We start from the raw sequence: 55,867 nt of genomic DNA, 5'->3' as shown, positions 1-55,867 counted from the left end.
GGTCTCCGGCATCTCTGGGACAGGCTAGGCACAGAGCAAGGGCTCTGTGAGTGCAGGTCCCCTCCAATACTCCAACTCCCTTCCTCCCAACCCACTACTGTGGATGCCATGCTCCCCCAGACCCCCACACCACCCAGGGGCACTCCTCCCCAGGATCCTACCACCTGGTCTCCAGTCCCAGTCCCCCACCCTTGACCCTCCACGTTCCCACCAGCAGGAGCCTCCCTCACAGGCAGTGCGGTAGAGATGAAGGATCTTGGGGGCCAGGCATGCGCTACTCCACCACTAAGCACTTAGGGAGATTTGGAGCAAGCTTGGCTGAGCCTCAGTTTCTTCATCTGCTGAATGGCTCATGACGCCTATGCTCTGGAGCACTGACTTGGAATCGGGGATCTGGAGGCCGGACCTGGGGGCCAGACCTGGCTCTCCACTTGGTCAAGCCTCTTAGCTAGGGGCCTCATTTTCTCTTGCCCAGATAACCCCACAACCCTCAAGGCTCCTGCTCACCCCACTCTGACCTGTCCCCACAGTGCTTCCATTTCTCCTTGAGCTGCATGTCTGAGATCACCATGCTCTCCTCATTAAACAGCTTGGTGTCCTCCCTCCCTGGCCACAAGGTCCTTTGTAGGGCAAATATGAGCCTCCTCTATCTGACCCTTGCCTCAGAGACCCTCCACCTTCACTCTCCCTAGAGGACTTGTATTCATCCCCAGAACCCAGTTTAAGCCATCAAACTGCCTTGGGGACACCAATCCCGTCCCCCTGTCCCTTAGGAGAGCCTGCAACCCCCGTGTTGGTAACAAGTGTCCCCCCCCCCAAGGTTTTGTGTCTGTACCTCCTCCCAAGAGCACAGCACTTGGGACACACCAGGGTGCTCAGTAGAAGTTTCTGGAGCATTGAGGTCATCCTCTTTTATCTGGTAATGTTTTACTACAATCCTCACACTATCCCAGGGAGAAGTCCCTTGTTAAATGCAACTTACAGATGAAAAAACTGAGTCATGAAGTGATGTGACTTCTCAAGTACCCCAGATAGTAAGTGATGGGGCCAGGAGGCCTTGGGGGCTGGGGGTGGCCTGGGCATTGTGGAGAGGGGCCCTCTCCAGGTGGCTTCCAACTCTGACATTCTGGGAATGAAGATCTAGTAAGAAGCTAGTCATAGCCCCAGAGCCCAGGGCATCCCACCTCTCCTGCCTGTCCGCCCCCCCAGCCCCTGCCCAGGCCTGAGAGGGGCTCCGGGTGGCCCTTCGGTCTCACCTACTCTAGGCCGGCTGAGCATGAGGAGGAAAACCAACGCAGGGGCCCAGAGCCCAGCCAGAGGGTGGAGAAGACACGGGAGGAGGCGTCCCAAGCCGGGCATCGGCCCACTCCTTCAAGACCCCGAGCCGGCCCTCCCCGTCTCCAGGGATCGCGTCCAGAACGGGGGCCGCGGCCAAGCGCCCTCTCCGGGAGTCGTGGACACGGCCCCGGGGCCGGAGACGGGCGGCGGCGGGCCTGGGGCGCATCAGAGCACGCGGCCCAAATGGGCCGCGGGGCCGTCGGGCGCGTGGCCGTGGCTGCGCTGGTGGGTCTTGAGCGAGCCCTCGCGCGCGAAGCTCTTGCCGCAGCGGGCGCAGAAGTAGGGCCGCCGCTCCCCGAACACGCCGGGCCGGCGCGGGTGCGGCGCGGGCATGCGCGCGTGCGTGCGCTGGTGGTTGAGCAGGAAGCGCGGCTCGCGGAAGCAGCGGCCGCACTGCGCGCACTGGTGCGGCTTCTCGCCGCTGTGGATGCGCTGGTGCGTGAGCAGGTTCTGCTTGAGGCTGAAGCAGCGGCCGCACTCGGGGCAGGGGAAGGGCCGCTCGCCGGTGTGCGTGCGCTGGTGCACCTCGAGGTTGTGCTTGACGCTGAAGGCCTTGCCGCACTCGGGGCACACGAAGGCGGCCGCGCGGCCGCCCCCCGCGTGCGCCTTCTGGTGCCGCACCAGGCTGGGCTGCTGCGAGAAGGTCTGGCCGCACAGCGGACAGCGGTGGGGCTGCTCCTCCGCGGGGTGGTGGATGACCAGGCCTCGCTCGTCCCCCAGGCCCTCCTCCCCGTCCCCCGCAGGGGACCCGCCCCCCGAGGACGCCAGCTCTGTCATGGGCGCTTCCAGCCGCAGTCACCAGCCCCTGGGGAGGCAGAAGCGGAGAGAGAGGAGTCAGAAGAGGGGCGGTGGTGGAGCATCCAAGGATGAGCCGGGCCCAGGCTCAGGGAGGAGATTGCACCCGCTGCCCACAGCTTCGGCATCGGCCCCCTCTACAGTCTTGTTCAGGCCAGCGTCTCCCGGCTGGAACGCCCCTCGTTCTCCTCTACCCACTAATCACAGCCTGCCCCTCCTTAAGGCCTTTATCAAGTGCCACCTCCTCCCCAAAGCCTTCCCTGACCCCTCCGGCCCCTGCTGAGCCCTATGACCCAACCCTATGACCCCGAGTCATCACAGGCATGCAGGTCAGGCCCCCTCTGTCTCCTGGCCCTGTGCCTGCCCTAAGGACAGAGCCGTCTCCCTCTCATATCTCCCCCACCAAGCACTGTGCCCACCACAAGAACCATTGGATAAATGCCGATAGGTAACACTAGGGGCTTCTAGAATTACAAGTTAGGCTGCCCCTGGACAGGTCTTATCTCTCCAACTAGAATCTCAAGGAGCGGGGTGCATCCCCAATCTGGAGGGAAGGGTGGGGTCACGCTGTGGGTCGAAGATATTTTTGAAAAGCTTAAAAGAAGAAACAAACAAACAAAAACCCTGTGAACTTGAAAGTGATCTCAATTAAACATTTAAGGCAGCAGCTCTCTGTTTATCTGAATGAGGCTTGCCCCTGAAAGGTTTGCAAATCCCCGAAAGGGAGTGTAAGCTCCCAGGAGCTGGTCTCAGCTTGATTCCTCTTGGCATCCCCAGGATACAGACGCCTGGCCCAGTGCTCCACAAACACCCCCAAGTTCTGCTCTATCCCATTCATGCTGGTTCTGTGAGGCTTCTCTTCCCCAGGGCACCGCGTTCCTCTTGAATAGTTTGCCGTTGTCCTCACAGCAACCCTGGGGAAGGAGCAGGGCCTTTCCGAGCCCTGCTTTCTAGATGGGGTAACTGAGGTCAGCTTACTCCCCCAAGGTCACACAAGGTGAGCCAGGACTAGGCCCTAAGTTCCCTGACTCAATGGCAAAAGCTCTTTTCAATGAACCAGCTGCTCATAAACTAAACTCCCCTCAAAATACACACACACACACACACACACATACACACACACACACACACACACACACACACACACACGACCACCACCACTCACCTGGCCGCCACAGAGTTAGAGACACCCAAAGCACCACTGCTCCTGGAGGAGGTCACTGTCTGCCGCCACCACCTCCCTGTCCTCCCAAAAACCTAGGGCTCCTGCAGAACATGGGGGCCTGCTCCAGAGTAGGCTGGAGGCACTCCCCTGCGGCCTCCATCCCCATCAGGGACCTAGACCCCCACGCAGGCCTTCTCCACGCTTCCAGATCTCACTGCCTGCTACAACCTCAGTCGACCTATCTGCAGAGTGGGATCTCCAAGATCCCCCTTTTGTCTACCCCTTCCCTCAGGCCAGCGTGGAACACACACTCACCCTGGAGAAGGGGACAAGTGCTACTTGCAGCAGACCCCACCCACAAGGCTTTCCCCAGCCAGCTGCATTGACATTTGCAAAGACAGACCATCACAGTCCTCTTGGCCAGACTCAGCAGGGCCTTGTCTCCAGGCACCCTCCGGGCTCTCCCCAGCCAAATCCCTGACTAAGGCCCCCGACTACGGAGAAGATCTAAAGCAATGGCTCCCTTTTATCCCCCAAGTTCCTCCATCCCCTCCCGCACTCACAGCCCAGGCTGCGCCCCTGTTCCTCCGGTCTCCAGCAGTGGCTCCTTCCTCTAGAGTATGCGCTGCCCAGAGCAAATACGGTAACTCTCCCGCAGCGACTCCCGCGCCCCTTCTCCCTCGCCCCCATAAAGACGGCCAGCTTCCCGCACCGCCGTTTTTATGAAATAGCTGCATGAATCAAAACAGCTGACCCCACCCACCCGACCTCCGCACACAACCGTGCAAACTCCCGTGGCCCGAGCGGCCCTGGAGAAATATGGTAAACTCTGCGCCGCAACCTCGCCCCCACGAAAATACGTAGGCCTCCCACCCTGCAGCCGCAACCCACCCCAACCGGCTGCAAGCCCCGGCTCCCTCGGGGCGCGGATGCAACCCACCCCCCAGCTCCCGCAGCACGCCCGGGAGGATCACGCAACCCCGGATAAATACGTAATTAAGTCGCGGCGCTCCCCGCTCCAGGAAAGGGTCTGCGCGGCTCCTGGCAAATACGGTAGCGCGCCCGCAGTGACCCGCCCCCAAGGGTCCGGCACCGGCCTCGATAAATACGGTAATCTCCCGCCGCGGCCCCAGCCCCGGCGGCCCGGGACTCACATGGCGCCGCCTCCCGAGCCCGTCCGTCTCCTCCGCAGCGCCGCAGTCGCCGGCGTCGCCGCAGCCGCATAGCAGCCCCGTGAGGCTGGGAGGTCTAACTCGCCAACGACCTGGCTGGCGGAAAAAGCAGGGCTGCGAGCGCTGCGCCCGTCCGGGCAGGAGAGGGAACCGGGCGGGAGCCGATTCGGGAGCAGAACGCCCCGCCGGGCGAGACACCCCAAGCTCCCGGGCCCCCGGCCTCAGCCATTCCCATTTCAGGATCGTCCGAGGCCGCAAGCCGGCAGTTCGAGCCTCTTCCTCACCTCCCTCAGCCTAAAGCCGCGCTGGCCTGGCCAGGCCCACGGACTGGCCCCCAGAGCCCAGGAAGCGGGCTGTGGGGGCGCTGGCGGCATAAGCGGGGGGTGAAGGCAGGCGGCTGCGGAGCGTGTCGGAGCGGGTGTCATGGGTGGCAGACAGCCATCGCAGGGGCAGAAGAGCAACTGCCCGAACTGACCGTGTTGCCAAAGCCTCCCCCACCCCACCCCCGACCCTCTGGCCCGGTTTATGCCACCGGTACGCCAGGGGACACGGAAGAAGTGACACCCCAACTGTCCCTGCCTTCTCTGAACTGGACCCATTCCGCTCAAGCCGAAGATACCCCACAAAAGAGCCACTGATGACACCCCTGTGAACAGGGCTGGGCTGAACCCCAGCTTTCACCTGTCCTTCCATAACAACCCCCTTACCTATACCTTACTTGTCTTTTTACAAAGCCGTTTCCATATATTATCTCATGGGAGCCTTCCAATAACCAGGTGCCATCTAGGTTGCATGGGCATCATTATCCTATTTTATAGATGGGAAAAGAAAAGAAAATTGAGACGGCGCAGCTTCCCTGGAGACCCGCAGCCCTAAGTGGCCAAGGCCGACCAGAAGGCAGGCCCACCACCCTGCTCAGCCTTCCCGGCATCACTCTGGTACCTAGACCCCCAAACAGAAACACGGTGCGATGATCATGGCTGGAAATAAGCTTGTCAAGAGTAAAAAAAAAAAAAAAAAATAAGTGCTTTCGAATTTACACTTCATAGCTAAAGAGGCCAGAAGGGAAAGTCATCTTTTTTAAGTGGAAAGTACTAGAGGAATATCAAGTAGCCTTTTTCTCTATGGCCCCTGGTAGCTGCCAGGTGGCGGGCCAGGCAGAGCATCTTACAACAGATGGTGGACGTGGCTGCTGGGGTGGCATCAACCCTGAGGAGGGGCTTGGGGAGACACAGGCCTCCTGGCCCCATGAGGCAGCCCCTGCCCCTCGGCAGGTTTCAGTGGGCCCTCCTGGGAACCGTACAGCTCCTGGCAAGGTCCACCTGGAAATACACTCAATCCTTATTCTCAGCACCAGACCTGAAGATCGGCCCTGCGGGCTATCGCACCTCGCTCTGTGAACCAGTTGATCCCAGCAGGTCCGCGTCTGGCCCTCTCAGGCCTTTCCAGGACCCCCCAGCCCACCCCATCCATGGTGCTCCTGTGGCAGCGCACTGAGCTAAATGGGGCTTCTCGAGCTAGACATCCCAAGGAGATTGGTATTTAAAATAGAGGCACCAGGGAGGGAATTCTGGGAAGCCAAAAGAAATGAACCCACCAGGACAGATGTTCTCATGACATTGCCAAAAGGACCCCCTAACCCCTGATGACCCGCAGCCCCCCTCTGCCCAGGTGCTGGAGCTTTGCTCATGGAACAGCCACGCCTCCCACCTCCCCAGCTCCTGCTACAAAAGTTGTCAGCTGTCAAGAGCTACCGGCTTCCATCCCTTCTACAGGCTACAGGAGAAATGGGGACACTTAGTCAATGACCAAGTTTTTCAAAAACAAAACCAACAATGCACCCGAAGATAACACCCATGTTTTTAGCAGCATTTTCTAAGTAAGCTATGCCAAAGCCGCAAGGCACACAGCTGGGGGACGGGCGTGGGAGGGAGGCGACAGCCCCTAAACCCCACCCTGTCTCAGTGGGCGATGCCGAGGGCCCAGGGCTCCCAGGGCCCCCAGGCTCCAGGAGGCCTCCAGTCTCTACTCTGCCAATGATTGAGTTCTTCTGAGTCACTTCATCTCTCTGGTTTCATACACACGCACCCCCCCGCAACACATGCACACACACACACACACACATATACATTTCCCCCTACGGTTCTCATGTGCTGTGGTGGACACAACTGAATAGAGATGGGGAGTCTTTCTGCAAACGAAGCCATGCTTCTTCATCCAAGTGGGGCCCGTAGTGGGCATGGCAGCCACCACCACTCCACGAGGCTCGTGTGACAGCTGGATGTTGGACCCTAACAAAGGCCTAGGTTGCTCCCAGCCAAAGCATTCCAGAGAACAGCAGGCGTGTGGCCCCCTTGTGGACAGGGGTGTGGACAGCTCAGAGGAGCCCTGGTGGGGACCCTGCTCCTCCCTCCCACATGCGGGGGGTGGGGGCATGCTAGATGGACTGTCTTCCCCGCACCCCCGTGTGCTTCCCGGCCAGCCCCAGACTGCTGCTCCTGCACATCCCAGCCTGGGCTTCCTCCAGCTCCTCCTGCTTTGGGCGGCATCCCAGGGTTTTCCGCTCAGCTGGGTCACCGCTTCCCTCCTGACTCACTCCTCCCATCTCCGCTAACAGGGACCACTACACACCCCCTTCCAAAGCACGGTGTTCTGGCTTCAAACTGCAGTTTAGCACACACCTTTGTTTTCCCACCAGGTCGTGGGCTCCAGAGGGCAGGGGCTGTGTTTCCGGCATCTCTGGATCCCAAGGGCCCAGCATCGAACGGGCCCTCAGCCGACCTCTGGCGAATGAATGAACACATCCATAGGCCGCAGCCGCCAGCCATCAGCCAGCATGCTGATGCAGCGTAAGGAACGAGGGGTTGCGGGCAAAGCCACAGCCCTGGCAGCGAGGGCTGGGAGACCCGGCCGACGCACGGTTGGAGACGCGGGGCTATGGGTACAAGGTCTCATCTACTCCAAAGTTCTCTCTCCTTGACTTTAAGACCCAAGATGTGACCTAGGATCAATTCAGCCGAGTCCTTAAATTTGCAGCTGGCCTCCTAACACAAGTGGAGACTTCCTTTTAATGGGAGGGAGCTCTGTTTGGAGAAAACCCTGTGCTTCTCTTTCCATACTAAACTTGCACCCACATAAACTCAGTTCCGCAGCTTCTCATGCCACACTTCAAGTACTCAGTAGACACATGTGGCTGATGGCTGTGGTTTTGGACGGCACATTTATAGAACATTTTCCTCACCCCCAGAAAGTTCTCCTGGACAGGGCCTGTCTAGGGCTCTGCCCCCTTCCGGTCTGAGTAACGTAAGAGGCACTACTCTCTTTTTAACCCAAGGGACAACCTACAGGATGCCGTTCATTTTCCTCTCTTCTCTGCCATGATCCAGTGAGAGCAGTGACATATGAGAACATACTGTTTCCGGCCCCAACACTTCTCTTGCAAAAGGTCAAGAATATATATATATTTTTTTAGCCAAATGACTTAAAGAATAAAAGAAAATGTTCTCAGAAGCATCCTCCACTCCCCCAGATGCTGTCTGCCAAGTCTCCGCTGGTCCCACTCTCCCCCCCCAACCCCATCCGTGCACCTGCCCATGGGCCTCCCAGCCTCTTCCTCCAGCAGCTCCCCAGGGCTGGGGCTGAAAAGCAGGAAGCCCCATCCTCCTGTGGCGGCTGCCAGCTTGCTGGCCGACACGAGGCTTAGGTTGCTTGCCAAAGAACCACTGTTTCCCCAGTTCCTGGGTCATTTTTCTTAGCTCCCAGCCTGCTTCTAACAAAGGAACACATGGGTGATGCCAGCAGTTCTGGGAGCCCCAACTCCGCCAAGCTCATCTGGCCCGTGGATCCCACCACCCGCACTTACCCGGAGGTGGACAGGACAGAAGGCCTTTATGATCTTGATCTACTTATGTTCGTTTCCTGTTCACCTGTGAAACCCTTTTCTTTCCGCATGTTCTAGAGTATTCAGGATTGTAAACCCCTGAGACAGATCTGACCTTCCTCTCTGATTTTACAACATGCCTCTTCCCAACCATTCCCTGGCCTAGTTTTACTATTTTACAACAAAGGGGGATGAAAATTAAAGTCAACAATGCCAGGCCACCCTTGGAAAAGCCGTTGGTTGTGGCAATGGAAGGAGCTTGGCTAACAGGAGGCCTGGGCCTGCCCTGGGTTTGTGACATGACCTGGTGGGCCGCAGCATCCCCTCTTCCCTGGAGTACTCCCCGGCCACGGTCACTGACCTCACAGTGAGGCTAAATGACATAGTGAACAACAAGCTTTGTCAGGGAGCTGGAGCTGGGACAATTTATTCAAGAGCTGATTTATTTTTTCAACAATTTATTCAACACCTTCCCATGAAGGTGCGTCAACTTAAGGTCAGGGACCGTGGGTGCTATTGGCTGAATTGTGTCCCCCGCCCCAAATTCATATACTGAAGCCCTGACTCTCTCCCAACAATGTAATGGCATTCAGACCTGGGTCCTTTGGGGGGCAATGAAGTTTCTGTGAGGTTCTAACTGGGATCTTCCTTGATGACATTAGTGCCCTTATAAGAAAGGGAAGAGATACAAGAGGGCATGTTTCTCCGTCCCTCTGCCATGTGAGGACACAGGGAGAAGGCAGTCATGGACAAGCCAGGAAACAGGCCCTCACCAGGACCGGATCTGCCAGCACCTTGATCTTGGACTCCCCGCCTCCAGACTGTGAGAAATAAGTATCTGTTGCTTAAGTCCCGTTTGATGCGGTGGCCCAAGTACCTGGCACATAGTAGGCTTGTTAGTGAACCAAAGTGTTACCATGCCCTGACCTGGCCAAGGGGACACACGTCTCAGTAATTCTTCGCTCTGAAGGATGTGGCCCCATCCCCCCTGTGACCCAAAGCACCCATCTGTGACATCAATCACTATGAGTGAACAAACCTTCTCATATTGGCATGGGGAAGCATGCTGCGTTTAGGCCTCATTAACCCCAAGTCCTGCCAACACAGCTGTTGGACTGCTTTGGTCATTAGACAGAGGCCATCTGTGGATGAGGACACCTTCAATGGTATAGAAAGTCCCACCTGAGATCCTCAGCGGCTGTCTGCGCTGCCCCTCAGGCACCTGAATCCCCGGGGCTCTGGGGTCTGGCAGGGTCTATCCCTGCGGACAGCAGCTTTCCGATGCAGGAGTGGTACTCTGGGATGCCTTCCTGGAGGAGGCGGGCTTGCTTGACTGGGTCTCAGGATTTGCTAAGCGGCAACGTGGAAGATGCAAACGGCCCATGTGTAAAGCAGGTTGTGCTGAGATCTGGGGCACTGGGCCTCCCTGCACAGGGCAGCCTGGGGAAGGAGCTGCAGGAGGGGGCAGGCATTCCGGGAAGGTAGGAGAGCACCTAGGGCCTAGAAAAAACCTCGCTGGACTGCGAGCCCAGAATCTGAGAAACTGGTGACCGACCAACCAGAAGCCCGATGAAATCTGGCAGCTCCTGGAGGAGGCAGCACTTCCGTGAGTTCAGAGAAGCCGCTGGGCCCCTGGGAGGGGCAGGCAGATGCGGTTCCTCCTCCTAGAGAACGTTACGGTCCCCGATTTTTCCTCGCACCTCCCGGCCATCCAAACCCTAATACTCCCACCACCCAGCTCTCTGGCAATTCCCTTCCTTCCTATGGGAGGACACGAGCCAAGGACACAGGCCCACACAGGAGCCATGGGTCCTCCTGTCAGCACCAGGGCCCCAGCACCTTGCTTTGGAAGGGGCCTCTGAGGCGGGGGTGGGGGGGTGGGGGTGAGTAGAGGTTGAGGAGGGATGTGGGAAGATACCAGACTGGTTTGGAGAGGGCAAGAGAACACTGCCGTCCACTCCCAGCAAGAACCAGGCGTGAGGAGCTGCTCGGCTCGTGCCTAAAGTCCTGGTGCCTCGCTGTCCTGGTCCTGAGGATACCGCAGCACGTGCACAGACTTGGGGTTCCAAAAGGGAGGCTTACAAAGGACAAGGAGACCACGTGAGACAGTCAATCCTTCATTTTTCTCTTCTGCAACAATGGCATTGATAAAGACCCAAGTCAGCGACAGCCGTGGGGAGCGCCCCTGGGCTGCTAGGTCGGAGCAGCACACGTGGCTTTTTCCTGCTGCAGGGCCCTCCCCAAGTTACCAAGCCTCAGCTGCCGCGGCCCCTCTTACAACTCCGCAGAACCACCACACGCGTACAGGCCCAAGGGCCCGCCCACTATGACAGCACCCTGGGCTTTGGGGCACTCATGGCGAAGGACCACCAGGGAACCATTCACTCTCTCCAAAAATACACAGTGAATGGCCATGAAGTGCCGGGCATTGTCCTTGGCACTGGGACTATGCTTGGCCCGCTTCAGCCACCACCACTGGCTTCCATCCTTGCTACCAGTCTGTTAAAACTCCCCCTGGAGCCTGGCCTCTGGCGGTGGACAGCCTGCATGAGACAGTCTGGGGAGCCTCTCCCAGAGCCCTCACAGCCCCCTCACCCTCACAGGGGTCTGAGGACTGGGTTCCACGTCTGAGGGACCGAGGGCCACATCCAGGCTCCAGAGTGAGATCTGTATCATCCTACCTCCTCCATCAGCCCCGCCTGGGGCTGTGCCCTTGGGGATGCTTCTGGAATTCTGTCCTCTAGCCTTCAGCGCCTTGAGGAAATCACCCTTTCACCGGGTTCTACCCCCGAGGGTTGTAAAAACGGCCATTCGTGGCCCCCGCAGCTCTTCAAACATGCCCTCCCACCCCCACCGCGCATCCGCTGCGTCCTGCGCACTAATGCGCCTGATCCTTGGCGCCGGGGGTGGGCGCCAGGGGGCCCCGGTGCACGCGCTGGTGCTTGAGCAGGTGCTGCTTCTGGCTGAAGCCACGGCCACACGCGGGACACAGGTAGGGCCGCTCGCCCGTGTGGTTGCGCCGGTGGCGCGTCAGGTTGGGCTTCTGGCTGAAGCGACGGCCGCACTCCGGGCACGGGTAGGGCCGCTCGCCCGTGTGGATGCGCTGGTGGATGGTGAGCGCCGACCACCACGAGAAGCTCTTGCCGCACTCGTTGCAGATGAACTGGCGAGGCTCTCCAGGCGCGCTCAGGCCCGCCCGCGCCCGGCCCCACAGCACGCCCCCCGGACCGCGGGCCGGCTGGGAGTCGCGCGATGGCTGCGGCGGCGCCGACAGGCCCGAGGGCGCTTCGGCCGGCGGCTTGGAGCGCGGCGCCGCGTCCCGCAAGGCGGGCCCGGGGAGCGGCGGCTCGGCGGCGGGAGCGGCGTGTGCGCGCTGGTGGGCCCGCAGCGCGGCGCGGCTCGGGCAGGTCTGGCCGCAGCTGGGGCAGCGCGCCGCCTGGGCGCCGGGCAGGTGCGTGCGCTGGTGCTTGAGCAGGTGCTGCTTCTGGCGGAAGCTGCGGCCGCAGTGCGAGCAGGGGTGCGGCCGCTCGCCCGTGTGGTTGCGCAGGTGGCGCGTCAGGTTGGGCTTCTGGCTGAAGCGACGGCCGCACTCCGGGCACGGGTAGGGCCGCTCGCCCGTGTGGATGCGCTGGTGGATGTTCAGGGACGACCACCACGTGAAGCTCTTCCCGCACTCGTTGCAGATGAACTGGCGCTGCTCGCCCGGCCCCGCGGCGGCGGCGATCGCGGCCCGGGCCCCCGCCTGGCGCCACCAGCCCTGGCAGAGCCCCAGCCAGGCCCACTCGGGGCGGCCCCGCGGCGGCCCGGGTCGCAGGCGACAGCCCCGGCGGGCGGCGGCGTCCCGAAGCAACTCCTGCAGCCCCGCGCGAGCGCCCTGGCGGTCCCGGGCGTGCGCGCGCTGGTGGATGCGGAGGCCCACCTGGTGGCGGAAGCAGCGCGCGCACTCGGGGCACGAGTGGGTGGCGGGCCGCGAGTGGGTCTTCTGGTGCTTGAGCAGGTGCTGCTTCTGGCTAAAGCGCCTGGCACACTCGGGGCAGCAGAAGGGCCGCTCGCCCGTGTGGTGCCGCTGGTGGCGTGCCAGGTTGGGCTTCTGGCTGAAGCTCTTGCCGCACTTGCCGCACGGGTACGGCTTCTCCCCGGTGTGGGTGCGCTGGTGGATCTTCAGCGACGACCACCAGCTGAACCTCTTCCCGCAGTCCAGGCACACGAAGTGACCCTCGCCGGCAGAAAGAGCCCGGCCTGCCAGACCCCCGGCCTGCTCAGCGGGAGGGGCCCACCCAGTCTCCTCCTGTCCCCCCAAGGCCCGAGGCTTCCCCATGGTCTGGCATGGCGGGAGGCCCCGATGCTGCTGGCGGAAGATGTTTTCTTTATCCTTCTCGGAAAGCACGGCCTGCGGCCCCAGCGTCTGCAGCAACCACTCCGGCTTCTCCTGCTTGATCTTCATCACCGGCCCATCTGCCAGAGGCAAAGGGAGAAAGGAGGGGAGAGTCATTCACTGCACCCTTGGCTGGAGGGAAGGAAGTGCCAGGAATGAATGAATGAATGAATGAATGAGAAAATGCGGTGGGAGGAAAGGATGCGGAAGGGAGTGTAGGAGGACGCGAGGGGGCAGAAAGAGGAGAGTAGGGAAGGTAGAAAGGACAGAGAAAGGCTGCTTGGGATGTGCTGAAGGAAAAGTACCAGAAAGGAAGAGAAGCTGCTATTCCAAGGCCACACCCCCGCCCCACCTTCTCCACCAGGAGGCCCCGAGATGCAGGGAAGGTCTTCCCACCCAGGAACAAGCAGAAAACGGCCAAGCTTCAAAGCTTCTCATTCTTTTTCTAAAAGAATCCATGCGCCGGGAGCTTGGTGAGCGAGTGCACGGCCAGTGCCCCTATGGTGGGGTGACCACGCCCCATTTCGCCCGTGCTACTGTGGCAGCAGCCACCGGGCCCAGCGCCTCACCCTCCTCCACCTTGGCTGTTTGGCAACTCCACCTTTCTTCAACAAAACCACGAACAAGAAAGTAGGTCGGAAAGGTCCGAGCACCCGAGCACCCGAGCACCCAGAAGAGGTGCTGTTATGCCCTAACTAAGCCCCGCCCACTTCAGTCTCAGGAGCGCCCCCCACCCACTACCGCGAACCTACCTCTCAAAGCGAGCTTGGTTCTACCGGGGTGCTCTGTCCCCCTTTCTCACCGCCCCACACCGTGACGGGAGAGGCCTGCTACAGGCACAACAGACAGACTGTAGGATCTGTAGGAAGGTTAAAAGCCGCGGAAACTAACGGAGGAGTTAGAAGTCAAGACGACGGCTGCCCTAGATGCGGCGCTGTGGTTGGAAAGGAGGCCTCGGGGGATCTGGCAGTGTTTTCTTTGTTTTTGTTTTTTCAAGCAAGAGAGAGCCCAGCAGTGGAGGGCAGAGGGAGAGGTAGAGAATCTTACACAGGCTCCACAGAGCTGGACTCAGGGCTCGATGTCACCACTCTGAGATCAGGACCTGTGCGGCAATCAAGGATCAGAAGCTTAACCCAGAGCTACCCAGGGGCCCCATTGCTCCCCCTCTCGATCTGGGTGCTGGTTTCACGCACATGTTCTCTTTATGTGAATGTACAAAGCTTGTCACCTGTGCACTTCTCTGTGTTATACTTCAACAAAAAGTTTACATTTAGTAAAAAGTAGGTGAAATGAAACAGTTGGGAACAAAAGGAGAAACTTAATTCTGGTATTCAAAAGACAACAAAATAAACCCAAGGGAGGTAGGAAGAAGAAATTAATAGATAAACGTAGAGACTACAGGGTAAAGGAAACATAGAGATATAAAAAGGATTCTGAAAATCGTAAAATACTAATGCATAAATGTTGTGTGAATTTGAAAAATCTGTATAAAATGGATGACTCTGTGAGACCATATAAATTAACAAAACCAACTCAAGAAGGGGGGGGGGGGAGAAAAGTCCTAAAAGAGACAGAAAAGAAAGCTAACCTTCTACCTCGAAAATGGATAAGAAGCCCCTTAAGTATAAGAACAGCTTTTACAGGGGCGCCTGGGTGGCTCAGTGGGTTAAAGCCTTTGCCTTCGGCTCAGGTCATGATCCCAGGGTCCTGGGATGGAGCCCCACATGGGGCTCTCTGCCGGGAAGTCTGCTTCCCCCTCTCTCTCTGCCTGCCTCTCTGCCTACTTGTGATGTCTGTCTGTCAAATGAATAAATAAGATCTTTAAAAAAAAAAAAAGAAAAAAGAACAGTTTTTACTAAAACTTCAAGGGAAGCATTATCCCAAGCTTATAGTGACTGTGGGGGAGGAGGGGAACCCACAAGCTAGCATGATCCAGTGTCAACAAGACAAGGGCAGAGCAGGCAGGAAATTATAGGTTTAGCATTTGAAAGCAGACACCAAAAACAAACAAGCCAAAACATTGGCAAAGCAAGTTCAGCAGCATTAAAAGAACAACATATGACCTTGCTGGGCTCTTACCCAGGAAAGCAAAGATGGCTCAATATGTTCATGACATTGACTTTCTAAATAGGAAAAACCTGACACGATCTCAATCAATGTAAAAATGTTGTATGATCAAGTCCAACATCATTTCTGGCGGGGAGAGAAGGAAGAAGGGATGGAGGGAGGAAGAAGTAAGTTCTCAGAAACCAGGCCTATGAGGAAACTCTCTTGGGCCGACACAGAACCTATACTAGAAACCCCAGCAGATATTATAGCCCAAGCGCAAGGGATTAAAAGCCCATTCAGGTTAGGAACGAGGTGACGCTCATGGTCACTGCCACTCTTCAACACTGTCCTTGAGGAACTAGCCAAAGCATGGGGGAGAAAAGAAAAATATATATAAATATTGGGGGGGAAATAAAGTGTCATTTGCAGATAATTATTAACATAGAATGTGTAGGAGAATCTACTGAAAAAATATTAGAAATAAAATAGTTTTACGGGGTGCCTCGGTGGCTCAGTGGGTTAAGTGGGATTCTTGATTTCAGCTCACGTCATGACCTCAGGGTTCTGGGATCAAGCCCTGCATCAGGATCCACGCTCAGCAGGGAGTCTGCTTCAGGATTCTCCCTTTCCCACTGCCCTCCCCACCCCCTCAAAATAAATAAATAGATCTTAAAAAAAAAAAAAAAAGTTTCAGCAAGCTTGCCAGATAAAAAAAACATATAAAAACTCATAACTTTTTTTTTTAAATGGCAATAAAAACTATAAAAATAACTGGGAATAGACCTAACATACACACATAACTTATAGCAAGTAAACTATTAAACGTTATTGAAAGGATAAAGAAAATGTAACTAAAAGGGCAGCTACATCACATTCCCAGAGAAGGAAGGAAGCTCTTCACTCCAAAACAATGTTTAAATTCAGTGCAATATTAATTAAGTGAATTACAAAATTTCTGATGTGCATACACCATCCAGAAAATTCTAAAAATGAGAAAGGAAGAATTTGGTTTATACAACACTGCAAGTTAAAACACTACCACTACACACGTATGAGGATGGTCAAAATCCAGAACACTGCTGGCACTGGATGCTGGCGAGGATCCGGAGACCTGGGAACCGTCAGGAACCGTCAGCCGCCGCTGCTGGGGAAGCCGCAGGGGGGCAGCCCCTTTGGAAGACAGTTTGGCAGTTTCCAAAAAAAGAAACATACTCTTTCCATTCCATAAGAAATCACTCCCCTGGGTAATCTTGCCAAGAGGTCGAAAACTTCTGTCGACACAGAAACCTGCACACAGGTTTGTACGTGCGCGTGCTGGGGCATGAGCGATTTCCGACTTCTTGGAGAACAATTTGATGGTGCCTATTAAAATTATAAATGTATCGAAACTTCCACTTCCTCCACCCAACAGTTTCCCTCTGGGTGTTCATCCTAATCAAATCCTTACATAGGACCGCACAAGGAATGTCCACGAGTTTTTATTGCAGTGCTAGTTGTAATTAGCAAAAGTGGGAGGCCAGTCTGATTACCATCAGTAACAGTTCCACAAAATGATCTCTCCCTTCGAAAGAAGGAATAGTAGGTAGCAACTGAGAAAAATGCCAAAGAGCCATATATACGTGGATGTGAAGATTCCCAAAACATGTTAAAACAAACTAAAAAAGCCTGGAAAACAACGATCAGTCGTCTGACCCAATTTATGAAAAATAACACGCTGGCTCTCCACGTACAGACATAGGCGCACTCCAGACGACCCACACGGAAGCCTGGTGGTGGGCGCCCTGCAGACGATGGGGACAATAAAGGGCTAGATGGGAGAAGCCAAGGGGACCCCCACTTTATCTGCGTTGTTTGAATTTGTATGAGGATATTCAAATATTAGAAGTTTAAAATCTTAATATCTGCATTGTTCAAATTTTTTGAGAATATTCAAATATTAGAATTTTAAAATCTTCAAAATGTTTTAAGAAATAAAAAGAAAACCTCACTTAGAACCTGGCGGGTTCCGGGGCCAAAGAGCCCAGCAACACCTCCACAGCCTCACTGGCCATCACAAGGACACGGAAGAAGATGGGGTGGCTGCGGGGATGGGGTGGCAGGGTGGGGGCCCAGAAAGTACCTGTGAGGGGTCAGTTTTCCTCCCGGCAAAACTACCCCTGGGAGGCCTCCCCAGGTGCTTGGTTGTGAGAAATCACTTTAGCAGGAGTCATCAACTGAAGATCAAAGTGGTCATTCAAACTGCTCATTGGCAGGAATTGAATACCCAACTGTAATGAGTGTACTTGACTATCAGCGGGTTTTAGATGCCCTGAAATGTTGGCCAGAGAAAGTACTTAACCGGCTAGGTGTCCACACTAGCAGTCAGGTAGTGAACCCAGAATATACTCAGGTAAGCGGGGCATCGCTGTCCCCAAGTGACAGGCTCCCAATTATGTCCCAGAGCCCCACAAAAGTCACTGCCTTGCTCTGATTAAACCTGACCTTGATGTTCATCATGGTGGCTGATGGCTGGGAAGGCTCGCCGTCTCTAGCCAAAAAGATGGACCTGGCTGAAAGCCCAGAGAACATTCCTGTCCACTGCCATCAGGCCCAGAGCAGACACAAGTGACTGGGTTGTGTGTGTGTGGGCTCCTCTGACACGTGTGCACGGGGACTCCGGCCCTCAGGGATACCTTCCCTCGGGGCTCAGGTATTAACACAAGGAAAACAGACCTTGGCCTGCCTGCCGAAGGAGTCCTAAAACAAAGGTTCGGCTCCTCTGTCATCATAAAAAGGATAATTTTTTTAAAAATTCTAAATGGTGGGGCACCTGGGTGGCTCAGTAGGTTGAGCCTTTGCCTTTGGCTCAGGTCATGATCTCAGGGTCCTGGGATTGAGCCCTGCATTGGGCTCTCTGCTTAGCGCGGAGCCTGCTTCCCCCTCTCTCTCTGCCTGCCTCTCTGCCTACTTGTGATTTCTCTCTCTCTGTCAAATAAATAAATAAAATTTTTAAAAAAATTCTAAATGGTTCAGATAAAACACAAAGGTGCTCAATGGGGAGCTACTGCTCAATGGGGACAGTTTCTGGGGCGATGGAAATGTCCTGGAGATCATGGTGGTGCTTGCACAACCATGTGAAGGGACTTATACCACTGGCTCCTGCACTGAAACTTGGTTAAAATGGTCAATTTCACATTGTGTATATTTCACCACAATAAGAAAAAACACATAAAATAAGTAGAAATTGAAAGGGGCTTAAAAGAGGTAAGCTCATAATTATCTGAAAAATTTGGCCATCCAGAAAGAGTCCCTCCCTCCCTCTGTAAGGCTGGCTGGCAGCTGCTGGGAGCGGCGGAAGGCCCGGAGCTGGCAAGAACGTGGCTGCGACCCCAGGGGCGCCCAGCACCCCACTGTCTCCATCCTCTAGGGTCAAAGCCAGTGTTCTTCCACCTCTTCCCTAAGACCCCAGGGCAACTTAGAAGCTGCCAGAGGTGGGGAAGAGGGCCCTGGCTGACCCCATTTCTCATGCCTGAACCAGGAGCCTACTTGTGTTTCCCTGGGAAAAGGTTCCTTCTGCCAAAACGTCTGGAACCACCTGTCCTCGGTTTTACTGTAATTATGGTAACACCAGCCTCTCTTGCTCTCTCATACACACACCCTGGGGGTTCCCAGGCTTCAAACTGACATGGCAGTGGTGGGGAGCTGGCCTGGGAAGTGGGGTGACTATGCTCCCTGAAGTCTGTGTCAGGACCCGGCCCCCAGGCTGCGCGGTGTCCATGTCTTGCCCCGCCCCGCCGAGCTGGATGACTCATTCCTTTGTTACCCTACTGCCCAATGCTTGTCTCCATCTTGGGTTCGTTGTGGTGATTATCCTGGGAAGGCTGGGGCTCTGGGGTCCATGGGGCAAGGCCCCTGGAGGGGAGGGGAAGTAAAGAAACCAGAGTCACTGAGGCAAGGGGCAGCATTCCCAGGGACGGGCCCTGCCCCCCTATCCCAGGCCCAGAGCCTTTGGGCAGCAGGGTGCTGTGGGGGCCAGTGATGCTGGGGGCTGGGGGGCCTTGTGCCCAGAGCACAGGCCTGTCCACTCACAGCAGCACCTGCCTGGCAGTTTCCTCCCCACGGCCCATGAACTCGGAGTGACCCCAGCAAGCTTCCATGGACCAAACCGAAGGCACTTTCCTGATCAAAACCCAACAGGGACCGTCTTACCCAGAGGTCTGGTTTTCAGTTAGACCAGCATCACCGCCCACAGTTAGCAAACGCCTCCTCACCCTCCCGGCCTGGCTTTCTGCGCAGGTGTACACATATCCTCTGCCTAGCGAGGCCCCATGGCCTTTGGTCATTTTCTTAGCTCCCGAAGTCTGTCTTCTTTGCCTTCTTCGACACGACCTTCTACCTCCTAGTCCCGCTCTGCAATTCAGCAGCGCACAAGCTCCTAGTGAGGGCAGCACCTCACACTCAGGGGGAGGACAGGGGACAGGGCAGGGAAGACAGGCCTGGCAGAGGAGGCCGCAGCGGGATCCCACCTGTCCCTGCACTCCCTTACCTGTGCTCGCACCAGCCAGGCCACACTCCATCGGCGGAGGCCTCCCGGGCACCAGCGCTTGCCTTGCTATCTGTGGGGGAGAAGGGGGCAGAGGAAGGAGAGCTGGGCAGTGGGACAAGGACCAAATGTCCCCCCCACCCCCCGCCATCTCACAGAACATTTTCCCTCTTTATCAAGAGCTTCTCTGTCCCCGACCTTGGTTGAAAGTTTGGGGCTTTTGTAAACTTGCACACATACCTGCTAGGCAGGTCAAACCGGCATTATTCCCATTTTAGGAGGACGAAACTGAGGCTGGGGAGGGCCCCTGACATGCCTCGAGTCACAGAGGCAGCTGAATGCTGGCGCCCAGGAGGCCCCAGCTCTTCCAACTCCCAGACCACAGCCTCACGCCTGCGGGCTCAACATCAGCGGAGCGGGGGGGGGGGGGGGGGGGTGACAGATGCACCCCAGCTAAGCCTGGAGACCCGCCTGAGTGGTTGTGGAGATGCCCAGAAAGGCAGGGCTGGCCCTCCAAAATCACCGGCCCCTCTCCTTCAAGGTCCGCTCTGGTCCCTACTGCACGCAGGATCACACACAGGCCATCTGGGGAACCCAAGGAAGAGTTCATCCATCCGGGGCTCACCTTTTTTCCTTGTTTTAATGTTCAAGGTTTTGGACACGTCCTAACTGGCTCATTGTCGGGAACAGGTCAGCTGGGGGGGCCCAGGCTCTTCCCCAGATCCCTGCCTGGCCCTCGCCTTTCAGTCTCTGCCTCAACGCCACTTCCTCCGAGTGGCCCTTCCTGTCACAATCCTAACCCCACTTCGTCTTCCGCTGCAACGCTTTTCGCCACCTGACACAGTATGTACTTGTCTGCGTACCCCGTCATCTCACTGCTGAACGCCCCGGGCCTGGGAGACAGCCCCCGCCCCCGAGGGCGCTTCCAGTGGTGGTGTGTGGCCTGACCGCTTGGCCCGCTGACCTGAACTGGCATGGGGGGCAGGGGCATCATTTTCTGCACTTGGTGCCATGGGCTGCCTCTCCTGAGGTTGTTTCACACACCTGTACCCCCTCGTGCCCACACTCGCCAAGGCCCAAGTGAGGATGCGCGGCACGTGTTGCCCACAGCCCAGGTGCTCAGCTCCCCCTGCTGCTACCAAGGGGCTCCTCCAGGTCCCTCGGGGCTCTCTTCCCGGCCACCTCACAGAAAGCCGTCTGCTCTTGCTCTCCACCTCAGGCCCTCAGGAAACCCCATCTCAAGGGCATCCCCCCTCCCCTTTCCCAGGTCCCCTTCCAACAGCCACTGTGGTGGTGGGGGTATGTGTGTGTGCAGGGACCCACACCAGGAATCTAGGCCCTACCAAGATCAGGGCATCAGGGCAAATATGAATTTTAAAAAGAGAGAAATTGATTTCCCTGGGGAAAAGGGGAAAGCAACTCCGACCCTTTCTTTTAGAGCATTTACTTGAGAAAAGTTGTCATCGTGAATTTCTCTCTGCCCCTTTGAGAGAGGCATGGAAAGCTTTTCAAAAGCTACACAAGCCTCTTGCCAGCTTTACAACCTAGACCTCTGCCCAAGGCCTTGGGAGCTGCCTCCTTGAAATGTAAACACCAAGGGAGAGGGTGACCCACGGGGGGTGCCGACTTCCACGGGGCACCCGGCTCCAGGCTGCAGAGCCGTCTCCCGTCGTAAGCACAGGAGGCCGCACTGCTCCTTGGGAGAAAGGCAATTAGCAAACACAGGCGGCCACCCCGTGGCCAGGTGAGTTGAGGATGCACCCCGGGTGACAAATGGTGCCATCGGGGGAGTCCTCTTGCTTGAGGACGAGTTCCGCTCTATCTGGTGGCAGGCTGTCTCTGGTCTGCTGGGCTGTGTCACTGGGTCGGGGGGGCCGGTGGCAGGGGACCTCCTCCTGCTTTCCTAATCTCTTGTGCGCATTTCTATCTGCTTTCATACTTATTTGATTTAAAAAAAAAAACAAAACAAAAAACAAAAAACTTCTCTTTCTCTCCTCCTTTTGTGGGGAACTTTTCAGAGTTGGGAGATTTCGTTTTCAATTCTATTTCTGCACCAGGGGTCTGCTCTGCACCCCTACTGTGGTTTCTTACAGAGGCTAAAAGCTGCTTGTGGTGCAGAGAAAAAGCAGGCAGGGAGAAGAGGGGAGGGAAAGGCCCAGCAGGAGGGCCTTGATGCCACCTCTTCCCGCCAGGTTACTGTGTAGCCCACACCTTGGGGAGGCCTCTCTCCCACTGGAGATTCGATGTCCTAAAGAGGCTCAAAGGACTGGCAAAGGGGGAGGTCACCTTAATTCAGGAAAACTCAGAGGGTCCAGAGGCTGGGGCCACAGTTCAGGGTGAGGACAGAGGATAGGGCCTTGACCTTATTCACAAAACACCCACAAAACACAACAAGGGGCCTCATGAGCCCAATCAGATGGGTCCTACTTGATCCATTCTGTCTTCCCAGGGGTATTACGACCTATAAGTCAGCTCTGGTGGCAGGAAGGCTTCAGTTCCCGGTGAATAATTCACAGCGAGCTACAGAGCAGCTCCCTGTGTCCCTGGGCATTCTGTCCCCGCCACACCAGGGCTCAGGGGGGTCCCAGTCAGCACAGGAATGGGAACAGAGGGGAGGGGACCCCCATGGGCCCAAGGAGAAGAAGAAAGAAATGAGAGGGCAGGGGACAGGAGAGGCACAGAGGACAGGAATGGGGGGCAGGCCCCCATGTCTTGAGGGCACCTCCCACTGTGTGCTCAGATGGGATGCCTCTAGAAGACGGGCCAGCAGGTGTCCTACAGGTAAAAATCCCGAGAAAGCTGAACAGAGGGGTGTCTGCGTGTGGCCACGTGTCTGCAGGTCAGCCAGGCGACCCTTCCCTCTTCTGCCTCTGCCCCCTACGCTGCCCTGCAGGCCCCTTCTGGCTGCCACTCACCGCCCCCTCCCCGACCCATGGCTCCCCCGACTGGCCTGGCGTGCAGGCTGCCCCGCAAAATGCCCCCCTGCAGACACAGAAGGCAACAGGGCCACGCCAGCCCCTGCGGCGCCCACACTGAGTCTCGGAAGGCTGCCTGGCCTCTCGCCCCCGTCTCCAGCAACCCGGCCCAGCAAGTTCTACGGACGGTGGGACACACACAGGGGCTAGGTCTTGGGACAAGGCCCTGGTCACTTCCCCCTTCCCGGCACCTGGCTCTGGGCCTGGGCCTGCCCTCACGGGTGAGGCTGCAGTTGGGGTGGGAGCCCCCCTGAGAGAGGCTGGGGGCCGGGGGGGCAGCTGCCGACAAAACTCTCAGCGTGAACAAAGGGAGGACTGTGCCTGGCGGCAGGTGGTAAGGTCTGGGGCAGGGGAAGGTAACAAAGCGGCTTTGCTCCCAGCAGAATCCTGGGGGCAGGGAGGGGAGCGGACAGCAGCTGGGGCGAAGAGAAAAGCCACAGACAGGAGGGGCAGCACAGGGACGCGTTCACGTCTCCCCACACCCTCCCAACCACAGGCCCCTGGAACTTTTCCACCAGCTACGCACGACCTTCACAGAGCAGGCCGCAGGCGGGGCAGGGGAAGTGGATGACACCTCATGTGTCCTTTGTCACTGGTAGAGCGGGGACTGGCCCCATGCCCCCACCAGGAGCTGAGGCTGGGAGGGGTAGCGTCACCCCAAACCATGGCCCACAGGCCCAGCTCCCAGGCCCTCCTCAGCCACGAGCTCCCACCGGGCCCACACCCAGGTCCTCAATAGCCACCACTGCTCCCCTACACCAGCAGCCCCCCTACCCCCACAGGAAACCGCAGGCAGGGGGTCCTCTTCCCCAAGTGCTCCTTCCACGTCAAGCAGACCGCCTTTGCCACACCAGCGAGGCTGCCGTGCGTCCTGAATGGCCCACCTTTCCATTAGCCACAGCTTTCCCACCCCTCAGCTGGTCTGACCCCATCTTGTCCACAGCGCATGGCCCATCCCCTAGCCTCCCGCCCCCCACCCCCCATGCTCTAATCGCTCTAATCTGCCTGGCCCACTCCCCGCTTTCTTTCCTTGGGAGTTCCTGGTTCCCTGCAGGCAGGCCCTGCTTCCCATCTCCTTGCCCTGACCCACCGCGCTGGCTCACACAGGTCAGATGCCCAGGGACCCAGACTCGAGACTGTGGCTCAGGACAGCATTTGTAAGTGGGTGGCCCCACTCAGGCTTGACCCCAGTGGGGGGTGCTCTCAGAGTGCTCCCTCGGGGCCCAGGTTCTGCTGCTCCTAACCTCACTTACTGAGGGGCATGGGGGACAGCCCTGAGATCTTGATATTGATCTGGCCATGGAAAGAAGGGTGCTCGGCCAAGACCCCCATACAGACAGGGAGAGAGTCCCCAGCCGCTGAGCACCGCTGCGCACCAAACACTTAGCAGGCATCGCCCATTACCTCCTTCACAACCAATTATGGCTGAGGAACCACGGCTCCGAGAAGTTAAACCATTTGCCCAAGGTCACACAGCTGGTAAGAAAGAGAGCCAGAACCAAACTGGGGTCAACCTGGCCCCACGAGAGCTCCTTCTCAGGGAACATGTCGCCTCCTAGAAGAAAGTACGGGACTTACCAAACCTTAAACAACCCTTCCCTTGTTTTCGGGAGGCTGGCTTCTATACCCACACGTGATTATTCAAATTTACATAAGTCAACTTTTAAATTCAGATTCTCCATCACTCCTGGCAGCATTTCAAGCGCTCAACGGCCTCATGAAGCCCGAGCTCCCGCAAGGACAGCCGAGGACATTCCGAGGTTCCTGAAGCCCCACGGGACGGTGCTGAGCTAGACCGTGGGCTCCGGGCAGACAAGGGCCTGGCTCCGTTCACAACCACACCCGGCTTTTTTGCACTTCACAAATGCGGCATTTTTTTTACAAACTGAAGGTTTGTGGCCGGTCTGCGTGGAGCACGATTTTTCCCGACAGCCTTTGCTCACTTCCTGTCACTGTGTCACATTTTGGTAATTCTCACACTATTCCAAACTTTTTTGTTATTTACCATATTTGCTAGGGGGATCTGTGATCAGTGATTATGACCTGCAGAAAGGCCAGGTGATGGACAGCACATTCGGGCAATGAAGTATTTTTTAACGAAGGCACGTACATTGTCGGTGTAGACACACGGCTGTCGCACACGCAGCAGATACTGTATCATGTAACTAAAACTCACATGCATCGAGAAACCCAAAATCCACTTGATTCGCTTTAGCGCAGTATTTGCTTTCCTGCAGGGGTCTGGAAACAAACCTGCGCTATCTCCAAGGTGAATCTGTAGAATGAATGAATGAATGAGTGAGTGAGTGAGTGGAGGAGGGAAGAGAGGGTTCCTCTGGCCCCAGTCCCCGGTCACTGATGACAACATCTAGGGACAGGGGGATGGTGTTTTCCGCCGGGGAATCCAACTGCAGCCACGGTCAGTGGTGTTTCAGGTACAGTACGCAGGGATGGGCATCTGAGAAGAAACGGGTGTGAAAGCTAAATGCACAGACACATCCGGAAACAATCCTAGCTAACATCTAACACAGCTAAGGAAAGCAAGGTTCAGAGCCGCAAAAACACAGAGACGCTCCTACATAAGAGAAGAGCTGCAAAACTGTATGTAAAGTACAGAGAAGCTGAGACCTTCAGAAACCCACAGACCCACCTGCAGACACACAGACACCAGAGTGTGCAGGCACGAGCCACAGGAGCACGACACAAGTGGTGCGCCCGTGAACACGGGAACGTGCATCTGTGCGGGACTCTGCTATGCTCCCAGCTGCCCCCTGCTCCAAGAAAGGGAACTCAGGGAGCTGGAATCGAGGCAGTATGATGGGGGGACAGTCACCACCTGTTAGGTGCCCCAGTTGTTTCGGAATCTTCAGAGGCCCCCAGCACCTACACAGTCACCCCAAACTCTGCTCCCCGATGTGAGTGGGCCTGGCAGAAGGAAGAGGGTGTGTGTGGACTTTCCTGTTGGGACCATCTCAAGGCCACACACAGCTCCCTGTATAGGTCACTGGACCCTCAACAGCCCTGGGAGGCGGGGGTCTGGGCTACATGCATGTGCCTAACAGGGTAGGAGTGGAGGGGGCTGAGTGGACAGAGGTAAGGAAAGCAGGGCTGGAGGCGGGGGGCCCTGAGCGCCAGGCAGGGGGGCTGGACGCGAAGCTCTGGATGCTTCTGCTGGCCTAAGGCTCAACGTCTCAGCTTCACTGAGGGGAAGGAGGCAGTCTGTCCTCTGTCATGCACCTGAACATACCAGACCTCCAACCTTCCTCTCGTTGAGGACACACATACCAGTGGCTTTAAAATGTTATCAGAAACACAGTGCAGTTGCCACCGGGGCCCCAGGAGACCTGCTTCCCATCTCACATGGCCCCAGGGCCCACAGACAAACAGGCCCAGAGGCCCTAGCTCAGACCAGGGAAGTGTTGCTGCCACCACCTAGAGGCCCACCTTCTCCCCTCACCCAAGCACGGCATGCCCAAGGTCCTTCTGGGCCTCCCACAGGACTCCCCACCCCCTCCAGGGCCTCCACCCCATCTTCCTCTCCCCTCACCCACCCTGCTCCCCCAGTACGCCTCCGTCTTCTCCGGCTTCCCCCAGATGGCACCCAGCACTGGACCAGGGGTCCCGCGTACCTCCCACTACGGCCCTTCTTCCAAGCCCTGCTCCTTCTGCCTCTTCTGCTTCAGCACGTTTAGACCTCGGTCTCCCAAACACTGCGGCCCTCAGTCCTAGGACAGGGGTCAGAGGAGCGAGGGGAAAGGACAGGACATCATTCCACAGAAAGTCTTAAAATTATTATTTGGAAAATACTGACACATATTCCTTCGGATAGACCTGTGCTCTCAAGCACGCAGAGAAAACAGTGGGAAACATTCACAAAGTGCAAGGCGAATTACTTCTAGGTCACCCCCTCCCTGCCACCCACATTATAAGAACTGTACCTCAGGGTTGCCCTGGTAAGAACAGCCCAGTTCAATGACCTCAGGCTGCTTCCACGGGCATCACCTGGGAACCAGGTCCACCGACAGCGGGGCAGCTGCCTCATCCTATCATGCCTGCCCCACTCCCAGAGGTCCATGACGTAACCCCAGGCCCATCTCCGAGGCACCTCTTTCCAGCACTTCTGCCTCCACCCGTCCAACATTCACCCCTTTGCTAGGACTGCCCCATCTCCCCTCCCTACCCCTGTACCTGTCCCTCACCAGTGGCCTCCACATCCCCAGGCTCTGCTCCCCCATCTCCCTTTAGAGAAAAGAGCAGCACCCACATTCCTCGGCCCCAAGGTCCAAGACTCAAGAGCCCACCAGGGCCTGGGGACCCCTATGACCCGATCTGAAGGCAAGACATGAAACTAACTGCTGACAACACTCTGAACAGATGTCACTTTCTCATTCATAAACACTTTCCAAAGCCTTAGAGCTTAGAAAGTGTAAGGAGTGTCCTGCCCCCCAAACCCCCTGCTTGTCAGATGAGGAAAGCAAAGCCCAGAGGTGATCCCCCTTGCCTCATACAGAGTTAGACTGAGGTCTCCTTCTGCACACTCTGACCACACTCATCCCTCCCAGCCATCACTGCACTAGGAAATCTTAGATTCCTCAGCTTAACCCTCATGGGGGGCGAGGGGCAGGTGCATGGGGTTGGCCCACCAGCACCAAGTTCAGAACTTTGTCCTGGGTACCCCCTGCCTCTCCTGGGGGGACAGTGGTCTTCATCAGGCCTCTCAAATCCACCACCCCCTCTCACTACCCAGAGTACAACTGTCACAGCGCACACCTGGGTAAGGTTGTACCAGTGCTGTTTTTAATACCTCCAAGATCTCCCACTGCCCCCCCGCCCAGTTCAGGCCTCACTTCTTCTTGCCCATAGACTGTACCAGTTTTTATAGCTTATCTTGCCCCTCCGTAATCCATTCATCACCCAGAACTCAAAGCAATTTCCCCCAAATTACAATGAGGACATGTTACTACTTTGCTCAAAATACTTCCCAGTGGGTCCCCAGCACTTTCAGGTTCAGCTAGAAATTTCTTGGCAAGACCATTTAGAACCCGCCTCTGCTCGCTTCTCCGGCCTCCCAGCTCCCCATTGTCCCAACACGTGACTCTCTGACCTCGCAGCATCTTGGCTGGCCTGTGACCAGTCTTGGAATACTCTTGCCCAGCTCTTCTCCGCCCAGCCTAGATCAGGGACCGCTCTGAGCAGGAAGGCTTTTTTGGATATGCCAGGCTCAGTTAGGGGCCCTTCTCTGACCTGTGTACCCACCCAGCCTGATACCATGTACATGGGATAATAATAATTTATGTGTCTCCGCAGCAAGACCGTAAACATCTTAACATGGAGTATTTCTCTCTCCCCAACACCCAGCCCAAGGTCCCGTGTGTTGTAAACCATTAACAAAAATTTTAGTAAAGAAACACAATACAGAAATTTAAGTCCAAAACGGATTAGAAGCACAGAATCATGGAACCTTAGAGTTGAAGGGAGACTAATACCCTCTAATCTCTTCATTTTACAGATGAACCCAGGGACCCCAAAAACAACAGCTAACCGTGGAGCCTGGACGTGAGCCGGTCTCAAGCTCCTGGGCTCTGACCACACCCAGCCCCAGGTCTGACTGACCCCAACACACTCCAGGCTCCGCCCTGCCAAAGGACTGGAGGAGGCAGCATCTCTGTTAGCCTCCACCATTAGGAGGAGCCCCCAGCTCCTACCCCCACCCCCACTGAGGTCTTGACTCCTGTGCCCATTTTCCTGGAATGGACTTCCCCCAACACACGCACACGCACTTCCAATTTCTGTGTTGCTTCCCCCTTGTTCGCCCTTGAAATCTTCATGCCCCCTCAATGAATCATTTATTAAGCAGCTACTCTGTGTCACCGTGCGGGGAGCCCTGGGGTTCCTGCCCTCCAAAAGCTCGGTCTCTCCGACACAGCCGACACAGCCCCGAACACAGGGACAGCGCTTGGGCAGAACGCGCCCGAAGGGACCAGGGGTCAAGCCCTCCGCTAACCACCCCGTCCCTCCCGCTCTCACGGCCCCCCTCCTGCTCTCTGCCCGGGCCTGCAGCCCCCTCCCACGCACGACCCGGGCCCCTTTCCCCAAGGGCTGTGTGGGGGTCGGGAAAGTTCGGGGCCGCAGCGCCAGGAGCTCAGAGGACCCCCGAGACCCCCGAGGCCGCCGCCAGCCCGAGGGTGGGTGGAGGCAGCGCGGGAGGAGCGGGCCGGGCGCTGGCCCCACAGCACGGTCCGTCCCTCCGGACGCCCCTCCCGCCCGGATTCGGAGGGACTCGGAGGGAGGGGACGGGAATAAATACCTTGACTTTGTGGTTAAGGTTAACGGGAACTGCCACCCCGGGGCGACTTGGGCACTGAGCTCTCCAGCCCCGCCAGTCCCGGGACAGGCGGGGCGGGCACCTCCCCCTGATTGGCTAGCGGGCTTAGCCGTCCCCGAGGCCGTCCCGCGGTCTGATTGGCCGCGCCGCTCAGATGACCAGCTCCGCCCTATCGGAGAAGCCCGCGGGGCGGCCCCTTTGTTCTCCTGAGCCAATAGCCCTGGTGGGCGGGCTGACCCCGCCGCCCGCTGGGCCTCGCGGGGCCCCGAGCGGCGTTAACGCTTTGGCTGCTGACGCGCGAGTAGAGTCCAGGGCTCCGAGGGGCGGAGGAGCGAGGGCGAGGCGGCGTGCTGGTGACCCGACAGTGCCGCGGCACTCCGTACTTCCCCTCCGCCGCGCTCTCCCTCCGGCTCTGGCCCAGCGGACGCGCTCTCAGATGGATCCCGTCGTTCCGCAACTCTCCGTCCGATTCAGGACGCGCCCGCACCGCTCTTGGTGCCGGGATCCGGGAGGACAGGACGCACGAAGTCCGCTCTGGCGCTCACACTCGAGTGTGCATGTGACATGGTGGCACTTGGTACACCAAGTGTTAGGGTGAGAAGCTGTTGTACCGATCTCGCGCGACCCGAGAGAAATCGCCGTTCGCACCGCGCGCGGCGCCGGGCGCGTCGTGGGTGCCGGATAAACGATCCTGGGGTCTCTATGAGAGAGACACACCGAGACCTCGTTACACCCACCCCCTCGCTTTCTCGTCAGGAAACAACGGTCTGAAGAGGTCACGTTCCTGGGTGGAGTGTCCCAGCAGGGGACACTCCAGGGAGGGTCTTGACTGCTCCGGGAGACCTCCGGAAAAGAGAATTTTCTCTTCTACCCGCACTAATTGGAAGCAAATGTTCCTTTATGCCAACAAGGTTCCTCACACTGCTCCCTCCAGCCCGCTGGGTCAGCTCCCACTGGCAGGATTCTCTCTGGAGCTGCTGAGAAACTGCCTTTGGGACTGGGGGTTGATAAAGACAGAGCTGGCCTCTCTCTCCCTGAGACATCGACTGTGGAGCTGGTGGGCCTCGTTCTAGTGAATCAGTAGCCGCCTCCTAGGCATTGCCGTGGCCCAGCTATTGTTTGGCTTAAGGACAATAGACACTGTAGAACTGAGATTCTGTCCGGTTTGCCACTAACTTTTGGGCAGTTTTTCTGTCTCTGGACTTTGACTTATCTGTAAAAGAGTAATTTCCTACTTACATACTTACCTTTCCTGACTTTTCAGGACCCAAATTGGTTCTGTTGTCTATAGAAATATGTGTGAAGTATAAAAGCCTACACAGAGGCCAGATACCACTAGGCCATCAACTTTTTCAAGAATCCGGTCCATCTCTTTATTTTCTAGAATACCTACTGGAGGTTTACCAAAGGCTTGTGGAATTCTGGTGTTCTGGTCCCAGATCTGTCACTGGTCATGAGTGAGAAAACCCACTTGTCTTGGGCATGTTTCCTCTACAGAGTGAAAGATTTCCTCCAGATTGGCATTTCATGACCAAGGGTATTTCAAGGACGGAAAGAATGAAGCACATCTGAGATCCGATTTACATTTAGAAAAAAGAGAGAAAAGACAGAACGGGCTGGGGAGAGGGGAGAATGCAAGACTTCAGCATTTAAAAAATATATGTCTGCATTATTAAATTTTGACAAGATAATTGACTTCTTGTAATTGTATTAGAAAAAGTGGGCGGGGGGGGGAACCTGGACACCTCAGAAGTGTGGCTCCTGTCAGCAGAACTCTAACCCCTCCAACCTGAGCAGTTCCTCCCTCAAGACTGCTGTCAGCATGTGCCATGCTGAGCAAGGACTTGGGAACCACCAGGTCCTCTGAGGGACCCAGGAAGGACCCATGGACAAGTTCACTCTGTCCCAGCTTGACCAGCCCCCTCAAGGTCACTTCTGTGACTTCCCCTGAACTTTGGACCTCTCCTCACCATCTCTGCCCAAAAGCAGGTGCAGCACAGAACGAATGGACGCCCAATGCCAGCCTTCCCCACCCCCAAACATTTCCTTCAAAGGTCATCTTTCATAGTCAGAAACCCTGGTCAGATTCCCTCGTCCTTACCCTTTTCCCCAACCCCCAAGTACAAACCTTAGATGCCTGAGGACCTGGCTCCTGCTCCCTGCCCATCAGCCCCAGACCTTGACCTACCTGCCTGCCCCCCAAAAACCATTGCTTTCCTTCCCTTGAATCCCTGGGGTCTCTTAAAGAGACATACTGATGTGTGGCTTTCTTGAGTCAATGCTTCTAGTCTCTGAAAGATAATTTGCCATTAACTATAGAGGGTTTTTTTTTTTAAGATTTTATTTATTTATTTGACAGACAGAGATCACAAGTAGGCAGAGAGGCAGGCAGAGAGAGAGGAGGAAGCAGGCTCCCTGCAGAGCAGAGAGCCCGATGTGGGGCTCGATCCCAGGAGCCTGGGATCATGACCTGAGCCAAAGGCAGAGGCTTTAACCCACTGAACCACCCAGGCGCCCCACTATAGAGGTTTTTAAGTGGCTCCATGAAGGCATGAAGTGGCTTCAACCAATATGAAACTTGGAAGCTATCTGCTTCCATCCTACACGAGCCACTCAGCCCCATGTCCCTCCCTCCGCTCATTATTTGTGTACACATATATGTCCAGACTTGGGCCTCATAGAGGTAAGGACAAGGTCTCATCTTGGTAAACCCCTAGTTGCCATCACAACATCAGGCATGGTAGGCATTTAATAATCATTTTCACCAGGAGTGCCTGGGTGGCTCAGTGGATTGAAGCCTCTGCCTTCGGCTCAGGTCATGATCCCAGAGTCCTGGGATAGAGCCCCACATCGGGCTCTCTGCTCAGCGGGGAGTCTGCTTCCCTTCCTCTCTCTCTGCCTGCCTCTCTGCCTGATTGTGATCTCTGTCAAATAAATAAAATCTTTAAAAAAAAATTATCTTCACCAAAGCAGCAGCATACTCCGTTCACCCAGCAAACACGTAGTGGTGGTCAAGAGCCTAGGGTCCAGGAGTCAAGAGACCCGGGTTTAAATGGCCTTTGGTGATTGCCAGTTACATGACCTTGAGCAAATGTTTTTATCTGTAAAAGAGAAGTACCTCCCAACCGGAGATTATGTGAGATCACTTAAGTAAACTTTGCGTGGTGCGGCTCCCATAAACCGTGGTGGTTATTATGCATGGTGTGCACAGGCTGGATCTATGCAGAAATCACTAAAACTGGCAGGAAAAGGGCCTACGGATACCTGTCAAGAACAGGCACATGTGTATGAAACAGTGCAGGGAAGCATCAGCGGGCCAGCCAGGAAGGCACTCTAGCACATTCGGATCAGACCTTTACCTCCAGATAACTGGCCCCTGCCCGGTCTGACTTGACCCCACAGAAAGCTAAGTCCTTGCAGAACTAGCCCCACCCACAGGGTGCGCCTGGCCTCCCCTGGGAAAGAACCGGAAGTAAGGTGCAAAGGAGCTCAGGTGGGGGCACTCCTCCCCTTACCAACACTCCTCCTCTGCCCCCCTCCCCCCCATCCCAGAGCAGAGCTCCCTGCTTCTCTTTCAAACCACACAGCTACCAAGGAGCAAGGAACACTCAACCACCAGCTCTAAAACCAAATCTTTATTCTCTAATTTGAAAAGGAGGGTAAGTGGTTGTTCTGTTTCATTCCAGAGAACAGAACAAGGCCCAATAGGTAGAAATTACAGGAAAGTGGATTCCATTCATTATAAGGAAGAATTTCTAACAATTAGAATTATCCTACAATAGAACCAGGGCCTCAGGAGGTGGGGACTCCCTGTCACCTACGTGTTCAAGCAGAGGCTGGGCATCCATGACCTAGAAATGTGGAAAGGGAAACGCGCCCCTTTCTGCCTGTCCACCGACCCTCCATGATCAACGGGGCAGTCCTTCCCACCATGCTGAGCTCTGCAACGAGTGGAGGGTTGGGGGTGTTCAGACAAAAGCCTGGACACGGGGCTGCTGACAGCCAGGGGATGATGGTCTAAGTGATGGGAGGGTGCTGCGTTGATCTCAGGGAGGGGGAGCGGAGCTGAGCAGTAACAGTAGATGGGTCTCTCGGAGTCCCAGTGCCTACACAGGGGCAGGAGGAAGAGGACGGGGTGGAACAGGTTAGAGCAGCTCGGCCTCACCTCTCCGAGCTGGAAAAGGCCCAGGTGCGGTCTAACAAGGCCAGCAGGTTCTCCCGGGTGTATCCAGCTGGTCCACTTTTCCTCCCAAGAGCTCATTTACTAGGGGACTACGCCACACCTACTTCCAAAAAAAAAAAACAAAAAAACGAGCTGAAGGAACTCATAATAAAAGACAAGGACATTAAGGCGTTAACACCAGAGGGGAAGGGTCTTCCTGGCCCCTGGTGCCCCCTCCAGCAGGAGGGCTCGAAGGGGTAGGTGGAGCTGCTATTGCTACTTTTCCAGGGCATGGGACAGTGAGGACGGAACCTCAGCAAACACCAGCTGGAGGCCGAAGTCCCGTGCTCCGCAAGCGACTTCCCTGGTGCCGGGGTGGGGGTGGGGGGCTGGACCTCCCTCTCCAACAGGGCATAGCTCACTGGCTGCTCTCCCATCCCTTGCCTCCACCAGCAGCAACACAGCGCCCCCCTCCACCCGCCGCCCAGGCCCACAGCAACACTCTCCCATCAGTGACGCCCAGGGTACTCCCCCACCCCTTCGGCCTCCGCAGCCCCTGCCCGCTCAGACGTCATGCTTCTTCTGATGGGCCAGGAGCTTCTCCTCGTCGTCGAAGGTCTGGCCACAGATGGCGCAGCAGAAGGCGCCGTCCCGGATGTGGCTCTTCCGGTGGGTGATGAGGTTGGACTTCTGGCTGAAGCTGCGGTCGCAGTCGGGGCAGGCGTAGGGGCGCTCGCCCGTGTGGATGCGCCGATGGGACACCAGGTTGGACTTCTGGCTGAAGGCCTTGCCGCAGTCCGGGCAGACGTAGGGCTTCTCGCCGGTGTGGATGCGCCGGTGGGCCGCCAGGTAGGGCTTGTGGCGGAAGGCCTTGCCGCAGTCCGGGCAGACGAAGGGCCGCTCGGGAGCGTGGTCGCGCCGGTGGGCCGCCAGGTGGCTGCCCTGGGAGAAGCGGCGCCCGCACTCCTCGCACGCGAAGGGCCGCTCGCCCGAGTGCACCCGGGAGTGCGCCACCAGGTGGGTCTTCTTGCCGAAGTTCTTCCCGCACTCGGCGCAGGCGAAGGGCCGCTCGCCGCTGTGCTGCCGCTGGTGCGCCCGCAGGAAGCGTTCCAGCCGGAAGCTCCGGCCGCAGTCCTCGCAGCTGAACAGGGACGGGGGCGCGGCGGCCGCGGCCGGCGGGAGCGCTCCGGGGTCCTCGGGCGGAGGCTCGGGCGCCCGCTCCCGGGCGGGTTTCAGCGCGGCCTCGGCGGCGGGGGGCTCGGACGAGGCCTCCTGGGGGCCGGCCGGAAGCTGGGGGCTCCCCGCGCCGGGGACGCCCGGGGCCGACCCTTCGGACCGCTTGTGGATCTTGCTGTGGGACAGCAGGTTGGGTTTGTGGCGGAAGCGGCGGCCGCACTCCGTGCACGGGTAGGGCTTCTCGCCGGTGTGGATGCGCCGGTGTGAGGTCAGGTAGGGCTTATTGGTGAAGCGCTTCCCGCATTCCGGGCACTGGTGGGGCCGTTCGCCCGTGTGCACGCGGCGGTGGGCGATCAAGTTGGGCTTGTGCCGAAAGCGCTTGCCGCAGCAGGCGCACTGGAAGGGGCGGTCGACCGCGTCTCCACCAGGCCGTGGGGCGGTCACGGCCGGGCGGCCCCTAGGCCGGGGCCCCAGAGCCTTGGCCGCTGCCTCCTCCAGGGCCTCGGCTACGTGAACCCGCTTGTGAGCGACTAGCTGGTCCCACTGGGCAAAGCTCCGGCCACAGTTGCCGCATATGAAGGGCCGGGCCTCCGGGGCCGGGGGGTGGCACCTCCGCGCGTGGGCTTGAAGCTGCTTCCGCCGCCAGAAGCGTCTCGCACATTCAGGACACGCGATGGGCCGCTTTGCCGCCGAGTGTGCTCGCAGATGCAGAACAAGGGCCACCCAGCCTCGGAAGCTCTGCCTGCAAAGGTGGCAGGCGAAGCCCAGATCTGGGGTGCCAGCCGCGTGGACCTGGCAGTGCAGGGCCAAGAAGGGCGCGTGTCGGAAGCGACGGCCGCATTCAGGACAGGGCAGCGGAAGCCGGGCCTGGCAGTGCCGGCTGTGAAGCCACAGGGCCACCCAGCCCGGGAAGTGCCTTCGGCAGTGGGCACAGCGATGGGCCCTACTGGGGGCTTGGCCGCCCAACTGGGCCACGGAAGTGCCTTGTAACCTCAGCCCATGGGGCTCCTTCTCCAGGGTCTGGGGCAACTTCTGGGAGGGCCCAGGGACCTTGGGCTGGGCGGGACCCATGGCCAGGGGGCCCTTGCAGCGCCGTTCCAGCATGGGTTCTTCCTCTGCTGAGGGTGGAAAAGCAGTGTCACTCTGGAGATCAACTTACCCTGCCCCGCTTCCTCCCTGGCCGACCCTAGGCCGGAAAGGAGCTCATCCCTCTAAACTCCTAGAGCCCTTAAATCTGGACTATTCTGTTTCCTTGTCTGTTTCACATCATTTCAATCCTGCGCTTCTAGATACCATTTCAAGTGCATTTAAGTATTTACTAAGTATTTGCTAACCCTGGAAACTACCAGAAGGGAGGAACTCTGACACTTCTTGGAATCCCCCTCATGCCAGTCACCCCGTATCTGGCATGGAGTAAACACTCCAGCGTCGGCTGGACAAATATTCCTGCCTTGGGACTCATCAGAAAACGTGGTCACCTCTCCCTGTGGTGCTTTTTGCTTTCTACAAGCGCTTCCCTGCTGCCCCCGGCTCGTTTCTATTTCCTGCTGCTACATTTGAGCTTCCCAGCAACAGTGAGGCAGGACGAGACACGAAGCTCCCAGTTGGACAGATGAAGCAACTCTGAGGCATAAAAAGGAGAGAGGGGGCTTGCCCGAGTGGACACAGTAAACCAAAAGTGGAACCCAGACCGGGGAACAGGACTTTTAAACTCCCAGTCCAGTGCTCCTGCCTCTGCACCTGGGTTTGATAAGTTCCCACAGAAAGAAACTCCCACGGCCTTTATCCTATTTATCCTCTCCTGGGCTCTGATCAAACCACAGGGGAGCGTTCTGGGCCTCTGTGACCTCAGTCACTCAGGGTGGAAGTGGGAGAGCAGGAGACAGCAGCGCTTCTGGGGAACAGGAGGGGAGTGCTAGATGCTAAGGGTCAGGTCATGGCCTGTCCAGACTGTGCCCACACTCTGCCTGCCTGCCCTCCTCTACCCACACACACGATTAGGACATCGCAAGGAGAGCTCTCCCGAATCCAAGGAACACCCACAGCTGGCTACCTTTGGGGGCCCAGATCCCTGCCTCCCTTGGGGTGGTAGGGATCATTACCAGGGCAAGACTGTAATCCCCGTCCGCTGCCAGGTCATGCCCCAACCCCACCAGAGGCTGCCCCACATTCCACTCTTCCACGGTGCCAGGGAACCCAGATTCCTCAAGGAGAGCTTCCTGCAGCCACTGAGGGGTGGGTGGTGCGGAGCCTCCTAATGGACCTTCACTGCCGGCTTACAAGCTCCAGACACATCCTCTTCAATTCCCTAGCGCCGGACTCGTCTCCAGGAGCTCAGACATGACTCATTCCCCATGGCCAGACTGAGCACAGGGAAGACGCTGGTATGGGAAGGGGGTCCTTCCCCCCTACAGGTGACTTCCTTCCTCCAGGATGAGGAGATCTGAGCACTGGGGCTGTGGAACCATTTAGGAACCCAACAAAGAAGGCCAGACTCTACCCTGGAGACCGTGGAGCTGGAGATGAGGCTTTTTCCAGCCCCTCCTGGGGAGGTTCCTGGGGATACTTCTGCGGCTGCAGTGCCGGCTTCGGCCCACACTCTGGTAGCCCCCAGATGTCAGAGAAAACTGCAGCAGTAAAGACACCCCTACCCCCATGGCAGAGCTCAGACCTCTGAGTGCAGAGAGGCCAGCCTTACCTGCGGGGAGGGGAGAGAAAACACGCATGAGGCTCTGAGCTCCTCCAGGGGAGTCATCTTTGTGTCCTCGCCAGCCACCACCCCCTCCCCCACGCAAGCCCCACACCCCGAGCGGCCAAGTGACCTTAATGGATACTGGATTAATCAATGAATGTGCTCCCTTCACCAAGGAAGTACACGACAGCGTTTGGGGGTCATTTCCTCCACCGGTAAGGTCACAGCATGAATTCTCCATGCTGATGGCCAAAGGCCGGCCGATGGCAGAAACTCTGGAATCCCTGCTGGCTCCCCTTCCCCCACCCTCCTCCCAACAGGAATTCCAGGCCCGGTTCCCAAGGGCCTGCGTAGGGCGAGCTAGTGTGGCCAGGTCTCGAGCACAATCCCCTTGCGCCTCTGGATGGCAAAAGGTCGTGGAGACCCCACACGCTCCTTTTGTTTACGCGCGTGTCCCCCTTCCACGTCGCGGACACACGGCTCCGCGCACTCCGAGTGGGCCCTTTCGGGTCCCCACGCAGAGCGCACCTCGCGGAGCCTGTGCGCAGGTGCGCGGGCTCGCCCCCCCATTCGGTCCAGCACTGCCCCCCCCAACACGGCGCACACACAGTCACGCGCCCGGCAGCTAGGGCCGCCCGCCTCGGGCCCGCGTGGAACCCCGCGCCCTGCCCGGGACGAACCTCTCCGGCGGGGTGCGCGGAGGCGCGTCGCGCGTCCATGAGGCCGGAACGCCGGCGCCGGCGGCCGCGCTCCCCACCCCGCGCGTCGACAGCGGCAGGTTCGAGTTCACAACTGCCAGGCCCGGGCCCAGCCCCCCCGCCGGTTCCCAGCGCCACGTGACTACAGGAGCTGCCGAGGGTCAGTCGCCGGCTGGGGCCGGCGGCCGCGGCCGGAGGGCGGGGCGGGGCGGGCGGCGGGGCCCGTCCCCTCCGCGCCCCCATCCCAGCGCCCTCTGGCGGGCCGGGCGGGGGGCGGCCGCCCGGATCCCGGCTCCGTCGCCATGGCGACCGCAGCCCGGATTTTCCGGGACCGGCCCGGCTCAAGTTTCCCGACCCTTTGTCCCTACGGAGGACGCGCGTCCCTGCGCGACCGCGTGGCCGGACTGCGGTGCCTCGGCTGGGCCCGGCCTCGCTAGCTTCCTCCGAGAGGGCGCCCGCCGCCCTGGGGCCACCCGTCCACGGGTGCGGCCGCCGCCGCCGGCCACCTCGACCCCCGGCAGCGCTGCAGCACCGAGATGCCCCCGGCGGGGCGCGGCGCGGCCGACGCGAGAGTCTGCCTTCCGGCTTGTTCACCAGCGGAGAACGGAAAGGCCCGACCGTGTGAACTTTAGAAAGAGAATGCCCCTGTTCCAGAAATTACCGCGAGCAGGCGTTCCCGGCTTCCCGTGGCCGGGGGCGCGGGCCTGGCCCGGGGGCTGCCCTGGCCGCCGGCCATGTCGCGTGGAACCGCGCGGCCGCCGGGCGGCGAGCGGGGAGGCAGGTGCGAGCCCGCGCCCGTGACTCACCGCCGAGCAGGTGGCCGCGGCTTTGCGAACGGAACGCTTCCTGGGTTTTCCAGGCTCGGACGCTGTCATGTACTTTTACGCTTTTCAACAAAGTCGGTGTTAATCGTGCATTCATTTTTAAAACACTTAGATCTGTTGCACCAGTTCTATCGGAAATAGAATATAAAAATCTCTCATACTTTTAGTTCCTGGAGTCATTACATTTCAAATTTTGGTATGTCTCCTCCGGTGTTTTTTTCTATACTTATCTATGCATGTTTGACGTAATTGGGATAATATGTTGCAAAAAAAGGTATTCTGCCCTTTTCACTAACAGTATTGTGAGTTTTCTCCCGTTTTTTTAGATACTCTCTTGTGATATGATTCTTAATGGCAGCATAAATGTACAAGTAAACTTTCTTGGTTTTCTGTACCATTAGAGATTCCTCTTTTATTGCGCATGGCTGATTTTAAAATCCGAGGAGTGGGGAACTGATGGATCACAGGCAATGTATATTTTTAAAATGCTTTCTAAATTATCTTCCAGAAAAATTTATTAGCTTTCCCTTGAGAATGCCCATTTTTCCATATCCTTGATGACGCAGGCTGTTTTTTCAAATTTAAAGTCATTATTTCCCATTGTTTTGAAAATTCATTTCCTAGATTACTAGTTAGCTAGCTTGTTTTTTCACATATTTATTGCCTTTTTGTATTTTCTTGCGGATTTACTTATGTCCCTTTGCTCACTTTATTTGTCCATTTTTTTAAGTTGGGAAATTTGGCTTTAGTTCACATTGCTTGGGGGTTCATATCTTATAAAGTAAAAGGCTATTATGGTTTCTGCCTTTGGTGTCATATATAGTGCAGCCCTGCACCCCAAATTAAATTTTATGTGTGTATTTTTATCACAGAAAATAAGTTTTAATATAGTGTAAGTACTCCCCCTACACACACATTCCTCCCCCGCCCCCAAATAAATTTTGTCAGCTATAGTCACTCATTTCTTCTTCTGAATAAACTTTAGAATTTGTCAAATATTTTAAAATATTGTCAATATTTTAAAAATCCATTTGAAGAGACTGAAGATCCCTGTCCCCCAATTGTTCGGGTCTTATTTTATCTCTCACAGTCGAGGTTTCTATTTGTAGATTAAATGTATAAGTTGTATACTTTTTATGTGATAAAATTGACAAACATGAGAAGAAAAACTTTTGTCAGATCATGTCCATAGCATATAGCATATCATACGATGCATGTCCAGTTTGATGGCTACAGAAGAATGGATTTGTCTATGAGAACATTCAGAAGACACTTTGTTTGTTTGATAAGTAGTTCGCACACTCAGCGTGGGTGGAGCCCAGCATGGGGTCTTGAACTCAACAACCCTGAGATCAAGAGCAGAGCTGAGTTCAGGAGTCAGCAGCTTGACCAACAGCGCCACTCAGGTGCCCCTAAGATAGTCTAGTTTTTACCTAAATACTTAGTAAGATAGTTAATATGTAGGGAGTCCTTCTGTTGTGTCAGACAATTTTTGCTGCCTGGTGGGTCCTGGTGGGTGATAAACTCCTCACATACACATTTCAGTTAAACCTTTCAACAGCCCTAGAAAACCTACTCTTCTCTTCATTTTACAGATGAAACAACTGAGTCTCAGAGAGGTAGAGGAATTTCCCCGGGGCCACACAGCTAGATAGGGGTTGATAGGAAACCGGCCCTACTCTTCACCATTGAAGCTGTACGTGTAGGAAAAGCACGGACTGCTGGGCCCAGCGCAGAATAAATGTGAGATTCCTATCAGCTCAGGAGTAACTGCGGCGCACATCTAACGCTTCCTTCCTGCAGGCCCCCTCCAAGGGGAATTGCTTTGCGGACCCCCCGAGTATCTTCATCTGTTGGGAACCTGTCTCACTTAAGCCCACAAACTACTCCCTCACTCTCCAGCCCCCACTAGAAGTGTCTCTCCCGCCCCCCCCCCCAATCAGGAGTTAGCCACCTACTGTAGCTTCCTCTTTTGGCCAAAGCAAGTGATGGGCCCTTCACTCTGCAGAATGGAAAGGAACACAGGAGTTGGGAGGGATTCCCAGGCCTTCCTGCCAGCCAGGAATTCCAGGCTTTGGTATTTGGGACTCCACCCTTCAATATCCCTTAGAGGAGGATATGGGGGGGGGGTACAGCAACCGGCCAAACGGCCTAACCCAGTGGAGACTGTCTCAGCTCTGACCTGCTGCCAGAGAACAGTAGGACTGTACAGGGTAGAGGACCCACTAGGCAGCAAAATTGGCAGGGGCTCTGGGAGGATCCTCTTCCCCTCCCACCGTGCCTGGCCCCCACGACTGGATTAGATGGCAAAGTAAGTGAGCACACCGGGGATGAGGGGAGTAATGTTTCCAGAAATTCTTTATGAAGAGGACCGAGTACAGCTTAGAAGCAGTCCCGCATCTGCCAGAGGGCAAACCGCACCCACCCCTCGCAGATACACGGTCCCAGGCCTCCCCATAGGACTCACTGCACAGCCAACAAATACTGAGTTAGTGCCCGCACTCTGCCACCGGCCACGTGCGGGGCCTCCTGGTGAGCCACACAGAAACAGACCGTGCTGTTTTCCCACAACGTGGAAGGACATTAAGAGGACTTCTCCGCCCAGTTTAGCAATGGAAGTCTTTCTTGGGGTAGTACTTAATATGAAATAAAACCAAGCCATTTGTTGATAACCTTTGAATGGATGACTGTTGAAAAGCTGGAGGAGAGCAGGAAGCCAGAAAGAAGAGAGAACTTCACTCTAATGCTACTAACAGCTGTGGGGTCCGGCTTCATAGAGCATCCTGAAGGCGGACGGGAAGCCTCGCAGAGCTCCTTCAGGAGTTCCCAGGCCGTGTGGGGAGGAGGCAGAAAGGTCCCACGCTGAGCTGTGTGGAGGCCACGCCTGCTGGCCCCTCGCAGTGGCTCAGGCAGCGCTTCATGCTGGGCCCTCCAGGCACAGACCTGGAGAGAAAGCAGCCGCCACCCGCGCTGAGGAAGACCCCGAGTGTCCCCGGCCCGCACCTCTGGTGAAGGGATCTTGCTGGGTCATGTGGAACCTCCCCAGGAAAAGATCATAGCGCTCCTCCTTGCACGTGGCAAGGTCAGGCTGTAAGAGCTGCCCCAGACTGAGATGTCACCCAGATGGCTGCACCTGACTCTGCCGTCCCAGAGCTAGTTCCAAGGGTCTTTTTCTAAAAGTAAAATCATGGGGTTGGTGGCAAGGAAACCAGGTAGAGATCTGATTTGCTGCGGTGAGGCCAGTGCCTGGGCGCCTCCCAGCTGCGTGCCCCCTGCCCCCAGCCCTGCGCAGCACCTCAGGCCGCCCCAGGCCTGTCCCCTCCTCCCCATACCCCACCCCGCGTGCCCTTCCAAAACATGGCACAGTTCGGTTTGAAAACCTCGCAGACGGCTGCTGGGACCTCTGAGGTTCCAACTGGTCTGACCGCACCCACCTTTGGACTGGGCACCCCGAGGCCACTGCCCAGCCACGGTAACCAGGTCCCCCCAGAGGCTTTCTCAGTGGCTGTTCCCTCTGCCTAGAAAGCCCTTCCTGCTCATCTTTATAGGGTTCGCTCATCACTTTCTTCAGATTCGGGCTCAAGCATCCTCCTCAAAACGTGCTTCCCAGTGAGCCTCTCTCCTGTCCGCACCGCCCACCTGCAGGAGTTTCCTGTGGCTGCTGCGACAAACACCCACAAATCTGGTGGCTCAAGACCGCACCATTCATTCTCTTCCAGCTCTGGAGGCCAGAAGTCCAGAATCAGTGTGGGCAGAAACGGAGGTGTTGGCCAGGCTGTGTTCACTCTGGAGGCTCTTAGGGAATATCTGGTCCCCTCACCTCTTACAGCTTCTAGAGCTGCCTTCGGTGCACCCGAGCCCACAGCCGCTTCCTCCATCTTCCAGGCCAGCACGTCCCTTCAGTTGTGCCCTCTGTCCCTGCTGGAGTCCCAGCTCCCCACCTCTCCCACTCATGAGCACACTTGTGATCACATGTAGTGGCCATCCAGACAATCCAGGCTAATTCTGAGGACAAATATAAATTAAAACTGAGACAAATGTTTTAATTCTCCCTGGTGCAAAAAGGAAGACTCTCTCTCCCACCCGTTCCTTAGAGCATTTACTTGAGAAAAGTTGTCATCGTGAATTTTTCTCTGCCCCTTTGAGAGGTTTGTAAGCCTCTTGCCTCTTTAGAACCTCTTTAGAACTTTGTAAGCCTCTTTAGAACCCAGGCCTCAGCCCAAGGTCCTGGGAGCTGCCTCCTTGAAATGTAAACACCAAGGAAGAGGGTGACCCACGGAAGGAGGGGGGTGGGGCTGACTTCCAGGTCACCAGGCTCCAGGCTGCAGAGCCATCTCCTGTCATAAGGATAGAGACCGCACTGCTCCTTGGGAGAAAGGCAATTAGCAAACACAGGCGGCCACCCCGTGGCCAGGTGAGTTGAGGATGCACCCCGGGTGACAAATGGTACCATCGGGGGAGTCCTCTTGCTTGAGGACGAGTTCCGCTCTATCTGGTGGCAGGCTGTGTCACGGTGGGGAGACCACCTCCTGCTTTCCTAATCTCTTAGCGGATGGCCCGCAATGTGGGTCCCTTTCTGCTTTCATGCTTATTGGATAATTCAACTGCTTTCCTTCTCTTCTGCCTTTGCAGAGAGATATCCTGGGTTGGTAGGAGATCTTGTTTTTCGTTATAGTTCCCCAACATGATCTCCCCATCTCGAAGTTCTCAGCCAACTCACATTTGCAGTGCCCTTTGCCATATAAGGTGACAACACAGACTGCAGACATTTGGACCCGATCAGGGCTTAGGGTCGTCATCAGCCCACCACCCACTTCTCCTGGCTCCCCTTCTAGCTCCCCCACCTGGCTGTACTGTCGTGCGTGGCTCATGTCACCCGAAAGCAGGAATCTGGCCTGTCTTTTCCCAGGCAGCCGGCCTCTAGAAAGGTGTCAGGTCCACAGGGAGGGGACCTCGGTAACTGCCTGGGGCCCAAATGGGTAAGCAAATGTGAGACCTCGAGCCCACCAGGAGCGAACCGGATCCTGCGTGAGGTCTGGACCATCGTTTCCCCACAAACTTTAAACTCTCCACCCTGCTTGTTAAGCGGGTGATGGGAGTCTGACAGAACTTAGGGCGAGAGAAAAATACCACTTTTCCTCATAGGAAAATTCCAGTCAGTATGTGAGTGAGGCAAAGAAGAAGACATTTAGAAGAAAACTTGAGTCTGTAACTCCCCTCCCTTCAGGACCCAGACTGTCCTCAAGGACTCGGAGCAGTGCCTTCAACATATTCTTTTATCTGGAACATTATTCTAGAATGACAGGAACGTGAGGACCTTTGAGGAACCTCCGCTCTGAGGCAGATCGTTGCTCAGGGGAAGGAGGGCACCCGACACTCCGGAGACCACGTTTACCACTGCTTGGTGATTTGCTCTCAGGACCATACGCTGCCAGGAAACGTGGCAACGAACCATTGTGGCGTCTCAGCCAAGAGAGAAGGCACTTGACTTTACCTAGAGATCTCCATGTTTACCTGTTTGAGGTCAAATCTCTTCTATTCTTGGGACGCTATGTCTTTTTCTACTCCATACTGGCTTCGGGTTGTATCTTCTTCAACTTAATTCTAAAGTTGTGTTAGAAGCCCCATGTGTATCCATTCTTGGTTTAAAATCTACGAAAAACCAAGCTTGATTGGGAAACACCACGAAAATTCTAAAACTGAATCTCTGCGAAGCCTTCACCATTTAGCAGAAGCAGGTGTCTGCAAACGTGTCGCGCCCGCCGGTGGCACGTGCTCCTGTGCACGAAGGCCATCTGGTCGAGTTCGCCAGGTAACAGAAACGCTACCTCCAACTGTAGCTCATTCCTACCCAGACCCTCCTCAGATAACTGCACATGGGCAGGCAGAATGCAAACTCGGTTTCAGCTCAGAGACTCCGCATGGGTTCCAAGGCCAAATCGGGCTCAAAGTTACACACGCTGCCTTCCGAGTCGGCCGGTGCCGTCTCAGATGTTCTCAGAAGTGGTTTGCTCCAGACGTCTTAAAACACGAGTAGAGAGTTACCTCTTATGTGGTTTAAGAAGGTTTATTTGGGGGACGTTATTAGAAATGACAACAATACCTGCTACATGGTAACATTCTATTAAATGACTACAGCTGACAAATAATATATAAAATAAAATTAATTCTAAAATGCACATTTGGAAAGTATTTGATTTCACGGCGTCTGAACTGCTCTAACTGCCTTCCTCCCCTCGTGGGGCTGCTGCTGCTTATCTGTGCGGCTCTGGTGTGCGGTTCTAACCAAATGAGCATGATCTATGGGTCAGACAGAGCTAAAGAAGTTGGGTGGTTAAACTAGGAATCAAAAACCGCAGGCTACCACAAGTGTGTAAGAAAGATAATTCCTGGGATGCCTGGGTGGCTTAGTCAGTTAAAGCCTCTGACTCTGGCTTTGGCTTAGACCATGATCCCAGGGTTGTGAGACTGGGCCGTGCTTCAGGCTCGGCACTGGGTGTGGAGCCTGCTTAGGATTCTCTCTCTCCCTTTCCCTCTGTCCTTCCCTGCTCTCTCTCTCTCTGTCCCAAAATAATTATAATTCCACAGCCTGTTATTTGAAAACACTGGCTGAGAAACTGGGCCTTTGAAGGGCCTTGCTTGTGCTCACCATCCCCATCTAGCGGTGGATCCCCCAGGACGGCTACTGAACTCCATGAAATCTGACGGACCTCCAGCCTGGTATCTATCTGCCTTCCAACCACTTGGATTTAAGAAAATACTGAAGAAAAAAAAGAATAAATAAATAAATACATAAAGGAAGGCAGGCAGGCAGGCAGGCAGGCAGGAAGGAAGGAAGGAAGGAAGGAAGGAGGGAAGGAAGGAAGGAAAAAGAAAGGAAGAAAGAAAGAAAATATTTTTACATCCATGAAGCTGACTGTTTAAATATACTTCATAAAGATGCAAATTCCTTTTATTAGTTTGCTGAATTTTCTTCCCCCCCTTTTTAAAGATTTTATTTATTTATTTGACAGACAGAGATCACAAGTAGGCAGAGAGGCAGGCAGAGAGAGGAAGGGAAGCAGGCTCCCCACTGAGCAGAGAGCCCGATGCGGATCTCGATCCTAGTACCCTGGGATCATGACCTGAGCCGAAGGCAGAGGCTTTAACCCACTGAGCCACCCAGGCGCCCCCTTTTTCCCCTTTTTTAAAATTAACATATAATGTATTATTTGCTTCAGGGATACAGGTGTGTGAATTATCAGTCTTACACAATTCACAGCACCCACCATAGCACATACCCTCCCCAGTGTCCATCACCCCGCCGCCCTATGCCTACCTCCCCAGCGCCCTGGCAACCCTCAGTTTGTTTCCTAAGATTAAGAGTCTCTTATGGTTTGTCTCCCTCCCGATCCCATCTTCTTTCATTTTTTTTCCCCTCCCTACCCCCACGACCCCCGACCCTGCCACTCAAATTCCTCGTATGAGACAGATCATATGATTATTGTCTTTCTCTGATTGACTTATTTCACTCAGTGTAATACCCTCTAGTTCCATCCTGTCGTTGCTAAAGTGAAGATTTCATGTTTTTTGATGGCTGCATAGTATTCCAGTGTATGTGTGTGTGTATGTATACCACATCTTCTTTATCCATTCATCTGTGGATGGACATCTAGGCTCTTTCCGTAGTTTGGCTATTGTGGACATTGATGCTATGAACATTGGGGTACACATGCCCCTTCAGATCACTACATTTGTATCTTTAGGGTAAATACCCAGTAGTGCGATTGCTGGGTCATAGGGTAGCTCTATTTTCAACTTTTAGAGGAACCCTCCTACACTGTTGGTGGGAATGCGAGCTTGTGCAGCCACTCTGGAAAACAGTATGGAGGTTCCTCTTTCTCCACATCCTCACCGGTATCTGTCCTTTCCTGACTTGTTAATTTTAGCCATTCTGACTGGTGTGAGGTGGTATCTCACTGTGGTTTTGATTTGTATTTCCCTGATCCCGAGTGATGTGGAGCACTTTTTCATGTGTCTGTTGGCCATTTGGATGTCTTCTTTGCAGAAATGTCTGTTCATGTCTTCTGCCCATTTCTTGATTGGATTATTTGTTCTTTGGGTGTTGAGTTTGATAAGTTCTGTATAGATTTTGGATACTAGCCCTTTATCTGATAAGATATTTGCGAATGAATATCTTCTCCCATTCTGTGAGTTGTCCTTTGGTTTTGTTGACTGTTTCCTTTGCTGTGCAAAAACTTTTTATCTTGATGAAGTCCCAACAGTTCATTTTTGCCCTTGCTTCCCTTGCCTTTGGTGATGTTTCTAGGAAGAAGCTGATACGGCCCAGGTTGAAGAGGTTGCTGCCTGTGTTCTCCTCAAGAATTTTGATGGATTCCTATCTCACATTGAGGTCTTTCGTCCATTTTGGGTCTGTTTTTGTGTGTGGAGTAAGGAAATGGTCCAGTTTCATTCTTCTGCATGTGGCTGTCCAATTTTTCCAACACCATTTGTCAAAGAGGCTGTCTTTTTTCCATTGGACATTCTTTCCTGCTTTGTCGAAGACTAGTTGACCATAGAGTTGAGGGTCTGTTTCTGGGCTCTCTATTCTGTTCCATTGATCTATGTGTCTGTTTTTGTGCCAGTACCATACTGATTGATGATTATAGCTTTGTAATAGAGCTTGAAGTCTGGAATTGTGATGCCACCAAGTTTGGCTTTCTTTTTCAACGTTCCTATGGCTGTTCAGGGTCTTTTCTGGTTCCATATAAATTTTAGGATTATTTGTTCCATTTCTTTGAAAAAAATGGGTGGTTTTTTAAAAAGATTTTATTTATTTATTTGACATACAGTTCCCAGGACCCTGGGATCATGACCCGAGCCGAAGGCAGAGGTCTTAACCCACTGAGCCACCCAGGTGCCCCAAATTGATGGGATTTTGATAGGGATTGCATTAAATGTGTAGATTGCTTTAGGTAGTGTAGACATTTTCACAATATTTGTTCTTCCAATCCATGAGCATGGAACGTTTTTCCATTTCTTTGTGTCTTGCCCAATTTCTTTCATGAGTACTTTATAATTTTCTGAGTACAGATTCTTTGCCTCTTTGCTTAGGTTTATTCATAGGTATCTTACAGTTTTGGGTGCAATTGTAAATGGAATCAACTCCTTAATTTCTCTTTCTTTTGTCTTGCTGCTAGTGTATAGAAATGCAACTGATTTCTGTGCATTGATTTTATATCCTGACACTTTACTGAATTCCTGTTCTAGCAGTTTTGGAGTAGAGTCTTTTGGGTTTTCACATAAAGTATCATGTCATCTGCAAAGAGTGAGAGTTTGACTTCTTCTCTGCTGATTCAGATGCCTTTTATTTCTTCTTGTTGTCTGATTGCTGAGGCTAGGACTTCTAGTACTAAGTTGAATAGCAGTGGTGATAGTGGACAGCCCTGCTGTGTTCCTTACCTTAGGGGAAAAAGCTCTCAGTTTTTCCCCATTGAGAATGATATTCGCTGTGGGTTTTTCATAGATGGTTTTTTTGATATGGAGTTATATGCCCTCTATCCCAACACTGTGAATAGTTTGATCAAGAAAGGATTCTGTGCTTTGCCAAATGCTTTTTCAGCATCCATTGAGATTATCATATGGTTCTTTTTCTTTCTTTTATTAATGTATTATATCACATTAATTGATTTGCAGATATTGAACCAAACTTGAAGCCCAGGAAAAAATCCCACTTGGTCGTAGTGAATAATCCTTTTAATGTACTGTTGGATTCTATTAGCTAGTATTTTGGTGAGAATTTTTGCAACCATGTTCATCAAGGATATTGGTCTGTAATTCTCCTTTTTGGTAGGGTTTTTGTCTGGTTTGGGGATCAAGGTAATGCTGGCCTCATAAAATGAGTTTGGAAGTTTTCCTTCCATTTCTATTTTTCGGAACAGTTTCAGGAGAATAGGTATTAATTCTTCTTTAAATGTTTAGTAGAATTACCCTGGGAAACCGTCTGGCCCTGGGATCTTGTTTGTTGGGAGATTTTGATGACTGCTTCAAGCCCCTTATGGGTTATGGGTCTGTTCAGGTTTTCTGTTTCTTCCTGGTTCAGTTTTGGTAGTTTATATGTCTCTAGAAGTGCATCCATTTCTTCTAGATTGTCAACTTTGCTGACATATAGTTACTCATAATATGTTCTTATAATTGTTTGTATTTCTTTGGTGTTGGTTGTATTCTCCCCTCATTCATTCATGATTTTATTAATTTGGGTCCTTTCTCTTTTCTTTTTGATAAGTCTGGCCAGGGGTTTATCAATCTTATTTATTCTTTCAAAGAACCAGCTTCCAGTTTCATTGATTTGTTCTACTGTTCTTTTGGTTTCTATTTCATTGATTTCTGCTCTGATCTTTATTATTTCTCTTCTCCTGCTGGGTTTAGGCTTTCTTTGCTGTTCTTTCTGCAGCTCCTTTAGGTGTAGGGCTAGGTTGTGTACTTGGGACCTTTTATGTTTCTTGAGGAAGGCTTGTATTGCTATATACTTTCCTCTCAGGACCACCTTTGCTGTGTCCCAAAGATTTGGAACAGTTGTGTTTCCATTTTCACTTGTTTCCATGAATTTTTTTTCAATTCTTCTTTAATTTCCTGGTTGACCTTTTCATTCTTTAGTAGGATGCTCTTTAGCCTCCATGTATTCAAGTTCTTTCCAACTTTCCTCCTGTGGCTGAGTTCTAGTTTCAAAGCATTGTGGTCTGAAAATATGCAAGGAATGATCCCAATCTTTTGGTACTAGTTGAGACCTGATTTGTGATCCAGGATGTGGTCTGTTCTGGAGAATGTTCCATGTGCACTAGAGAAGAATGTGTATTCTGTTGCTTTGGGATGGAATGTTCTGAATATATCTGTGATGTCCATCTGATCCAGTGTGTCATTTAAAGCCTTTATTTCCTTGTTGATCTTTTGCTTGGATGATCTGTCCATTTCAGTGAGGGGAGTGTTAAAGTCCCCTACTATTATTGTATTATTGTCAATGTGTTTCTTTGATTTTGTTATTAATTGGTTTATATAATTGGCTGCTCCTATGTTAGGGGCATAGCTATTTAAAATTTTTAGATTTTCTTGTTGGACAGATCCTTTAAGTATGATAGAGTGTCCTTCCCCATCTCTTATTATAGTCTTTGGCTTAACATCTAATTTATCTGATATAAGGATTGCCACTCTAGCTTTCTTTTCATGTCCATTAGCATGGTAAATAGTTTTCCACCCCTCACTTTAAATCTGGAGGTGTCTTTGGGTCTAAAATGAGTTTCCTGCAGACAGCATATCCTGCAGATGGATCTTGTTTTTTTAATCCATTCAGATACCCTGGGTCTTTTTTTTTTTTTTTTAAAGATTTTATTTATTTATTTGACAGACAAAGATTACAAGTAGGCAGAGAGGCAGGCAGAGAGAGAGGGGGAAGCAGGCTCCCAGCCGAGCTGAGAGCCCGATGTGGGGCTCAATCCCAGGACCCTGAGATCATGACCTGAGCCAAAGGCAGAGGCTTTAACCCACTGAGCCACCCAGGTGCCCCACCCTGTGTCTTTTGATTGGGGCATTTAGCCCACTTACATTTGGGGTAACTATTGAGAGATATGAATTTAGTGCCAGTGTATTGCCTGTAAGGTGACTGTTACTGTGTATTGTCTCTGTTCCTTTCTGGTCTGTTACTTTTAGGCTCTTTCTTTGTTTAGAGGACCCCTTTCAATATTTTCCATAGGGCTGGTTTGGTGTTTGCAAACTCTTTTAATTTTTGTTTGTCCTGGAAGCTTTTTTTTTATCTCTCCTTCTATTTTCAGTGACAGCCTAGCTGGATATAGTATTCTTGGTTGCATATTTTTCTCGTTTAGTGCTCTGAATATATCATGCCAGTCCTTTCCGGCCTGCCTGTCTCTGTGGAGAGGTCTGCTGCCAGTCTAATATTTCTGTCATTGTATGTTACAGACCACTTGTCCCAAGCTGCTTTCAGGATTTTATCTTTGTCACTGAGACCTGTAAGTTTTACTATTAGGTGATGGGATGTGGACATATTTTTATTGATTCTGAGAGGGGTTCTCTGTGCCTCCTGGATTTTGATGCTTGTTCCCTGTAACCGTCCCTCAGAACAATGTATTACTTAAAATATAACCCATGAGAAATTAGCTAGTCACCAAGCATGCTTAAAGATAGCCTTAAGAAAAACCTGTACTAGCAACAGGCCTCTGTGGGAGAGGATGACATGTCCTTGAAGCCGAGCAGCTGGAAACACCTGGCCTGCTCAAGATGGAACGCTGCCTGCTTATCTTTCTGTTATCTCCCCTTCCCGGAGAGCACCTGCAGTTAGTTAGACAATCCTTTTTGTCTGGTCTTGCTCAACTATAGGTCATGTACTACGTGACCAGACATATTTTGCCTTTCTTCTTACTTATCTACAAGACTCGTGCTTAAAAGCAATCAGTCCCTCCTGTCTCCTTGGTCTCTGGCCATGTTCCGTGCTCACCTGGCCTGAAACCAAGCATTTCTATCTCTGGCACACGGCCCCATTTGGAGTCTCCAAATCCAGCTGATTCCTTCAGTGTGCTGCCCCACCCCTCCTCCTGGAGGAGGAAGGAGGGACTCTCCCCGGATCTACACTTGTGGGGTCCCTGCTTGAAGAGCAGTGGCCCAACTGTGCTTTGGATCACGGTTTAAGGTAACCCTGAGCTGAGAGCCCCCACCTCAGCTCCGTCTCTGTAGTCAGCTTCACTGCTGTGATACCTGGGAGCTCTGCCACACTCAGACACCCCCGGTCTTTCTGTGACCCCACAGTTCCTGAGACCACACTGTCCTGTGAGGGTTCCATGCCCCGCTTAGCCTCTGGAGCGACATCTCTCAGTGAAGTGGACTTCTATAAGTTCCGATTTTGTGCTCCACTGCTCTACCACTTGCCAGGAGCCAGTCCCCCCCGCCACAGTCTCTCTTCCCAAATGTTGCCTCAGATTCACTTCGTGCGTCCTACCTTCCAGGAAGTGGCGCTTTTCTATTCCTATTGTTGCTGCTCTTCTCTTTGATCTCCCATTGAGTTTGTAGGTGTTCAGAATGGTTTGTTAACTATCTGGCTGAACTCCTGGGACCTGATGATATTTCGGTCTCCTATTCCTCCACTATCTTGCTCTTCCCCTAGTTTGTTGAATTTTCTTGAGTTACTATAAATTTTTAAATGTTCATGGTACATTATTTCTTTAAAAGATTTTATTTTTATTTGACAGAGAGAGACAGTGAGAGCAGGAATACAAACAGGGGGAGTGGGAGAGGGAGAAGCAGGCTTCCCGCCAAGCGGGGAGCCTGATGCGGGGCTCGATCCCAGGACCCTGGGATCACGATCTAAGCCGAAGGCAGACGCCTAACAACGGAGCCACCCAGGTGCCCCATTAATTTTTTTTTAAGATTTTATTTATTTGACACACACACAGAGATCACAAGTAGGCAGAGCAGCAGGCAGAGAGAAGTGGGTAGCAGGCTCCCCACCAAGCAATGAGCCCGATGTGGGGCTGGATCCCAGGACCCTGAAACCATGACCTGAGCCAAAGGCAGATGCTTAACCCACTGAGCCACCCAGGCACTCCCCTGTTAATGTTAAGAAACAGCCACTGATTAAAATCCAAGTTTCATTTCCTGCCACCTTAAAACATTACAAAAGGCATCCTGATTTCTTATATATTTTTTCCAGATAAAATACAGGATTCATATGTTTATTCTCAAAAAGGCAATTTAGATTTTTTTTTTCAGCTTAGTATTAGCCATTCTAGCTAATTCTTTGATCACAAAGCACCTGATTAGTCTTAGGAAAGGATTTTCTGTGTTTGTGTGTGTGTGTGTGTGTGTGTGTGTGTATGTGTAGGTTTGCTAGGACTGTCCACACACTGGGTGGTTTAAACAATAGAAAATTATTCTGCCAACTCTTGAGGCCAAAAGTCCAAGATCAAGGTGTTGGCGGTGTTGGTTCTCTGAAGTTCCTCTCCCTGGCTTGTAGGTGGCTGTCTTTTCCCTGTGTCTCCACATGGTCCTCCCTCTGTGTCCTAATCTCTTCTTTAAAGGACCCTAGTCGGGGCGCCTTGGGTGGCTCAGTAGGTTAAAATCTCTGCCTTTGGCTCAGGTCATGATCTCAGGGTCCTGGGATCAAGCCCCGCATCGGGCTCTCTGCTCAGCGGGGAGCCTGCTTTCCCCCTCTATCTCTCTCTGCCTGTCTCTCTGCCTACTTGTGATCTCTGTCAAATAAATAAATAAATAAAGGACCCTAGTCATATTGGATCAGTCATCCCAACCTCCCCATGTGACCTCATTTTTCCCTTAATTACCTCTTTAAAGTCCAACCCTCCAAATACAGTCACATTCTGGAGGTACCTAGGGTTATGACCTCAACATATGAATTTTAGGGGCACACACACACACACACACACTATATATATATATATATATATATATATATATATAGTAGTGAGATAGTCATTTTTCTTCTTTAGTAACTCATAGACTCTGATTAAACATGACAGATCACACACACGTGTTTATCCCTATTCCTTCCCAAAACGCCATCAGAACAATGGTGAATGAGTAAGATGGTACACATTCACAAGGAGAAAGGAGATGGGAGGGGAGACAACCAGGGACGAGATACAGGACGCGTTCTACAAGACGGCATGGAAGGAACCACGGTAGCTGTCCGAGCTCCCTGCAGCCCAGGGTCTTTCTGGTGCCCCCAGAGCACATTGCGAAGGAAGCTGCCAGCTCCGTGTGGAGATCCATGGCGGGGTGAATAGGGACGGGGAGAAAATCTGTGCCAAACACTGGGCCATCAGTCACTAAGTATTCGGGAAGGTAAATGAGACCCTGTTTTGGGCAATTAGCTTAGGGCCTGGGGCCAGAGAAATGGCCAGGCTGGTTCCCGGCCCACCGAGTCCCTGAGCCCACTCATATTTGCTCAGGATGCACGCGAGCTGAGCAGTATTTGGACAGCTCCCCCCATCCCACACTAACTTTGTTAATTCCATCACACCCTTCCGCTGAGCCTGTGGCCTCCCAGGAGCCATGTGAGAGCCCTGAATTTCTCACCAGCAAGGATGGGACATGCAGGATCAAGACCGACTGTGTGTGCTTGTGATACAGGGGTTGCTGGACACCAGAATCCACTCTGACAGAGAGGCCTTCCTTCCTGGTGTGGTTTTAGGGCTTGGGAAGCAGGGGAAGGGGTCAAATGACTCCTCAAGGTCCCATGGGGTTTGAAGATGTCTGTATTTCTGGGAAGAATGTCCTGAAATGTGTGTCTGAGGATTCTAGGGACTGGTCACTCAGGAGAGCCGAAGAAGAAGGCGGCCCTACAGAGGCGGGGCTGGGGCGGGGGTGGGGCGGCAGGCAAGGCAGCCCACATCTCATGGAGAAGAGACTGGGTCAAGACCACCAGATGCTTGGGCTCCTTGGTCAGGGGGAGGGGGAGGGGAGGGCGGCTTGGCCAGGCTTGGCCAGGCTTGGCCAGGGTCAGCCAGAGTCAGCCAGGGTCGGGGTCAAGGTCTGGCGGCAAGATTGCAGCTGGGAGGCCTGTGGGTGGACGGGAGGGAGGTCTCAGAGGGCTGTCTGCCAGGAGGCCGGTCCTAATGGGGTAGGGAGGAGCCTTGGGCAGGCTGGGAGCTGGAGGGGCCCAAGGGGTGGGAGTGGGAGGAGATGGGGGCTGACCAGGAGGAGTGGAGGGGGCAGGAAGTGGCTGACAGCCTGGCCTAGAGTCAGCCACGGGAAGCAGAGACCCCGAGGCACAGAAGAGGTGAGGAGGGGAGAGAGGGCGAGGGAGGCAGCCGGGTGTAAGGAGACCAGCCAAAGGGAGCAGCTCCAAGGGTGAGATCTATCAACCCCGTCTGTAAGTCCTTGTTTTAAGGCAACACCCTGAGATCTCTCCCTGAGGGGACCTCCGTTTCCACATCTGCAGCTTTCTGGTCCTAAGACCACCAGTACACACAGAGTTTTTGGGGGGAGTCCGTGACTCAGGCAACCCCAGTCACGGATAAGGGGACAGGATCAGGAGGTCTAGCAGAGGGGTGGAGGGAAGGCCCCAGAAAAGAGTTAAGGGAGGGAGGGGCTGCCTAACGAAGAAAGCCATGGTGGGGCTGAGGTGAGACTCCGGGGTCTGGGGTCAGGGGTAGGGCCAGTGATCAGGAGCGGCCCCAGCATAGGGAGGGTTAAGCATCCTCCCGGTTCCCACCCCACTCTGGGCCCCTCCCCTGTGTTTGCGTCCTCCCAAAACTATTTGGCCTCCAGCTGGCCTCCATTCTATATCCTGCCCCTCCCCCTTGAGTTAGCCTGGGGGAAGAAGGGGGTGCTGGGGCCAGGGTTCCCAGGACTGGGAAGGAGCCCGCAGGCTCAGAGTGCTGAGGGAGAAGCAGACCTGGAGAGGCTGAGGTGGGGAAGCCGAGGGGGGCTCTGAGAGCAACGGGCAGGAAAGGGGATCAGAGACAAAGTGGGGGAGAAGGAATGGGCCAGAAAGGGTTGGGGGAAGGGTGCGAGTGGGCAACAGGAGGGCTTCCCAGGCTGTTGGCCTGAGGACAAAAGCCAACTCAGCACCTACCCGGGAGGAGGCCAAACATGGGCAGAGCTGGGCCCAGGGAACAGTGCGGGGGTAGGGAGGCATTCGAGGACCAAGGGTATACCAGGGGGATCTCGACCGAAGGGCCACCTCCTGGCCTTCCAAGCCCAGCCCGGAGCCCTGTCAGGCACCCCCCCGCGCTCCCCCCCAGCTCCGGGGCCAGGTGCTGGCGGCGCTGCGGGCCGGCATGAAGAGCTGAGAACCCAACACTGTCGGCAGGGCCGGGGGGACCGACGCGACGCCATGTGGCAGCTGCTGATGCCGCTGGCCCTGTGGCTGGGCGCAGTGGGCCTGGGCAGAGCCGAGCTCACGGCAGCACAGCAGCGCGGCCTGCAGGTGGCCCTGGAAGAGTTCCACAAGCACCCGCCTGTCCAGTGGGCCTTCAGGGAGACCGGCGTGGACAGCGCCACGGAAACGGTGAGCGTGAGTGGCTTCGCCAAGCGGCGTTGCCTGGGGCGGGATGGGGCTCAGGGCCGCAAGCTCGTTCCTGGGAAGCAGGTGCCCAAGCCCTCGGGCTCGATGAACACCCAGTTCTCCAGGGAGAGGCCAACACCCCAGCCCCCTTCTCAGCTGTTTCCTGGGGGGCTGGGGAGGAGGAACGGGTCACACCCGGGAGTGCTCAGTGAGCTCAGCCGGCTGCTGGCCCTTCTCTGTCTGCGGCAGCCCTTCCCTGCAGGGACCTTTGTGAGGCTGGAATTTAAGCTCCAGCAGACCAGCTGCCGGAAGAAGGACTGGAAAAAAGCGGAGTGCAAAATCAAGCCCAACGGGGTGAGTTGCAGGCGTGTGTGTGTGTGTGTGTGTGTGTGTGTGTGTGTGTGTGTGAGAGAGAGAGAGAGAGAGAGGGAGGGAGGGAGAGACGGGGCATGTGCTCAGGGCAGGGGTCTGTGACAGGGGTTTAGGAAGAGAGCCAGCAGGAAGCCCCGGTTGGAGCAGCGGTCCCTCAGGAGAGCGGCCTCTCTGGGAGCTCACCTGGCCCAGTCTGAGCCGGGCCCTGTGACACCATGGGTGGCCAGGGCTGGGCTACTCTGAGAACATCTGTTCTTCAGAGAGAGTCCCCCTCCCGTCTGGGCTCCTCTCTCGGGCTTCGGGTCTATGGTGGAGGAAGCCCAGGGCAGGGGGTTTGGC

At 54.8% G+C, this 55,867-nt stretch overlaps 3 protein-coding genes across 17 annotated transcripts in view; 1 reads left to right on the top strand and 2 right to left on the bottom strand.

Annotated features, from left to right (window-relative positions):
* Positions 1-10,454: 10,454 nt before the first annotated feature.
* On the bottom strand, positions 10,455-28,630 carry LOC111154446 (zinc finger protein 775). 4 transcript variants are annotated; one of them, XM_022514051.1, is made up of 4 exons: positions 28,579-28,630; positions 25,901-25,996; positions 19,300-19,369; positions 10,455-12,805 (listed from the first exon to the last, which is right to left on the bottom strand). In XM_022514051.1, the coding sequence occupies exons 3-4, from the start codon at positions 19,328-19,330 to the stop codon at positions 11,229-11,231; spliced, it is 1,608 nt and encodes a 535-aa protein (XP_022369759.1). In that variant the 5' UTR covers positions 19,331-19,369; positions 25,901-25,996; positions 28,579-28,630; the 3' UTR covers positions 10,455-11,228. The 4 variants fall into 4 exon arrangements, with proteins under 4 accessions (XP_022369759.1, XP_022369761.1, XP_022369758.1 ...); XM_022514053.1 differs by lacking the exon at positions 25,901-25,996 and having other exon boundaries at positions 28,579-28,616; XM_022514050.1 differs by lacking the exons at positions 25,901-25,996; positions 28,579-28,630 and adding an exon at positions 24,448-24,670.
* A 3,586-nt stretch (positions 28,631-32,216) lies between these two features.
* Positions 32,217-37,420, bottom strand: LOC111154513 (replication initiator 1). Of its 7 annotated transcripts, none has more exons than XM_022514155.1 (3): positions 37,307-37,420; positions 36,435-36,561; positions 32,217-35,052 (listed from the first exon to the last, which is right to left on the bottom strand). In XM_022514155.1, the coding sequence occupies exons 1-3, from the start codon at positions 37,343-37,345 to the stop codon at positions 33,323-33,325; spliced, it is 1,896 nt and encodes a 631-aa protein (XP_022369863.1). In that variant the 5' UTR covers positions 37,346-37,420; the 3' UTR covers positions 32,217-33,322. The 7 variants fall into 7 exon arrangements, with proteins under 7 accessions (XP_022369863.1, XP_022369865.1, XP_022369867.1 ...); XM_022514157.1 differs by having other exon boundaries at positions 36,037-36,632; positions 37,307-37,391; XM_022514159.1 differs by having other exon boundaries at positions 32,217-35,049; positions 36,037-36,632; positions 37,307-37,391.
* Positions 37,421-53,851: 16,431 nt separating this feature from the next.
* The window catches only part of LOC111154408 (retinoic acid receptor responder 2), a 3,972-nt gene continuing 1,956 nt past the window's right edge, over positions 53,852-55,867 (top strand). Inside the window, exons 1-3 of one of the 6 annotated variants that reach the window (XM_022513973.1) lie at positions 53,852-53,926; positions 54,962-55,159; positions 55,406-55,510. In XM_022513973.1, coding sequence (XP_022369681.1) covers positions 54,986-55,159; positions 55,406-55,510 — 279 coding nt within the window. In that variant the 5' untranslated portion in view covers positions 53,852-53,926; positions 54,962-54,985. The other 5 variants (XM_022513975.1, XM_022513971.1, XM_022513976.1 and 2 more) reach the window with 5 other exon arrangements.

The sequence above is a fragment of the Enhydra lutris genome, unplaced genomic scaffold (genome assembly GCF_002288905.1).
Source record: "Enhydra lutris kenyoni isolate GAN:26980312 unplaced genomic scaffold, ASM228890v2 scaffoldscaffold37, whole genome shotgun sequence".
NCBI classification, from domain to species: domain Eukaryota; kingdom Metazoa; phylum Chordata; class Mammalia; order Carnivora; family Mustelidae; genus Enhydra; species Enhydra lutris.
Note: the sequence above shows the minus strand (reverse complement) of the source record. Positions and strands in the feature narration are given on the sequence as shown.

Coding starts and splice junctions, on each gene's coding strand:
- LOC111154446 (XM_022514050.1), bottom strand. CDS start 24,639: ATGTTGTCATCAGTGACCGGGGACTGGGGCCAGAGGAACCCTCTCTTC. Junction 19,370..24,447: donor TTTTGGGTTTCTCGATGCAT/GTGAGTTTTAGT, acceptor TCTCCCCCACAG/ATAGCAAGGCAAGCGCTGGT. Junction 12,806..19,299: donor CCTGGCTGGTGCGAGCACAG/GTAAGGGAGTGC, acceptor TGCCTCTGGCAG/ATGGGCCGGTGATGAAGATC.
- LOC111154513 (XM_022514153.1), bottom strand. CDS start 36,867: ATGGAGAATTCATGCTGTGACCTTACCGGTGGAGGAAATGACCCCCAA. Junction 35,053..36,434: donor CCAGCTCCACGGTCTCCAGG/GTAGAGTCTGGC, acceptor TTCCACCCTCAG/CAGAGGAAGAACCCATGCTG.